This window comes from Lepisosteus platostomus, chromosome 5, assembly GCF_059453375.1.
Source record: "Lepisosteus platostomus isolate fLepPlt1 chromosome 5, fLepPlt1.hap1, whole genome shotgun sequence".
In the NCBI taxonomy this organism is placed as follows: domain Eukaryota; kingdom Metazoa; phylum Chordata; class Actinopteri; order Semionotiformes; family Lepisosteidae; genus Lepisosteus; species Lepisosteus platostomus.
In genome coordinates this window covers 14674874-14734725 of record NC_142615.1, presented here as the reverse complement: position 1 = coordinate 14734725, position 59852 = coordinate 14674874, and the positions used below count along the sequence as shown (strand labels likewise).

General features: G+C 43.5%; 3 non-coding genes and 4 pseudogenes across 3 annotated transcripts; 1 reads left to right on the top strand and 6 right to left on the bottom strand.

Annotated features, from left to right (window-relative positions):
- Positions 1-33566: 33566 nt before the first annotated feature.
- LOC148663887 (5S ribosomal RNA) lies at positions 33567-33685 on the bottom strand (annotated as a pseudogene).
- Positions 33686-34222: 537 nt separating this feature from the next.
- LOC148663886 (5S ribosomal RNA) lies at positions 34223-34341 on the bottom strand. Its single transcript, XR_015938090.1, has one exon. It is a non-coding gene; the product is annotated as a 5S ribosomal RNA (ribosomal RNA).
- A 537-nt stretch (positions 34342-34878) lies between these two features.
- On the bottom strand, positions 34879-34997 carry LOC148663885 (5S ribosomal RNA; annotated as a pseudogene).
- Positions 34998-35534: 537 nt separating this feature from the next.
- LOC148663884 (5S ribosomal RNA) lies at positions 35535-35653 on the bottom strand. Its single transcript, XR_015937276.1, has one exon. It is a non-coding gene; the product is annotated as a 5S ribosomal RNA (ribosomal RNA).
- Positions 35654-36190: 537 nt separating this feature from the next.
- Positions 36191-36309, bottom strand: LOC148663883 (5S ribosomal RNA; annotated as a pseudogene).
- Positions 36310-36846: 537 nt separating this feature from the next.
- LOC148663882 (5S ribosomal RNA) lies at positions 36847-36965 on the bottom strand (annotated as a pseudogene).
- An 18554-nt stretch (positions 36966-55519) lies between these two features.
- trnal-caa (transfer RNA leucine (anticodon CAA)) lies at positions 55520-55632 on the top strand. Its single transcript has 2 exons — positions 55520-55557; positions 55587-55632. It is a non-coding gene; the product is annotated as a tRNA-Leu (tRNA).
- The last annotated feature ends 4220 nt before the right edge of the window (positions 55633-59852 follow it).

Here is a 59852-nt window from a genome sequence, read left to right as displayed (position 1 = left end):
CCTTAATGGCAACACGGTGTGAGTAGATCTTAAAACAGCTGCAGACAGAGTACCCGTAATGGCAACACAGTGCTTTGAGTTCGGCTTTTCTTATTTCTTCGGTAGAACCAGTGGTATCGGAATATACTGATCCGGATAAGAAGCGCTTTCGGTTTCTGATCATTTTTATTGAGCGCTGCTCTAAGTACCACAGGCAAGATGGCTGGTGGTCTAAGGCGTTGCGCTCAGGTCGCAGTTAACCCTGGAGACGTTTGTTAAAATCTCACTTCTAATAAAGAGGTCTTTCTCGTTAGAGTAGAAACGATAGAAGCCTTAAGCGGGAAAAAAAACACAACATCTCGCATTTCACGTGTTTAATGTTAACTGTCTCAGTGGATGCCTCGGTGATTGATGGCTCTTCTCCCTCGCAGGGTGATGGCACACTTCTTCAGAGAGGGAGTCTCCCACGCACGGCTTTTCTTTATCAAGAGCTGAGACAACAGAAACAGACTTCCAACTGACATGAATTACTTTTTGAGCGTTTATGACCGTCTTTAAAAGCTGAGGGCAGGTGAAAAAGTCTTTGGAAATGAGGAAATGACTGCTGACAGTAAACAGAGCTGACGCTCAGCTACAGACAAGCGCTCCTCTTTAGTATAGTGCTGAGTACTCTCGCTTGTTGCGCGGGAGACCGGGGTACGTTTCTGTGACAGATCGCTGGTTTAATTTTTTAACAACCTGAGTTCACTTAAAAAGTGTGTACTGTGTCCTACGTTTCGGACTAGTTACTGCGGTAGAATATGGAGATCATCTCCAGCTTTGAGCTCAACTGCAACAAGAAGTCCTGCTAAATGTAGTATAGTGAGTAGACATCGCGAGACAACAGAACGAGAGTAGAAGGCAGGTATATATGGTGTAAGGGTGTGATCTGTGTAGTTAATAAAATAGTTAAAATAATATAAAAACGTCTCTTTATTAAGATACACAACATTTATGGCGACGAGAGATGAGTGCTTGACGGATTCAAAGCTAGCAGAACACTGCAGATTTTAGTTCTCTTGCTGGTAGAAACGAACTTCTGAATTTTCGGACTTTTCGTTTAGCTTGCGCCATGGAAGATATGGCAGCCGCGCCGAGAAGCTTTGCTTATGCCCAGCTTTTTCCACCGCTTCTACTGAACCTCGGAGCACCGGATTTGTATACGGAATACAAGATATGGATGGAGCCGTACAGTTTTTTTTAAAATAGCCAGTGGATCTACAGAAGCTGAGGATGCCGTGAGACATGCTACATTACTGCACTGTATCAGGGCTCCCGTGCAGCGGATTTTCGCCAACCTCCCTGGAGAAAAAGGTACATATGAACAGACTGTAGCTGCCTTAGACGCTTACACCGCGGAGAAATGTGGTTTTGGAACGGCATAAATTTAGGCAGAGAAGTCTCAGGACGAATCTGTTGATACTTTTGTGACTGCACTAAGAGGACTGGCTAAATCGTGTGACTTTGGAGTATTGGAAACTGACATGTTAAGAGATCAACTTGTGGAAAAATGTGCACATAAGAGACTATAAATTGCTGCAGGAGGAAGGGCTGACTTTAGAAAGAGCTCTTACAGTCGCTAGAATTCATGAAGCAGCTCAAGCAGAATCAAGAATGCTTTCTGACCACGGTGACAAAGTGACACTGAACGGGGCGCTCGCTCAAACTTTACAAACAAAAGCCGAGCAGCAGGACGCAGTCATGCAAGAGATATAGAAGAACAGGGGACGGCTGACATTACATGTTACAGGTGCGGACTAACAATGCACAAAGCAGATGAATGCGGAGCGTGAACACCAAGATGTCTACACTGCAAGAAAACAGGACATTATGCACACGTCTGCAGAACATCACGTCCGAGTTTAAGGACAGCAACATCAGAGATTGGAAGCTAGGGTGTTTCAGGTCTGTGTTTTTATTATAGGTTCAAGAAAGTCTGAATACCTTTGCAAGAAGTATTTCAGAATCCCACTCAAATCCAGTACGAATGCCGCATAAATCTGCATTGTCCAATTAGTATACTGTTTGTCCTGAATCAAACACGCCTTATGAAGCATTTCTAAAACAGGAGAGCTCGTTAGGGAATGCGTCTTCCTGTAAAAATAAAATGACTTCAAGGGCACTATAAGCAGAGGTGTGAAAGCCTGCTCTACAGAAGCACTATAGCCAGAGATGCCAAAGAGGTCGAGATTTCACCACGAGAGAGAAAGCATCTCAGAAAACGAAGTTGTGGTCGTTTCCACGCGTTATAAAACCACTAGGTCAAACAACAAGAGCTGAAGTGCCGCTGTTGAGAGTAACGCGGCCGAGGGCTCTAAGGAGCTGGCTTAAACCTCCAGTCTCTTCAAGAGCATCTGTTGGAGTCGCACTGCTACAGCGTATCTCCTTGTTAAGTATCCCTTTTTTGTTGTTGCTGCCTCCAGGCGATGTAAACCAGATTCAGAAAAAAATAATTTGAACAACGTTATTCCCATGTTTACTTTAAGGCGCAGTGGCCAAGTTGCTGTTTCATTTGTCTCCGCTTTCCTTTAGTTTCAAAGTCTTCAAAAAACTCGCAATGTAAGAGTCTCAAAAGTAAGAGAACATAACTGTCGCCAGTGATTAGTATTCTTGCATATCCTGCCTTGTTTTTTAGTCGACAAAGCTTGTCTCTCTTCACACCCATCTTCCGAATGATCGCCTCAGCATTGGGAAGGAACGTGCGCTTGGTACAGCCCCCCCACTCCATTGTCTGATCACAAACAGATCGGGTGAGCTGTCAGTCCAGGTTGGAAGTAACTAAAGCACTAAGAATCTGACTTAGGAACGAGAAGACCGTGTTTTTTTAAACGAGTAAATAAAATAATATAAAATAATATACTGCCTGCAAGACTAAGTCAAGTTCAAGTTCAAGTTTATTGTCATTATACTCATACGCAGGTATATGGTATAACGAAATGCTATTTAGCTAGCTCTCGGACATAAGTAGTACAAAGAAAAAAACACAACAACAATACAATTGTATAACAAAAGAAAGACAGAGACAACAGCTGATGTGCAAAAAACAACAACAGGCAGTGTGCAAAACAACAAAGAGGTAACAGGTTATGTGCAAAAACACGCATCAAAAGAATGAAATAAAGGGATAGAAATGATGGGGAGTGAGCTTTTGACATGTATGGGAGAGGTAGATTTTCAATGTGTGTTTGGGTTTATGGTAAGAAAGAAGGCACTGTGAGGTTCAGATCATAGGTGAGAGGTGAGGAGAGAGTGAGAGAGGCTGGGAGTTTAATAGTTTGATAGTGCGGGGATAAAAACTGTTTCTGAGTCTGGTAGTCCGGACCCGAATGCTCCGGTACCGTTTTCCATGTCATGCTAAACGCCACAAATTGTGTTAGTCCAGTCGTATCTATCGTCCTAAAGTTACGAAAAATCGGATGCGACTGGTGCAATCAGCATCCATTTTTTCAGGATAGTCGAGCGGTTTAAAACAGCAAATTCACAGCTTCGTGTCTTTTAAGCTTTGTGTTTCACTCTCCAAATAGAGGCACGGGTTCAAATCCCACTCCCGACAGTCAGGCGTTTTACCCTGTCTTTTTTACCTGCCTTTACACTGTTTCAGTCTTGTTGTCTTGTTGTGCTCACTGACAATCACAGTACGAGGGAAACGGAGAAACTGCTTAGCAAAAACATAACAGACAGAAAAAAGCTTTGTAAACACGTGAATGTGATTAGCAGCAGTAAGGTATGCATTCAAATGTTTAAGGCTTATTTATAACAGCAGCAGAAGAAAGGTGCAGCACAATGCAATTTGTGAGAATTCGCGGGTTTTTATGCTGCTTGGACTTCTTTCAAGACTATGAAGTGACCCCCGTTTTATTTTCATTTTCAAACTTCAGAACCGAATAACAAAGAGGTTTCATGTGTGACAGCATTCCGTTGCAAATACCGTTTCCACGATGTATTCAGCGACGGGAATGAAATATTTTAGTGCTGGCTCAAATGCGAGGAATTTCAGAAAAACCTGGAAAAGCAACGCTTGCAGTAAATGACAAATCTAAAGCGTGTAGTCAGCATGAACAGAACAACGCAATGCTCTGTAAAAAACGATCTGAAGCCGCAATTACTCTTTTATCTCGGGCAGTTCATTCCGATTCGATGTTTCCGCAGTATAAATTAAATGCCGAACTTGCCAAGCAAGTTTAATACTTGCTTGTGAGCCCTAGATAAATTGGCTGCTGCAATTTCAGCAAGCGGAGTTCTGCTCAGCTGCCTGTAGTACACATTGCTGATTCCTTTTGTGAGGGCACGGGCAATCTTTCAACGATAAGGCTGACGTGCCTGTCGAAATTGTGTTTCCCTTTCACTGTGTTGTATTTGCCCTACTAGTACAACATCAATTGTGATGTCATCATTGCCCATTGGTTTGTCTTGTTGTCATTGTGTATTTTACATTACAGGAACTGAAAGTACTGAACTGAAGGTACTGAAGGTAGGAACTGAAAGTACAGACTGCTTTAATTATAAGAAAGTTTTTTTTCTGCTGTTCTCTTTCCTGATGTATTGGTATTTGAAGGCTATTGGGCAGCAAGGATTTATCTTCCTGACCTCGCTATATAAGATATGGGTCCATGATCATCTTAGTTTAGATGTACCTTTTAAAGGTGGTATTATTCTCCATTGTTCAGCCTTCAGACATACTTGGAAAGTTTTAGGCACAGACATAATCTTTCTTAATCCCCTTTTATCCTGAGGTGACGTCCCAGACGAGCTTGCCTCCTGGGAATATTCACTGTGCTCTTCAGGCTTTTTTTCTGATTCTACACAGATTTTTTCTCCTTCAAACATGTCACCACTGTCTGTGCTGCCGTGTGCAGCCCATGCATCTTCTGTATCTCCTGATGAACTTCTGAGCTCTGTGTTGCCTTCCAAACTATGTCTCTCACTTTGACTTGAAATATGGACTATAGATTGTATACTGTCATCTGGTTTTGAATCCTTACCAATACTCACCTCCTTCTGCGCCCTAAGCACTTGGATTCTTACTTTTTTTCTATCTTCATGCCAAATCACTGATAACCATTTCTTGTTGCTGGAGCAATCCTCTCCAAGGACTCTGTTTGACAGTGTTGACCACATATTGTCATGCCACCTAATTTTTTTTTCTAGCTTAAAAAACTTCAGAAATTCTTTGATCTCATTCCCTACTCCACAAGCCACAGGTCTGGCCTCCTACTTCTCTGTCCTCCTTTAACATGTGGCATTGCCAACAATCTGAAAAATAGGGAACACATCTGAATGAAGTGGAAACATAATTGAAATTCAACTCCCAATGGATGTTAATAGTGTAGGAGTGCAACAGATGTACAAATCCATTCAATGTTTTTATTTCTGTGTTTAATTTTTGAGGGACCCTATATATTGATATAGCATCAATCACAAAACAGCATTCTGTCAATGTCAAGACCACCAGCCAACTGGTGGAGATCAACATGTGTTAATCCACCAGCACATTCTCTACTGTGTGGCAAGCAGCACTGTTTTAACCATTCAAACCCGCTTCCCGCTACTCGGTATTGAGTCTTCTCTTTGAGAGCTCTACCTTGCGTTTACTCTGAATCTCGCTTACTGGTTATGGACTCTCTTTTGCCTCTCGACCTTGGACCTCGCCTGACGTTCTGGATTGTTCGCCTGTCTCAATAACTACTTACATCAGCACAGGATCTGCATACCTTTTCACTGAGGATTTCTGACAGTCACAGCCACATAAAAAACTAGAAAAGAAGTATGTGTTTCTTAAAAAAAATACCCCCCAAATTGTTTTTGTTTTTTTTAAAGTCAACATATCTGGGTTGTGTTTGCAAGATTTTTAAAAATTGCAAAGTTTGTGTGGGTATGATTGTAAAAAATCAAATCATAACTGAAGAAAGCTCCATGGTCAAAACATTGTGTTTTCTTCTTCTCTTTTCAGCATGGAATAAACCTATTACTTGTTCCTTGGAGATTACCATGTGCCAATAAGATATGATCACTGTATTGACCATATACAATTTCTTGCATTAGGAATTCCTATTTTGCATACCCCAGCTTGCTCTCCTTGAGACACACATACAGGGAGAGAAGCTGGGGGTCAGAGCACAGGGTCAGCCATTTATACGGCACCCCTGGAGCAGTTGGGGTTAAGGGCCTTGTTCAGGAGCCCAATGGAGTAGGTGTCAGCCCTGTCCCGTCCCTAGTTTCCGGTCTGCTGTCCTTCCGGTCTTTCTCTTTCCCTTGGGCTATATATTTCCGGGTCTTGCACTCTGTCCTCACTCAGCATTGACGTTCGGATGTCCTGAGACCCGCCTAGCACCAGGGCGCCCCACGTCCGCTCCCTGAGGGCATAGGTTTCTATACGGCATTCCTGAACTCTTTGCACTAATGAGCCCGGGCCTTTTTCCCGTCTTGCCACTACGCATATGGGTCTTTTTCCGCTCTCCTGCTCCCCTTTGGACGTCCGTGACAGTAGGATTCCTCTGCCGACTGTGGGATGTAAACCAGCAACCTTCCAGCCACAGGTGCAGATCCTTAGCCACAGAGCCACCGCTCTACCAAATGTGCCAATTCTTTAAAGGAAGTCCAAAAAAATGCTAATTTATTTTTAGAAATAGTTGCTGTAAATAACATCAGTTGCTATTGAAGAGTACATACAAGCACAGAGACAAGTTAATAAACTTGGAATGACTACTTACAGCTCTGGAAAGTCCGAAGATTTTGTTTCCGGTTGTTTAGGAACAAGTAATAGGTTTATTCCATGCTGAAAAAAAAAGAAGAGAGAAAACAATGTTTCGGCTGTGGAGCCTTCTTCAGGTGTGAGAGAGAGAAGGCAGTAGGCAAAGGTAATGTAGTGGGAGAACAAAGGCTGGGAGGGAGGAGGAGTGAGAGATGGGAGCAGGGGACAGAAAGACAGGGCAATCAAGAGGTGTGAAGTCAGAATAGGTGTTGAGAGGTGTGAAATACAACTTCCAATGAATGGAGAAAATTTAGTAGAATAGTAGTCTGTTGTTTAGAGAAGGGGGAAGGTGTGATCCTAGCTGCAGGATAAGTTTGGTTTCGGTAGTCTTTCTAATGTATGAGTTCAGAAAACCATCTTTGAGAACACAGACGGAGAGATTAGAGTGGTCATGGCCATCAGAGGTGAAATGAGAAACAATGGTTTTTGGAGAGATCTTCAATCTTCACAGCCCTGACATGTTCTCTGAAGCGGTCTCCAAGTCTCCTTCCTGTTTCTCCAATATAGAGAGAAACTGGGCATCACTGCAAGAGATACAGTAAATAAGGTTGCTGGAGGTACAAGATGCCATCTGGGTGATCCAGAATTGTCCTGAGGGGCCTTGAATGAGTGTGGTGTTGGATGTGTACTTGCAGGCGATACAGCGAGCTCTGTTGCAGGGGAAAGTACCTGGTGTGGATGGTTGCTGAGAGCGGTCAAGGGAGCTGTGAACACGAAGGTTGCGCAGATTAGGTGATTGGCGATATGAGATGATGGGGCGGTCAGAAAAGAGGGCCCCAATGGAGGGATCATCCTGTAGGATGGAAAAGTTGTCGTTAACAGTCCTGGGGATAGGAAGTGTGTTAGGGAAGCACCAAAGGAATGCGGTTGTTATGGTGGGAGTTCCTGATTGGGTTGATGGTCCGAGGGGTTTTTTTTTCGCTCGAGCAAAGGCCCTGTCAATAACACTGCTGGGGTATCCTCTGTTGATGAAAAAGGAGTAGATTTTGAGTGTTTGATTCTGGAAGTCGATGTCGTTGCTGCATATTTGTTGTAGCCGAAGGAACTGTGAAAAAGGGAGAGAATTATTAGTATGTTTGGGGTGAAAACAAGAGATAGCTGTGTGAATCCGTGGGTTTGTAATAAACAGAAGTGGAGAGTCTGGGGTAGTTGATGGAGAAGTTGATGTCCAGAAACGGAAGAGTAGTGGAAGATATGTTAACCATATAATGGAGGGACAGGTGGAAGTTGGTGAAATGGTGCAGGAAGCACTTAAAATGATCGTTGGAGCATGTGGCGGCACTGACGCAGTCATCAATATATCGCTTGTAGAGGTCAGGGACATAGCCAGTGTAGGAAGCGAAGAAGCGTTCTTCTACCCAGCCAACAAAGATATTGGCATAGCTGGGTCCCATTCTGGTGCCCATGGCAACTCCACTCACCTGTTGGTAAAAAAGATTATTGAAGAATGCGTTCAGTCTGAGAACCAGTGTTTCTGGTTGTTGTCCTTTAATTGAACTGGCACCGAAACATTAATCCTAAACAGTCAAACAAGTCCATGTGATGAAAACCCTTATGCTCTTTAATGTTTTTTTACGCACTAATTTCCCCCCCTCCCACTCATCAGCTTTTGGATGAGAGATTCTGACCACTGTATAAGATCAGAAGCAGTAGAAGAAACGGGCTTCTTTTCTGCTTATTTAACACACTCCTAATGCAAACAACACATTACGAGTACAACGGAAAGGTTGCACCAAATGGGATCAAGCAATTTAAAACATATGTTCAGGGTACAGGAAAGTTGTTATAGAGATGAATGGTATTCATGAAACAAATAATGTTGCAAAAAACTTTGCCAAAAGTCACAACCCATTTAACATTCATCAGACAGGTTGAATCAGTTGGATATCTCTTAGGTTCAAAATGCACTCAACGGCTGTATAATGCAAGCTCAAGAGTCAAAAGAACAGTAGTGAACTACAGTTCTTACAATAATAAACAGCCATTTGATCTTGTGAACGATCTATCATACACCCTTGAAATGATGTTACAGATTTGGAAGTTTGCGCAGCTTGTAGTCTTTCTAACTCCATGAGACACACAGACAGGGAGAGAAGCTGGGGGTCAGAGCGGGTCAGCCACTGTGCTCTTGTGCCAAACAGGTCATACAAAGACTGCCATTCCTTATATCTTTCCCTGAACCTGTGCGTCACCTCCTCACCTTCCAGAAGCAAAATATCGAGCTTCCACACACCCTTCCCCACAGTAACAGCCGTTGGAATAAAAATTGTACATGACAGCAGACAGTGGTCAGAGAAAAAAAAACAGGGGTTAGGCCTGTGGTCTTGCAAGTAAAATCACGTATCAAAACAAAATGCGTGAGGCTTGGGTCCCATTAGACTAGTGCCATGTGAAACCTGCCCTCCCCTGACTATGAAGTTTGAAGCCATCTTTCAGTTTAAAATCTTTACATAATGTTTGCAATAATATTGATGATTTATCAAATTGGACCCGTCTCTCGCCCCTCATTCTGCCTTCTCTTTCTAAAAGAGAATTAAAATCCCCAGCTAAAACCACTGGTTCCCATCCCAATAAATATACTCAGTTACTGAATTAGGACATATCTGTCATGTGAGCAACTCAGACAATATATATTTAAGAGTTTAAATTAGACATTCATGAAACCCAGATACACCACCAGTGCTCTCCCTGGTTTCATTACAGGGTGCTGACGTACCTCTACCATCTTATTTTTAATTAGAACAGCTATACCATCAGATTTATTTTCTTTGGACCCACTCCAGATTGATGGGCCCAATGTCCACAGTTCTTCCATATCCTTATGGCAGTTTTTAAAGGGTAACCCACACTCCTGTAACAACACAATATCAGCATTTACCTTCCTCACAAATGATAGTATATTCCTTGCCCTTAACTTGGAGCGAATGCTTCTCACATTTATTGACACAATATTAAGAGCCATACTTAAGTAGGACCAGGGGAGACTAAAAGCTCTCGCAACAATCATTCAGTAGGTGACACCTACTATACAGCCCCCCCCCCCCCCCCTTTTGCTTTAATTGTCTCCTCCTCCACCACCCCCACAATCCATAGGATATTTCTCCACCTGCCCTCCTTGAGTCTCTGGTTCTAAAGCTTGGTCAGTAAGATCACATATATTGGAGACATCTAAACCCATGGGAGAACCTACCTGAGGACTCGGAAAATGATCTTCCCTCACTCTTCTGCTCGGAGTTAAATCATTTTCTAAATCCAATGTCTCTTTTAGACTGCACCCTCTGTTCTGTACATTTCATTTGAGCACTTTCAGTCTCCACAGGTGGCAGGCTATTGGAAGAGCATTCGTCTTCCCAGTTTTGTTCTATTTGCAAAGGAATCTGGACAGTCTTTAAACACATGACCTTCACACTCACAGAGATTACATTTCCTCACGCTTGTACATTCAGTATATGCATGTCCAATTTCCTTGCACTTACCACACACCACCTTTGTACAGGCCTCCACAAAGTGACCCAGCTTCCCACATCTCCTGCACGGTTTTGGCTGCCCTGGGTAGAACACAAGGCCTCTATTTTCACCTAATCCAATCAAAGAAGGAATGTGTTTAAATCCACCATAACCATTTTTATCTTCATGCAACAAAACAGGTACTCTCCATGCACAGTTCCAGATGCCATCATCATCCAAGACTTTCTGAAGCTCACCTTTCACTTAACAATACTTAGACAACCATGTCACAACATCTTCCTTCATCACCATCTCATTAAACATGCGAACAATCACAGTCCTATTAATTAATAATAATTGCTTACACTTATATAGCGCTTTTCTGGACACTCCACTCAAAGCGCTTTACAGGTAATGGGGACTCCCCTCCACCACCACCAATGTGCAGCATCCACCAGGATGATGCAACGGCAGCCATAGTGCGCCAGAACGCTTACCACACATCAGCTATCAGTGGGGAGGAGAGCAGAGTAATGTAGCCAATTCATAGAGGGGGATTATTAGGAGCCCATGATTGGTAAGGGCCAATGGGAAATTTGGTCAGGATGCCAGGGTTACACCCCTACTCTTTTCAAGAAACGCCCTGGGATTTTTAATGACCACAGAGAGTCAGGACCTCGGTTTTACATCTCATCCGAAGGACGGCGCCTGTTTACAGTATAGTGTCCCCATCACTATACTGGGGCATCAGGACCCACACAGACCACAGGGTGAGCGCCCCCTGCTGGCCCCACTAACACCTCTTCCAGCAGCAACCTTGGTTTTTCCCAGGAGGTCTCCCATCCAGGTACTGACCAGGCTCACACCACATTAGAAAGATCCATCAGCTTCTGCCATTCAAACATTCTAATCAGGCCCACATCTTTTTTTCCTCCTCTATTTTCATCCAAAATTCTTCCAGTAACTTCGCCGATTGAAACTAATGTCAAAACCAATTCCCTTCAGCAAAGTGATTAAGCATTTGACATCTAATGCCTTAATCCTTTCTGTAACACCTTCCTTGAAAAGTCCAACCGTGAAATATCACCCGAGTGAGCCGAACCCTCACCACCCTTATACACCAAACATGAGCAAAAGTAACGGCGCATGCCGACTCTACAGGCCGCCATGGCCGTTACAAATGTGTCAAAAGCAAACTAAACCTAAACCGAAACCTCTTCTGTGCACCAAACCCACCAAAACCCTATTCCCTTAATCTTACACTTATACAAAAACTCCACTCTCGACTTCTGGGTTTAACCCTTTACATCTCGAACACTGGTTAGGGACTCAGTGTGTCCCAGGCTCAGCGGTTATATAGGACAGAACTCGGCGAGCTGCAGGTGAAACTCGTTGTTCTGCGCTCCCCGTGCAGAATGCGCGTCTCCTCCCTCCAGACTCATCAAACTGCCTTCATCAAAACTCCCTTTACTGTCTTCATACAGTACATCCCTCTTAAATCCCAGAAACACAGAAACTCCGGGGCGTTTCTGTGAGTCAGTACTGGGTTTCTCTGTTCGAGGTTACAAGCAGAAACAATAAAAGCGCTGAAAGCAGGAAGTTATTTCTGCTCGTAGGCATAAACATATAAAAATAAATTTTCTGATTCCTAAAACCTAATAAAATCCATGTAAGTCTCCTTTTCGTCCCCAATGCATATAACTGAATATAAACCAGTCAAGTTCAGCTGCTTTTCTGATGTATATGAATACACTAGTTCTGGCGCAGCTGTTACAACAAAGATACTTAAGAACTTTTTTTTCATACGAGCTCTTGCCGTTTTTAAATTGAATATTTTTTCATTTCGGTAAATCACACGAAACACCAGCAACACTCATCGTAAGCATCTGACCAATCACATTCCTGAATTTTAAACCCATTTAGTATTTATTTTTATTTTTTTTTTTAATTTTAGACACCTGTTTTAAGTATTCTTGCCATTTTTAGCATATTGTAAGTGGATTTTTTTCAAACATTTTATTTTTTAAATCATATCAGCCCATTGTAACTTCCCATTGATAATTCCTGAGCTTTATAACTGTGTATTATTTCTTTTTACCTTGTTTTATTATTTTTTTTATTTTACAGAGCTTTTTAATATATTGTGAGCATTTTAGTGTCAATTTAAAAATAGCACTATCAATGCTCCTGACTTTTAAACCTGTATTTATTCTGACATTATTCTCTCCACCTGCAGATGAGGGAGGTATTTGATTTTAAATTTGTTGATTTTGGGGGAAAATGTACATTCATTTCCTTATATTTATCACCAGTGGGAAACTTTTTTTGGATGAATTGTATTTTTGGATGAATTGCAATCTTTACTTCAAGGCCTTCAGACTGATATAGAAATGACGGGAGATTTAAATGACACATTTGACAAATCAGACAGGAACAGCATAACATCTAAAATGGCAGAACCCTCTAAAGTACTGAAAAATTTCAGGCACATTCATAATAAATAAAATGTATTTAATTTGAAGCATAAAATTTGCTTTTATTTTTTACCTCACCTAACCTAATGCTATTGCATTAATGAGGCTGAAGTTGGCTTCTTATTCTCCAGCTTCTTCGCGTTTTTTGTTCCATCTTAAATGCAGCTGCTGTGATGTTATGTCGTCTTTCGCCTGTAGATGGCTCTCTACAGTCATTTTTAAAAATACTTATCCGGATGTATTACTGTACATATCCTCAGTAAAGGGGAATATGTAAGTAGAGACTGTCCAAATTGCATTTTTGTATGAAACACATTTCAGAAACACAACTCACAATAAAGCAATCTGGCATGTTATACAACGAGTAAATAAGACAAAGGCAAAACATGAGTTCACTGGCACTTTCTGGATATTTTCCACGACCTTGCCTTCTGATCATAAAAAGTCTCATACTTTTGCAAGAAATGCATTTTGCAAGAAATTTTAATATAGCAGTTTTAAATGGGACATTTAGAACATGGCATATGAGAATATATGGTTAACTGAGGATGAGCAGAGGGTGATCGAACCTACCTCCTGGTTATAAAAATGTCTAAAAATTCTGACACAGATGTGTGAGAGACAATGGAAAAGACTATCAAAATCCTGAACTTCAGGACATTTTACTGTACCGTTTTTTAAATACGACCTTGAACATGGCATGAGAGAATACATTGGCAAATGGTAAATGCAATGTTTGCTATATTGCTAGGGCCCTCCCTCCTGATTTTAAAATCGTCTCATATTTCTTATATCAAGGTGTGAGACACAATATAACAGACTGTCACAATCCTGAAATTCAGGACATTTTACGGTACCATTTTAAAAATATGACCCTCTGAACATGGCATGTGAGAAAATTGCATGTGAGAATGCATTGGGAAAAGGTGAATGCAATTTCTGCTGATTACAAAATCGTCTCACAATTCTGACACTGAGGTGTGAGACACAATGTAACAGCCACTCATAATCGTGAAGTACAAGAGATTTTACTGTTACGTTTTTTTTTTTTTAATAATGACCCTCTGAACACAGCATGTGGGGATTTATAGTCAACAAAATAGCACACATTCTGCCAATTTGCTTTGTCCCTCCTTCCTCGTTACCAAAACATCATTTACTAGGTAAATATCGGAGTCAACCGATACTGATCAGGTTCTGCTGCTGCTGAGCCCTCACCCTTCACCATAAGGTCCAATTCCCCAAGCCTGCTGACCATATATGTCCATCCCTTCTCGTCAAAACTCATATTTTCACAGGGTAACCTTCAGAAATCGCAGTATAGAATGAAAAAAAAAAACTCCAATAGATCTCGGCCGCTGTTGGTGATTTTCCTTTAAAAACAAATGAATGTCCGGAAATTTTTCGGAGTGTATCACTTTCACCGAGACCGAGAAGTCTCCACGACCAGTCTTGTATCGCAATGAAATACAGAGCCCGTAGGGGGCAGTAGGCTCCCAAATATAGCTCACTGTGTATATAAGGAAGAAGCAGAGACTAGTTCCTCATCTGCATGTTGCAGAGCCTTACGCTACTCGTACCAGCAGCTGGGGTTTGATCCCTGCACGGGCGATTATTTGAAAGACCATTTAGCCAGCTGGCTTTTTTTATCTCACTAAATTTAGATCTTGGAACCAAAATAGTTAGAAATATGGAACACAACCATTGTTCCCCAAGAAGGAAAGCTGTTTTGTATTGACGTCACTCCTTTTTATTTAACCCAAATTGTGAAGACAACTCCGCCCTATCAAAGAAAAATGTTACTCAAAAGTTGGAAAGCACACTCTGAAAACATCTGTATATTTGATTCCCGCGATCCGTTCAAAGCTGCTCAATTCATTGAATTAGATATTTGTGCTCTCTTTGCATTCTCAGCAATAATATTTCAAAATTACAGTTCGGATTTATTGGAAAACTTCACAAGCATTATTAGGTTAGGGCTTTAAAATTGTATTATAATATCTTGGTATATTTACCTTCATTTTAATATAGATATAACCATAAATGTTGTTAAGCATATTGTACTTTTGTCTTACATCTGTAAACGAAGATGTAACTACAATAAAATTGGCAATTAACAGAAAATCACAATTTGTATAATATTATTCCTCGATATCGATGATCAGTTGAAGGATTTGAAGAAACTATCAAAGAAACAGCAGCAATAGCAGATGATTGGTTATGAACCCATCTTTCCACCTCAATAATCCATTTGTCCTCAAAAAAAGAAAAGACAGGAATGTTTTGAGTCTCATAATTATCCTCTTCTCGATCCAAAAGAAACATATACCTTTGATTGCTTCTGTTGTATTTTGGATTTTCTTACGAAGATCTCACGAAGTATTGCCAGGATCTATATTTAGCGTTCGGTAGCGATAACACGGCTGATATTGATTAAATATCTATGATGTATTGACAGCTTTATCTGAAGTGAGAAGTCCTCGAACGCCGCTTATGAAGCATTGGGATTCATACCAAGAAATACTCTTTGTTTTCCCACCCAAAATACTGCTATTGCATTACACATTATATGAACATTACCAGTTTTGGTAGCTTCTGGGTGCGATTTTCCAAAACTGAAACTAATTACAAAATTATTTAAGATGAACCTTGTCCAAAAATTGTAAATCATGACTAATATTAATATCAACCGAAATTACTACAGAAAGCAAAATATTTAACCGAACTATTCATAAGGCTATGCAAGCCTAAAAAGTAGAACAATTAATTTCATATAACTTTTTTTTTTAGAAATGGGCTCACACACCTGAAGACACTAACGTTTCTCTCTGTTAGAGTATGTGAATAACAGTTCAACCCAAAATGTTTGTAATTGCGATTTTGTTAAAATGCAATAAATCATCTATCAGCAGTAAGAAATTATTAAGAAAGTAAGAAATTGTTTTATTTCATAAACTGTAAGACGTGAAGAGAGTTTACAGTTCGTATCCATCGCTTTGTCTTTTAACTTAAGCGTTCAGGATCCAAGCCCGTGTGCGGACTGTTGTGCTTCTTGAATTTCTTGTAATCATCAAAAGTCGTTGTTTAGTCCTTCAGTTTTTTCTCGAGTTGTATCATGGATATTTTATACGATCCATACTTTTCATGCTCTTTTGAATTTTCCTTCACTTATAGAAAAAGTTCAAGGTGTTCTTGTCGCTGTGCGCCACACCTCCTTCCCAACCTCAGTCTGCACTGAGTGCGTCTCCGGCATTTTCTCGTCCAATTTGTCAGCTTAGCAAGTGAAAAGTATATCCGAGTGAAAACAGTGCTGATAATACTCTCACGAATTGTTAGAAGACGTGCTTTTGATCATCGATTGCTTAACAATCACATTCGTTCGACTTGAGCCATCAAGCTCGTAGTTTTCCTTAAAATCTTGAAAGCTCTCAGTGAGAACATCATAGTCTGCAGGACGCCTCGTAACTTGAGTACTTCAACAGAAAGAAGAGCAGACAGCTCCACAAATATGCGAGGCGCTGAGAGCGCAAGGCAAACCGCACACGTTTCGGTGGCTGAGAGAGGGCAGTTTTTGCTTCTGCATTTCCCAAGTAAGGACGCATGACACAACGACATAGTGGTGATGAGTTTTCAGTACGTGTTCTTTTGAACGAGCAATGAGGTTGCCGCCTTGGACAGCTGACTGCATGCTCTCATTGTGCCACGTGATGAGAATTCACCAGGCTCGTTCAGTCATTAGTCACATTCCATCGTTTGCCATAAGCAGACGCTGCGAAGTGATGTGGATATCAGTTCCCAGTCTTGTGGACGAGGAGGAAAAGAGCACACAAGGGCTCGTGGGGGAGTTGAACCTGGGACCTCTCGCCCCCGAAGTGAGAATCATACCACTAGACCAACGAGCCACAGCAGCACTTTCCATTTCAATCTGTCAGTGAGCTTGAGGATGGGGAAGAGGCATCATTCGCTCGTCCAGTCAGACCTTCATCAATAAGTCAAGAAAGCCACAATTACACGACTGCCTTGCAGACGAAGGGCAATGAACTGCGCCCGGTAAGAGGGGAACAAGTGGCACTAGGTGACGCTGAGGCATAAGCCCCAGCGAGGGGGGTTAGCTTCTGTGGTACAGCGCTTGCTTTGCATGTGCGAGGTAGCGGGATCAATTCCCGCATCCTCCAGGTGTGTGCTTAGAGCTGGATGTGCTGAAAGGTGTCCTTTAGCCTGTGGTCACGCCTTGTGTGGAGAGCATCGTGCAGCTGTCAAGCGTTTCGCAGCCACGCCCCCTTTTCATCTTCTCTCTGGCTTAAGCGTCTCCGCCACTCTCTCTTGACATTTCATGTCAGCATGTCAGAAGTCCGAGTGACATTTTTAATGGCTGAGTGAGGGCACGATGCTGAAGCAGAGAGGCCACTTCAGCCAGAGAGACTTGTGCTAGGTGAGATCTGAAAGACGGACTCGCAACAGAAACAGACCAAAAATGTATCAGTGAGATCAAAAGGCACAATGCAACATTCAGCAGAGGGCGTCTAAAGATTAGGGAACGGGCGACTGAAATCCATGTGAGGCAAACTTTCCGATGTGTGTACTGCAGCTGGGCTCGTTGGCGTAATTGGTAGTGCGTCAGTCTTATCATCTGAAGGGCCTTAGTTTGATCCTCACACGGGGCAGGGCTGCTTCCTCTCTTGCTCTTTTCAAACACTTGCGGCAACTGTTCACTCATATCCACGTCTGGAATGCGTGACCTTTACACGGGCGAGAAGCAACGCCACATCCCTTTTCTAAAGAACATTCACATTCAGAAATAAGTCAAGAAATTTGCCATTACTTTCGCTCGCGCTGCTTTCAGCCTACCCATGTTGCCAAAGAAAGATTCACTCGGCATCAACATGACAGAACAGCGATCATTTCAAAACAATGTTCCACACTCCGTAAGCAAGAACTTCAGTGTTTGCAGTCACCCGATATGCCGATGGTCAAAGGAGCGCAAAACACGAAGCGTCAAAGGACAAGATGAGTTCATGGAAAGAGCATTGATGAGCACAAAAGTTCAGCTCGTACAATAGGCAACAAAGGTCCCGGCTTTGTCATCGCATTTGAAAGGACTCCCTTGCAGACTTAGGGCAGTGGAAGGTTGCTGTTTTGAGATGGAGGCATTCGGATGGTGGGCCGATATTTATTCTTCTTAAGGAATTCTTCATCGTGAAAGATCGGTCCACAGGTAATCCAAAGAACTTACAAATTTTTTGGACTCAGGGAATCGCGTGCTACCAGAAGGGAGTGAATTGCTCAAACACATGACATGCCCCCTTGATCTCACATGCACAATTCTGCTGCAACATGCACAGCTACCGTCCACACCAGGCAGTGGGGCTTCAGCAGAATTTGCTACGGCACCTGCAATTACATATCCAACTGCACACGTATACATGGCCCTTCTGTCCTTTTCAGGATCTAAAAAAAAAGCATAGCGTGGTTTTCCTGCCACCTGATTGACTTAATCTCCCTCAGAATGTGCCCTGCCACATTCATTGCTGAAGCAGGACGGAGGCTAACAGACATGTCAGAACAGTGAGGTTCATGGATCTCTCCAAAATATTGTGGTTGTAGTGGAAGAGATATGGTTTAAATTGTACCTTGGTATTTCAAACTCACTCTAGAATGTTATCCATTTCTATTTTATTTTGACAGGAACTGTTAAAAGGCTAATGACACTAGATGAAAAGAGAAGAAAGAAAACACAACGTTGAAATGTTGTGTTTTTTTTTCTTTTCTTTTAAGCATGGAATAGACCTATTACTTGTTCCTTTGCAGCCTACACATGGTGACGCAGCTCCCCACCTGAACTGCTAATGATACTAGATGCCTGGTAGTTTGTGGTACTTGGTTATTGTCTTATATTTGCTCAAACTGCATATGTGTGATTGCATATTTTTGTGTATTTTCATATGTCAATATTTAATTCACTGACATTCCTGTATGATTGGAAGGAAGGCAGATTGGATTTGACACAGGACGCCTGCTCATATATGTTGATCTTTGTTGGGCTGGAAAAACAATGATAAAAAGTGAATGAAAAAAGATCTCTCCAACATTTCCCTTCTCTTGGCCATGGTTACACTGCCCTTTCTTTCCGTCTTTTGTCCTTCTACAAAGATTCCAGGGCTCTTTATCCATCATAATATCAGAAGCCAAAAATAACCATCTAATGTGTAAACAGCATTTGTAATGTTGGTAACTGGAAGAGGTTAAGTATGTTTGCAAGACCTAGTTGATTACACCACAGACTTACCTTGTTGTTGTCAGTTTTTTTTCTCTTTTAAAGGCTGTGCTGGACTATACCACTATCATAGAAGATTTTTTTCAAGACACATCGCAGTTCCATAGTAGAATTTATCAATAGTAGAATTCCATAGGACATTATTTATCAACATCTAACATTACCCAGTGTGAGACTCTGCCAGTAAACCTCAGAGCATTGAGTTCTCCACTGGTGAAGATGGCTTTCTGAAGTCATGAAATCCACTGCTGGGATGCCTGAGAGACAGTGATTGAATCCTGGCTGGAATAAGGCTCTCTGTTAGTGTTGATCTGTGGTAAAAAGGGAAAACTCCTTTACTTTAGTCACTTTGAAAGTTCAAATATACAGATCTTCAGAAACCCCAGTCTGAAGGATGAAGCAGGTTCTGCTCAAGGAGTTGCCTATGTTTTGCTCCATTCAATCCAAGCAGATAGTCCAACATTTGGCTTCTCTTGGCCATGATTACACTGCCCTTTCTTTCATCTTTGTACTTCTACAAAGATTCCAGGACTCTTAATCCACCATAATATCAGAAGCCAAAATTAACCTTCTAACATGTACAAATCATTTGCAATGAAAGGAGGTGGAAGGGTTTAATAATGTTTGTAAGACCTGGTTGATTACCACACATAGACAAAGGCTATAGGAGGGGTGTGATGGACTGTACCACTATCATAGAAGATGTTTTTCTTCTAAGGGCAGTTCTGTAGTGGCAAGACGTATTTAAAATACAGGAATTAAGTTTGCTGCTCCCTTGCCAGTCCCTCTCTCCCTCATCTCAGTGCAGCTGGATACAGAGAGGCCTTTCCATCTGGTTCACATTTAAGGTGTTTTTCTAGCTGATAGAGTTTCCTGATAAGGAACAGCTCCCAAGGCTGAGATTCACCAGCCACCCTAATAAGTGGTCATCTCTGGCGCCTTACTGTCTGGGAGATTCCATGGGAGAGGCTCATCCCAAGGTTTACAACCCTAAGGTCAGAGGTCACTGTTACTCATCCTCCACCTCAATCAGCCAATCAGGAACTGGTAGGGCAGGGTAACCCCACGTGGGTCTCGAATGCCCGCGGAACTTTAAGCCAATGAACTACTGTAGTTCCTCCAGATAAAACAGGCAGCACAACACCCCGAAAAGGCCCCTCCAGGATGCTCTCAGACTCAGCTCGGACAATCACGTGACGGCCAGTGTGTCCGAGTGCCAGGACTTGACTTTGTTCTAAGAGTCGAGAATGGAGGTTGCCCGGGCGTAACAAAAGGATCCGCCCGAGGTTAGCCCAGCAGCAAGCCTCGTGAACCACCGGTACTCCACCTCCAAAGCTTGCCTGATCAACGAGTGAACTACGGTCGGAACTGTCGACAGCTGAATCTCAGGATTCAGGACTAGCGCTACATCAGGAACGAACTGGTCTTCTTCCCATCTAAAGAGTGTGACTTGCTTGGACTCGCAGTCACTTTCCATGTGCACAAGCTCTGCTAGTTCAGCTGGGACTAACTAGGTCTTCAGAGAGCCCACTGCCTGTGCACAGCAGGAAGAATCTCTCCTTCCTTCTCCCACACTGAACAGGACTGGCTGGCACCAGGCAGGAGGACACCAATCGGATGCAGCAACAGCCTGTCACTGTTCCCTTGTGTCCGTGGGAGATCTGAATCCACACAGATTTGATGAGTATTCAACATTCTGCATTACAGCTCGAGAATTCAATTGTTACCTCAACCTGAGTTTATATCAATTTAATTCCTATCAGTGATGTACTTGCTTGCGAGTATCTAGTGTAGAAGTTGTAATCAAAGCTCATTTACAAAACGGTACACTTGAATGGTATACTGAATGTATGTCCCTATTGGTTTGTAACTCTTCGTTATTGAATATATACCTTTTGTATTCTGCTAACCCTCACTATAAGATCTGTTATGTTTATATGCACATTTTATGTATTAATAAATGTATTGTCGTGTATTAGTATTCATGCTGTCACGATTGTAGTCCCTCCCCCTTAAGGGTGCTCCGGTTCTTTCACGTCAGATTTGATTTTGTGCACCTGCCCCCTGTTTCAGCTTTCTTCCAGCCCCCCTTAAAAGCCAGACACCCACTCAGTTTGGGTCTCTGCATTGATTCCTGCATCATGCGAGCGCGGGACCTGGATGCGCCAATGAATTGAGTTATCTACTAGTGAAAATGATTTGCTGAAGTAATGAAATCCATTGCTGGTGGAAACAATGAGGGAGCATGTCTGGGAGACAGTGACTGAATCCTGGCTGGAATCAGGCTGGCTGCTAGTATTGATCTGTGGGGATCAAATGGGACACTTTAGAGTCACTTTGAAAGTGAAAATGAACAGCAACTGGACGCCTTGATAGTCAGTTAGGGGGGATTCAGCTCTCTCATTATAACTTAGCCAATAATTTCTGCTGTTATATAACAATATAGAGATTTTCAGTTTTCTTCTCATCTGTCTCCAGAAAGAATTTTGATAGTGCTAATAACCTTGGATTAGTCTGTTTTCACTTTGTTAAAGAATCTTCCTTCCGTAAGAGGACTAATTGCAACCTGTAACCTGTAAATAAAGACCTTTTCACTCCAGTTCATTTTGTTCTCAGAATATTGCTGACAACACATTGCTTACAGGAAATGGAAAGTGAAATTAAAATTCCCCTTTGCTGCTAATTGTCTATCATTTGCGATAGGAGACCTGTGTACTGAAGAGTTGTTTTACAAAGGACTGAAAAAATGTACTGTAGCAGACATTTATTTAGGTTGTGTAGGAAATTTTGTGAATATGGTGCCTTGCAAAACTATTTGGACATTTAATATTAATATTCCAAAATTTTATTAAACTTAATATCTGAGGTTAAGATATCCTATAGAAAATGTCTGCAAAAACTAAAGAGAAAAAAAATTAAATATGATGATTGACATGTATTCGGGCAGACCTGGCTACCCAGAGAACACAGAACCAGTGACCACAGCCTAGCCATGGAAACTGGACACACACAAACCTGACTGCTCAGACAGGATAGGCTCAGTGACCACAGTCTGGACACAGAAACTGGTCACAGACAGACCTGACTGTCCAGAGAGCACAAATTGTGCTCCCACTGCTAGCAGGGAGAAGCAGAGACAGAGATGCAATTTCTGCGGTACTGATGAAACACTGTACAATTGTTCCACATTGCTATCTGTGGTGTCTCCGGGGGAATAGTTTATGTAAACGAAGGTCGTACTTACACCACACTTTACTGTCCTCCGATCCGTGGCGTTTCTTCCAACAACTGTCTTCCTAATACAGTCCGTAATCCATTCCCTTAGTCCTGATTCGTTCCGAGTTCCAAAAGTTCGTAATAAAGACAATCCGCGATGTATCCTAAACCAGTGTCCGTAATCCAGAATCATAAACCTTTCTCCTTGCAGTCGTTCGTTAGCCCGATCCTTAACATCCACCTCTTTCCACTCTTTTCCTCCAAAACGCATTCACCTTACCGGCTTCCACCCTGTTCACTGCCTCCGGGCCACTTATATCCCGGTTCCTGATGCGTCTCAGCTGTGTCTCGTTGTCTCTTAAGGTAGACCCTTTCCATCTACTGGTCAGCCGATTCTTTTTGTCCGCCATCTCGCTAAGGTCCATCTCTAGCATTTTCAGCATTTCATTTCGGAAGTACCTGTTAGAGATGACCCTTCCCCGTGTCCTCTTACATATCACACAGGTGTTATTCCAGTCTTTCTTAGCTGTAAAAAATGTTATGTAAATTTTTGTTTTTCCAGATATACACTGTCTATTATCTAAAGGGGTTGTTTCCCATTGTTATTGTCTATGAAATGGTCACTTCTTGTACCCTAAATGTTCCCTGAGATTCAGAGATTTTCTCATTCCTGGATTGAGCAGTGAGAAAATCTTTCCAACTTTTAAGTTCAAATACAGAACAAACACATACAGTATAAACATTTACAGCATTATATATCTAAAATGGTAAATATGCACGCATGAGCAAAACAAAACCAAAATAGAAAATACATTTTGCTCTGGTCAATAAAAACAACATTTTCAGTTGGAAGCTTTTCACAAGCATGTTTTTCTTCCTTTTTGTTTCTAATTGTTTTCTTGCACAACATTTAAGGGAAAGAGAGATGTAGTTGTTTAATAGAGCAGTGGTATATTTCTTTCTCCTATTATGAGTGGCCCTGCCATCATTCTGCTCCGATTACTTCTTGCTATTTATGCGGCAATGGCGATTTAACAGCTCAGGCAGACTGAGTGGAGAAGAGGATCTGTGTCTTCGTAACATCTAATAGAAATTTCTCCTGGAATGTCTCTTAAGTGGTTTAATCCCATTATTTCTTACCTGAGAAATAAAGGATTCTGTCAGGAAAACACTTGAGTTAGAGAAGAGGTATTCACCCATTTTTCATATATTTTAAAGATTTTTTTTTAAAATGACAAAGTCACACACACCACAGGGAACCACCACAGGATATAGGTTGCCACAGGAAATAAGATTTTATAACTGAATCCTACAAAAAATATAAAACAGAGACCTATTGGACATTACTGTAGTTAAAGGTCACCTTAGAAATTGTTGGTGATTGGACAGCAGTCCCAAAAGTCTATTAGCTAAACTGAGACAGAATATGCAGGGTTTTCTTTTGTGTTTTTGTTGATGTTTGTTGTTCTTGTCAACAGCAGTACAGTATGTTACTTAAAATGACCGTTACATTGATTATCTTAAAAAGCAAAATACAGTCTGTATCATGTTATTTGAGGATGGATACACGACAAATAGAAAGTGAAACCGACAACCGAAACTGAGAAACTCATGAATTATTCATCTGTGGGAATGTCCCATGTTTTATACTGTGCAGAGTAGGGCAGATAAAAACAAAGTGAAAGAAAGAAGAAAGAAGAGGCGGAGGTAATGCCAATGCTAACCAAAAAAGGTTATTTAATCTCACTAAAACTGATTGGATGATGTGCTAGTGGGCAGTGAGCAGGTGTTTATTAGGAGGAAATAAAAGGATGTTAATTTTTTATCTGCTCTAAGTGAACGGAACAGGCTCACTTAGAAACAACGATAAAGCATCCTAAAGTTAACACTCTCAACTGGGTGGATGAAGAGTCAACTAAATTTAAGAACACAATTGCAGAAATAAACATTGTCCAAAATGGATTTAGACACCTTTAAAACAGAAGATCCGCTTACATGTTTAAGTGATCTCTCCAGTGAAGGTTTTAATGAACTTAATGAAAACCCAACTGCTTCGGATTTGAAAAATAAAGTGGAGCCTGGTAAGTTATTAACATTGAAGAGTATTTACAGAAAGTTAAATTTGAGATTGCCATAAAAGGTTATTAGCTGAGGTAAGACAATTGACAAGTATCAGTAATCATAGCTGTTTTTGATCCGTGATGGAAAAATCAACAGTGCTGTGCTAGTTCATTAGCACTGTATATTTAGCATTTTTACCACAGAATTTAAGCATTTAATCCATGTGCAGTTAACATGGACAGGGGTGGTGTACCAGGACACTTTGATCGCCTCATTTTAACAAGTGAATCATATTGAAGGGTTAAGGGTTAAAAGTGCTACTATATTAACTAGATGAGGATAGGAAAATAGATTTGTTTGGAACTTTGTGTGGGAATGATTAAAAATAAGCAACTCTTTTTCTTTGTCTGTGGTCTGGTAGATTTGTGCCAATGTATGCCTTGGTAGCAAAATGTCATTGTAACTGTGCTAGAAAATTATTTCTTATTTGCAGCAGTCCTTTGATTATGAAAGTTAGACAGTAACCAGAAATGATCAATTTACAGAACAGTCATTGCTGTTGTACTAATGAGAAAGGTACTGTACTCGCATTACTCAGATATTAGAAGTTGCTTTAGATGAAAAGTTTTATGAATTTTAGAAGCAGCAATCTGTTTGTCTGCTAGTCTAAGTCTCTCAGTAAGTAAGTTTGGAGCACAGAAACAAAGTTCAGGAAGTGAATGGTTCAAAATAAATCTAGAACATTTTCACAGGCAAATTGATTCCAAATTAGGTTGTTAGAGAAAAAAACTAAAATTATTAACCAAACATGTAAACTTTTATTCCATACTCAAAAGAAAACAAACACAATGCCAGCTGTGGAAACACAACGTTTTGGCTGACTGCCCTATCTTTCTTACACCCGAAGAAGGCTCCACAGTTGAAACTTTGTGTTTAGTTTCTTCTCTTTTCAGCATTGAAATAAACCTTTACTTGTTCCTTTGCAGCCTACACATGCTGACTAATTGTATTATTAAATGAAGTTTGAGAGGAATAACAGTAACATTTTAGTCTCACCCAGCTGTTTCTAAACATATTTGTTATTTAAACTAACTATTGTCACAGAAGTCAGAAGGGACAAACCGTGGAGAGGCAGGAGAGTGAAAAATACCCCATGCGAAGCAGTGGAATGGGGGTTAGCCCGGGCTCAGCCGTGCAAAGAGTTCTGGAGTGACGTAAAGAAACCTATGCCCTCAGGTCATGGATGGAGCCACGACCTGGTGCTAGGCGGGTCTCAGAACATCCGAACGTCAATGCTGAGCGAAGCAGAATAAGTGACCCGGAAATATATCCCAGAGAGAGAGACACCGGAAGGAGAGCAAAGCACAGGAAGCTTGGGACAGGACAGAGAAGCTACAGAGGGCATGACAGTACCCCCCCCTTCATGGGCGGCTCCAGACACCCAACGAATAAATGAGCTGCACAGCACTGGGGGGAGGAAAAACCTCATTTAACTGAAAGGAAACCAGCGGAAGTCCACGGCTGAGAGCTGCCCACTCCTCCAGGGTATAAACCTTTATTGGGTAGAGGAAGGGGGGGGGTCAGGTAGAGCTCCGGAGGCTTAAAACAAAAAAAAAGACAAGTACACAAGCACAAACCACAACAAACATAAACCTGGGAGACCAGGGTGACAACAAAAAACAGGTAGGAACCAAAAAGGGGACCAAATAGGAGGGGAAACCAGGAAATGAAAAATCAAAACACAAAAACAAAAAATAAAAAGACAAAAACCTGGGAAAAATACCACAAACTAGGCAAAACACGTTCAACATTCTATCACTGATATCGGAATGAACAACCCGAGGAGAGCCAGGCACGAAACCCGTTCACAGACATGGATGCTCAGAGTGATATCCAGCAATGAGAACAGGAAAGCAGGAAAAAAGCTCAACATTCTATCACTGATATAAAAGTGATCTACCTGAGGAGAGCCAGGCACAGGGCCCACTCACAGGCACAGAAGAATGGAATGATATCCAGCGATGATGACAGGAGGGCCAGATCAACATCCAATCACGGATCCCAGGAGAGACAACCCGAGGAAAGCCAGGTATTCAGGAGTGTATGTCGGAATGGCATAACACAGAATGACCCGCTCACAGACACGGAAGTCACGAGTAGCATCCCGAGATTAGAATAGGAGAACTGAAAAAAAAGCCCAGAGAAAAAGAAAAAACTGCGGCAAGATAAAAAAGCACTGCTGGCGGGGTCGTAGATGGGTCAGCATTCTGACACGGATGTCGGAAGGGACATACCGTGGAGAGGCAGGAGAGCGAAAAGACCCTATGGGAAGCAACAGGAACGGGGGTTAGCCCGGGCTCAGCAGTACAAAGAGTTCTGGAGTTCTGAACACCTATGATTTTAGCAGGAATTGCGAGTGCTTTGCACATGTCGAACTTCAAGTACGAACTACTACAACAGTTGTAGACATAATTCAATATCACCGGCAAAGTCCAATACCGGCAAGGTCAGAGAAAATCATGTTCACCCAAGGAATTTAGTCTTTGAATGGCTAGCAGGAAAATTCATTTATACTCCCGTTACACTGTCAGCTAAAATTTGTGACTGTGCTGGTCTGAAGCTGAGGGACCCCAGACTGGACAGCACTGGAGCTGAGGGACACCAGACTGGACTGGACTGGAGCTGAGGGGCCCCAGACTGGACTAGACTGGAGCTGAGAGGCCCCAGACTGGACTGGACCAAAGCTGAGGGACCCCAGACTGTGCTGTACCGAAGCTTAGGGACCCCCGTCTGAACCGAAGCTGAGGGACCCCAGTCTGTGCTGGACCGAAGCTGAGGGACCCCAGACTGGACCGAAGCTGAGGGACCCCAGTCTGTGCTGGACCGAAGCTGAGGGACCCCAGACTGGACCGAAGCTGAGGGACCCCAGTCTGTGCTGGACCGAAGCTGAGGGACACCAGACTGTGCTGGACCGATGCTGAGGGACCCCAGTCTGGACCGAAGCTGAGGGACCCCAGACTGTGCTGGACCGATGCTGAGGGACCCCAGTCTGGACTGAAGCTGAGGGACCCCAGACTGCACTGGACTGAAGCTGAGGGGCCCCAGACTGGACTGAAGCTGAGGGGCCCCAGACTGGTCTGGACTGAAGCTGAGGGGCCCCAGACTGGACTGATGACCTTTTTTTAAGCATCAATAAAATTTTTTAAAAAAAAATCTGTTTAGCTTTTGGTTTTTTCCCTCTCCCCCCCCCCCCCCTAAGGTTCCTGCTGGGAGAGGTGTGAGTGGGGCCAGCAGGGGGCGCTCTCACCCTGCAGTCTGTGTGGGTCCTGATGCCCCAGTATAGTGACGGGGGACACTGGACTGTAAACGGGCGCCGTCCTTCGGATGAGACGTAAAACCGAGGTCCTGACTCTCTGTGCTCATTAACAATCCCGGGGTGTCTCTGGAGAAGAGTAGGGGTGTTACCCCAGTGTCCTGGCCTGATTCCCCCCCTGGTCTTGACCCATCATGGCCTCCTTATCACCCCCCTCTCTGAACTGGCTCCATCCCTCTGCTCTCCTCCCCACTGAGAGCTGCTGTGTGCTGAGCGGACTGGAGCATCATCCAGGTAGGGGCTGCACACTGGGGGGGCTGGAGGGGATCCCCCTGACCTGGGAGGAGCTCTGAGTGGAGAGTCCAGACTTATTAATTATTATTATTATTCGTGCTGCACTGGTCTTCAGTCCTGGCAGTGAGAGGGGGACACTGTGATCAGTACAGATACAGTGCCTTGCGAAAGTATTCGGCCCCCTTGAACTTTTCAACCTTTTGCCACATTTCAGGCTTCAAACATAAAGATATAATTTTTTTATTTTATGTGAAGAATCACCAACAAGTGGGACACAATTGTGAAGTGGAACGAAATCTATTGGATTTTTGAAACTTTTTTAACTAATAAAAAAATGAAAAGTGGGGCGTGCAAAATTATTCGGCCCCTTTACTTTCAGTGCAGCAAACTCACTCCAGAAGTTCAGCGAGGATCTCTGAATGATCCAATGTTGTCCTAAATGACTGATGGTGATGAATAGAATCCACCTGTGTGTAATCAAGTCTCTGTATAAATGCACCTGGTCTGTGATAGTCTCAAGGTTCTGTTGAAAGCGCAGAGAGCATCATGAAGACCAAGGAACACACCAGGCAGGTCCGTAATACTGTTGTGGAGAAGTTTAAAGCCGGATTTGGATACAAAAAGATTTCCCAAGCTTCAAACATCCCAAGGAGCACTGTGCAAGTGATCATCTTGAAATGGAAGGAGTATCAGACCACTGCAAATCTACCAAGACCTGGCCGTCCCTCTAAACTTTCAGCTCAGACAAGGAGAAGACTGATCAGAGATGCAGCCAAGAGGCCCATGATCACTCTGGATGAACTGCAGAGAACTACAGCTGAGGTGGGAGAGTCTGTCCATAGGACAACAATCAGTCTTACACTGCACAAATCTGGCCTTTATGGAAGAGTGGCAAGAAGAAAGCCATTTCTCAAAGATATCCATAAAAAGTCTCGTCTAAAGTTTGCCACAAGCCACCTGGGAGACACCCCAAACATGTGGAAGAAGGTGCTCTGGTCAGATGAAACCAAAATCGAACTTTTTGGCCACAATGCAAAACGATATGTTTGGCGTAAAAGCAACACAGCTCATCACCCTCAACACACCATCCCCACTGTCAAACATGGTGGTGGCAGCATCATGGTTTGGGCCTGCTTTTCTTCAGCAGGGACAGGGAAGATGGTTAAAATTGAGGGGAAGATGGATGCAGCCAAATACAGGACCATTCTGGATGAAAACCTGTTGGAGTCTGCAAAAGACCTGAAACTGGGACGGAGATTTATCTTCCAACAAGACAATGATCCCAAACATACAGCAAAATCTACAAAGGAATGGTTCACAAATAAACGTATCCAGGTGTTTGAATGGCCAAGTCAAAGTCCAGACCTGAATCCAATCGAGAATCTGTGGAAAGAGCTGAAAACTGCTGTTCACAAACGCTCTCCATCCAACCTCACTGAGCTCGAGCTGTTTTGCAAGGAAGAATGGGCAAGATTTTCAGTCTCTCGATGTGCAAAACTGATAGAGACATACCCCAAGCGACTTGCAGCTGTAATCGCAGCAAAAGGTGGCTCTACAAAGTATTAACGCAAGGGGGCCGAATAATTTTGCACGCCCCACTTTTCATTTTTTTATTAGTTAAAAAAGTTTCAAAAATCCAATAGATTTCGTTCCACTTCACAGTTGTGTCCCACTTGTTGGTGATTCTTCACATAAAATAAAAAAATTATATCTTTATGTTTGAAGCCTGAAATGTGGCAAAAGGTTGAAAAGTTCAAGGGGGCCGAATACTTTCACAAGGCACTGTACTTATGACTGTCTAATAATACACGATAGAAATGGAAAACAGGGTAGCGCTGGAGTCCCTTCGAAACGTTTTGAACTGCCAGAAGAAGTTTTCACAACCCGGACTCGTGAAGGTACAGGTCTTCTCCCTTCGTCCGGAGTAAGGTGAGAGGTCACCCCCTCGGGGCGCAGTATCCCCAATGCACCCCCCCACCACCATCCAAAACGACACACACTTCTGTGACGATTGGGAGACCCCGGTTCGACCAGCCCCCACGGTGGAGGAAACGACCCGCTGGAGAGAACACGCAGACTCCACACAGAAGGGTCACCTCGGCATTTATTCCAACAGCAAAACAACACCAGAGAGAAACGGTCTCCGAAAGATAAGCGCACACCGGGAAAAACACGACTGGGTCATTACAAATGGGAATAGGAGTTCTTTTTTTCTTTTCCGGACGTCAGTTGGATCGTGTCCTGGTGATTTCTCCCGTTTCGAACGGAGTTTAATGTCGCGTTTCTACTTTATTAGAGAGAGGCACTGAACTTTGGGGAACGTGACATCCACCCAGTATTACTAGTAGGTTGATAAATATAAATGTTCTTTTTCCCCCCATATGATACCTCGCGAAATATAACGATGGCCAACTCCATAAGTCGAAATTTAAACCCTTCTCACGCTACAAGACAGTTCGTCAACATCACCGCGGCCCAAAGCGCGACCTTCGGTATGACGTTGGCGGAAAAGGGGGTAGGGTAAGTGCGTCACAGCCGGGGGAAGCCCCTATCACGTGAGAGGGGTGCGGCGGGCGACGAGCCCCCGGGGGTGAAGAGAAGTTGGTTTGCGTGGGGTGTGGAAACACTACACGACCGGGCAAGCGAGCCGTTTTTTTTTTGTTTTGTTTTTTCCAGAACATCAGAACAACCGCAGAGATGACCATCGATCCACCTCCGGACGTTTCCTTTTTTGTCCTCTTTGGCCTCCAAAATAAAAAAAAAACTGGGATCCATCGTGGCATTGCCAAATTAAAACGTCAACCACTTTTCGGGCTTTCGTGCTGTCCATGATGAAACCGTCATGGTTGTGTAAGCATACGTTACGTCACAGACCGGCGGCGCTCGGACGTGAGGAGTGTCGTTACGTTTTTGAAATGGCACGTCAGACAAGATCTCTGACAAGATCTCCGAAAAACCCAAACCTGTAAAATTCAATTTCAATTCAGTTTTTTTATATAGCACCTTTCACAACAAGAATGCCCCAAGGCCCCGAACAAAGGAGTTGTTCCACACCCCCGCCACCCTCTGTGTACAGTAGAGCCCCCTGTACTGACTGGAGGAGCTCACCCAGCTGTCTGGAGAGAAGTCGGGGTATCGGCTTCAACCACAGGGCTGGGCGGCTTGTTCCCCACCCCCACCCCCTTCTGTGTACAGAAGAGCCTCCTGTCCTGACTCCAGTAGGAAATGTCACCTGGAGGCAACACACCGGCTTCTTTTAACAGATCACCTCGGGAATCGGGAACAACGGAGCTGTGTGCGGCCGTCTGTACGGAGGGTTTCAGCGCGGCGGGGCTCCGGGCTCGGGTCTGGACCCGGAGGTGGGGGAGACTGTCTGTGTGGAGTCTGCATGTTCTCCCTGTGTTCTCCGGGTCTAAAGACAGGCTTTTGGGCTAATTGGCTTCTGGGAAAACTGGCCCTGGTGTGTGTGTGTCCTGTGATGGAGTGCTGTCCTGTCCAGGGTGTGTGAGTGAGTGTGTGTTTGTCATGTGATGGACTGGTTCCTGTCCAGGGTGTGTGAGTGTGTGTGTCTGAGTGTCCTGTGAGGGACTGGTGTCCTATCCAGGTTGTGTGTGTGTGTCCTGTGAAGGACTGGTGTCCTGTTCAGGTTGTGTGAGTGTGTGTGTGTGTCCTGTGATGGACTGGTGTCCTATCTAGGGTGTGTGTATGTCCTGTGATGGACTGGTGTCCTGTCCAGGGTGTGTGAGTGAGTGTGTGTGTGTCCTGTGAAGGACTGGTGTCCTGTCCAGGGTGTGTGAGTGTGTGTGTCTGTGTGTCCTGTGATGGACAGATGGTACCAAGCCTGGACACCCATGAGACACTGGCTTCCTCAGAAGACTCTCACGGAGGGCACACTGTCCCTAACCCGGGTCCAGAAGAAACTACAGTGATCTAGAATTCCTGCGCCTCGGAAGGGTTTATGACGTCTATGTCCGGCGCCCGCGACCGTGGACTGGCGGTTTGGCGTCACGCTCCGCAGCTCGAGCTTCGGTGCGAGGCAGGGCGGGAGGGAGTCGATGTGGCCTCGGCGCCATCTTTGCTGGTGAGTCAATTGTGACCGTTGTGGTACAATAAACCATCAATAAACCTTTTCCCACCCCGTCCAGTATTTCTGTCGCGGCCCACGTCCCTTACAATCGACAAACTATTAAAAAAAAACAGTAGCCCTTCGCAACATTACACGCCATTTTTTTTATTTTAAACGTCCGCTAGATACGCAGGTGGCTCGATACCTGTCTTATCCTCGCCGGCGTCTTTATACCGGCAAGTGAATTTTATTTGGGGTCCCTCAGAATTGTGACAGAAATGTCAGTGAACCACAATGAAAAACGAAACTTTTTTTTTAAAGGCGGTGAATGGATTTTCTGAGTAACCGTGTAGCGACTAACGTAAGGAAAAAAAAGTTGTCTTTCCCTACGAAGACGTTTTGGTACAGGACTTTCTTTAAATATCAGTTGTGCATAGCGTTTTACAAAAAGTTGATGATGATCTTGGAGATAATTGCAAAGGAAAATTGAGATAACTACCAAAACGTTACGTGTGAAACGACAGGACAGAACTTTGAACCCACAAAGAAACAAAGGTATGAAATATTGCCTCGTCATGGGGGGTTGATAATTGTAGTAAGTGTTCCTAATTTTCGTAAAGAAATGTATATTATGGGAGTCACACGTGAGATTTAGTGTATATACGTTTCATATTGTGCATATATACGGGGTTAAAAAGTGGAATGAGTATGATTATAAACTCGTGTGTCCTATAATCAGATAATTTTTGAACAAGCTTTGATTAGACAGGTGAAAAACAACATCAGATCTTTTTTTTAATATATTCTCACGTCTGAATATAAGCTTCTCCCCTCTGGCCAACATTTCAGGGCTCCCAGGTGTAGATCCCAAATTGAAACAAATATTAATTTGTTACCCAGTTAAACAGTTAATAGAAGTGAGTGACCAGGGTAAATAAAGGTGGGTCAGTGTAAACTGTTTATTCTGGACCAGACTTCGTCATGTGTGATATGTCATGACTTCTTATATTAACTTTTATCTTTATATTTAGTTCTACATGTGTAATAGATGCGATGTGTGTCCATAAAAAGGTTTCTCCAGGGGAAAATCAAGTTCGTTTTAAAACCGTGTTTCCTTTTTAGGGTACGTTTGCATTCCAAGTGTGGGGTTTTTGCCTTTTTATCATATTTTGGATGTGAATCCGTGGTATTTTTGCTGAGACAAGTTGCCTTTCTTATACGCGGAGGGATCTGCTCGTGAGATGTCCGCTTGGTCCATTTCTGAGCTCAGTATAAGGTGTAGAAAGCATGACTGTCATCATAACCCGCCTCTCACCCAGGTGTGGAATAATGTTGTGACTATTGCTTCAGCAATAACATGCTGATTGCATGTTTCTAGATGGGTATAACAGAGATCTCAACTACTGAGGGGCCTTATTAATAAAGTCTCCACAGCCGAAGCGCTGTGTCTCTTTTCAGCTGGCGATAAACCTTTCCTCGATCCTTTGCGGACTTGTAAAACTGTTCATGATCAGAATAAAAAACGCTCACGCTAATACACAAGCACCCGTGTCTCGCCAAAGCTGACAAATAAACAGACGGACAAGCCGCACTGCACGTGTGAACAGGGGAATGAGCGAGCGAGCGGGGATAGGGCGCCTCCTGCGCTTAAAAGCTTACAGCACCTGGTATTCCCAGGCGGTTTCCCATCCAAGTACTAACCAGGCCCATCCCTGTTTAGCTTCCGAGATCAGACGAGATCAGGCATGCTCAAGGGGGTGTGGCCGTAAGCGAGAGCAAGGTTCGCTGGCACCCTTCTTATTGAGAGGACAGCTCCGTCACCTCTTTTACGACGCTGCTTTTTTTCCCTTGCGTTTTTCTCTTCTTCCCACGTTCTCTCTCTTCACTGCCTTCGTCCCCGCTCTATTTCACTTCAGCCTTTCACTCTTGCTTCCTTCCAATGAGGACGGAGCTGCGGGAGAAAGGGCGCTATAGAGGATCGCTGTGGAGAGCTGCTGCTGTGCTTTGACATCTGAGCTCTGTGGAAAACGATCTCAATACAATTCTGAAAAACGCGACTCTCCGAACGCCAGCCGAACAAGTCTCCACAGCCGAAGCGCTGTGTCTCTTTTCAGCTGGCGATAAACCTTTCCTAGATCCTTTGCGGACTTGTAAAACTGTTCATGATCAGAATAAAAAACGCTCACGCTAATACACAAGCACCCGTGTCTCGCCAAAGCTGACAAATAAACAGACGGACAAGCCGCACTGCACGTGTGAACAGGGGAATGAGCGAGCGAGCGGGGATAGGGCGCCTCCTGCGCTTAAAAGCTTACAGCACCTGGTATTCCCAGGCGGTCTCCCATCCAAGTACTAACCAGGCCCATCCTTGTTTAGCTTCCGAGATCAGACGAGATCAGGCATGCTCAAGGGGGTGTGGCCGTAAGCGAGAGCAAGGCTCGCTGGCACCCTTCTTATTGAGAGGACAGCTCCGTCACCTCTTTTACGACGCTGCTTTTTTTCCCTTGCGTTTTTCTCTTCTTCCCACGTTCTCTCTCTTCACTGCCTTCGTCCCCGCTCTATTTCACTTCAGCCTTTCACTCTTGCTTCCTTCCAATGAGGACGGAGCTGCGGGAGAAAGGGCGCTATAGAGGATCGCTGTGGAGAGCTGCTGCTGTGCTTTGACATCTGAGCTCTGTGGAAAACGATCTCAATACAATTCTGAAAAACGCGACTCTCCGAACGCCAGCCGAACAAGTCTCCACAGCCGAAGCGCTGTGTCTCTTTTCAGCTGGCGATAAACCTTTCCTCGATCCTTTGCGGACTTGTAAAACTGTTCATGATCAGAATAAAAAACGCTCACGCTAATACACAAGCACCCGTGTCTCGCCAAAGCTGACAAATAAACAGACGGAAAAGCCGCACTGCACGTGTGAACAGGGGAATGAGCGAGCTAGCGGGAAGAGGGCGCCTCCTGCGTTTAAAAGCTTACAGCACCTGGTATTCCCAGGCGGTCTCCCATCCACGTACTAACCAGGCCCATCCCTGTTTAGCTTCCGAGATCAGACGAGATCAGGCGTGCTCAAGGGGGTGTGGCCGTAAGCGAGAGCAAGGCTCGCTGGCACCCTTCTTATTGAGAGGACAGCTCCGTCACCTCTTTTACGACGCTGCTTTTTTTCCCTTGCGTTTTTCTCTTCTTCCCACGTTCTCTCTCTTCACTGCCTTCGTCCCCGCTCTATTTCACTTCAGCCTTTCACTCTTGCTTCCTTCCAATGAGGACGGAGCTGCGGGAGAAAGGGCGCTATAGAGGATCGCTGTGGAGAGCTGCTGCTGTGCTTTGACATCTGAGCTCTGTGGAAAACGATCTCAATACAATTCTGAAAAACGCGACTCTCCGAACGCCAGCCGAACAAGTCTCCACAGCCGAAGCGCTGTGTCTCTTTTCAGCTGGCGATAAACCTTTCCTCGATCCTTTGCGGACTTGTAAAACTGTTCATGATCAGAATAAAAAACGCTCACGCTAATACACAAGCACCCGTGTCTCGCCAAAGCTGACAAATAAACAGACGGACAAGCCGCACTGCAGGTGTGAACAGGGGAATGAGCGAGCGAGCGGGGATAGGGCGCCTCCTGCGCTTAAAAGCTTACAGCACCTGGTATTCCCAGGCGGTCTCCCATCCAAGTACTAACCAGGCCCATCCCTGTTTAGCTTCCGAGATCAGACGAGATCAGGCGTGCTCAAGGGGGTGTGGCCGTAAGCGAGAGCAAGGCTCGCTGGCACCCTTCTTATTGAGAGGACAGCTCCGTCACCTCTTTTACGACGCTGCTTTTTTTCCCTTGCGTTTTTCTCTTCTTCCCACGTTCTCTCTCTTCACTGCCTTCGTCCCCGCTCTATTTCACTTCAGCCTTTCACTCTTGCTTCCTTCCAATGAGGACGGAGCTGCGGGAGAAAGGGCGCTATAGAGGATCGCTGTGGAGAGCTGCTGCTGTGCTTTGACATCTGAGCTCTGTGGAAAACGATCTCAATACAATTCTGAAAAACGGGACTCTCCGAACGCCAGCCGAACAAGTCTCCACAGCCGAAGCGCTGTGTCTCTTTTCAGCTGGCGATAAACCTTTCCTTGATCCTTTGCGGACTTGTAAAACTGTTCATGATCAGAATAAAAAACGCTCACACTAATACACAAGCACCCGTGTCTCGCCAAAGCTGACAAATAAACAGACGGACAAGCCGCACTGCAGGTGTGAACAGGGGAATGAGCGAGCGAGCGGGGATAGGGCGCCTCCTGCGCTTAAAAGCTTACAGCACCTGGTATTCCCAGGCGGTCTCCCATCCAAGTACTAACCAGGCCCATCCCTGTTTAGCTTCCGCGATCAGACGAGATCAGGCGTGCTCAAGGGGGTGTGGCCGTAAGCGAGAGCAAGGCTCGCTGGCACCCTTCTTATTGAGAGGACAGCTCCGTCACCTCTTTTACGATGCTGCTTTTTTTCCCTTGTGTTTTTCTCTTCTTCCCACGTTCTCTCTCTTCACTGCCTTCGTCCCCGCTCTATTTCACTTCAGCCTTTCACTCTTGCTTCCTTCCAATGAGGACGGAGCTGCGGGAGAAAGGGCGCTATAGAGGATCGCTGTGGAGAGCTGCTGCTGTGCTTTGACATCTGAGCTCTGTGGAAAACGATCTCAATACAATTCTGAAAAACGCGACTCTCCGAACGCCAGCCGAACAAGTCTCCACAGCCGAAGCGCTGTGTCTCTTTTCAGCTGGCGATAAACCTTTCCTCGATCCTTTGCGGACTTGTAAAACTGTTCATGATCAGAATAAAAAACGCTCACGCTAATACACAAGCACCCGTGTCTCGCCAAAGCTGACAAATAAACAGACGGACAAGCCGCACTGCACGTGTGAACAGGGGAATGAGCGAGCGAGCGGGAAGAGGGCGCCTCCTGCGTTTAAAAGCTTACAGCACCTGGTATTCCCAGGCGGTCTCCCATCCACGTACTAACCAGGCCCATCCCTGTTAAGCTTCCGAGATCAGACGAGATCAGGCGTGCTCAAGGGGGTGTGGCCGTAAGCGAGAGCAAGGCTCGCTGGCACCCTTCTTATTGAGAGGACAGCTCCGTCACCTCTTTTACGACGCTGCTTTTTTTCCCTTGCGTTTTTCTCTTCTTCCCACGTTCTCTCTCTTCACTGCCTTCGTCCCAGCTCTATTTCACTTCAGCCTTTCACTCTTGCTTCCTTCCAATGAGGACGGAGCTGCGGGAGAAAGGGCGCTATAGAGGATCGCTGTGGAGAGCTGCTGCTGTGCTTTGACATCTGAGCTCTGTGGAAAACGATCTCAATACAATTCTGAAAAACGCGACTCCCCGAACATCAGCCGAACAAGTCTTGAAGTGGAAATCTAATAAGTAAATTGATTCTTAAAATGTAGAGAGCTTTGCAAAGAAATATATTGGGGCTTTTAGATAATATATTTCATGGATGTAATTGCTGTGCTACAGTACGTGCAGAATTTTAGAAAACAGTGCGTCAACAAAGTACACTGTTTAGGTTACTTTAGAAGACAATGTACCAAAACAATATATGCTGTCTGGGTCGTTAGAATTAGCTGAAAGTAACTGATAAGCTTTGAATAACATATCTAGTGCTTCTTTTTTCGCTTTTTGATGTAATCTGTTTTCTCTTAGGGAAAGTGGAAGTGTTAGAAGGGACAAAGCGCTGAGCTTTTTTACAGCACAACGTCTTATGAAAACCCTGTACTGCTTGTAACAAATTGAGTCTCTGGTTGCTCCCAATCTTGAAATAAAGACCTTACTGTCACGACCACCAGCCAGCGGAGATCAACACGTAAGCGAGCCAATCAGCACCAGCAGCGGATTACTACTAACAAGCGCCGCCGCACGAGTTAACACACCTGCAATTGCTCTACCGTGCGGCACGCCGGGTTATTTATACCATTCGTACCTGATTCCCGTTGCTCGGTATTGAGTTCTCTACTTGTTGCTCAGCCTAGCGTTCTCACCCCTCTTTTGCCTTCCTGGAATTCTGCCTGCACCTTTTGCCTTCGGACTTCGGATCTCGTCTCGCCCCTTGGATTGTTTGCTATCATTGCCTGTTTTGGATTTGACCCTGTAGCTCTCTTTTCGACCACGATTCTGTCTCACGTTTTGGATTGTTCGCCACCAGTGCCTTTACCGGATCTCGACTCACCTTCGCCTTCGGACTACGACTCAGCTCCTGGATTTGATCGGTACGTTTACTTACCTCCCTGCGACTCCTGCATCTGCATCGGATCCTTTTCACCTCTACAGAGCAGCGTTACAGAATACCGAGCCTGATTATGGATCCCGCAGACGCACAGACCCTTCGTTCCCTTCTCCCGCAGCAATCCCAAACCATCGCCCAGCTTCAATCTTCTCTCCAACTGCTCACTAACCAAGTCGCCTGGCTTTTTTCTTCCCCTGTTTCGCCGGCTCCCGCACCGATTCCTACAACGCCTTTTTTACAAACACCTGCTCCAACCACCGCGGCCCCGCCCACCACTCCCTCAACTTTACCATTTGTACTCCCGGAGAAGTATGATGGCAATCCTGCAGGCTGCAGGGGCTTTATTGCCCAGTGCTCCCTGGCTTTTCAGCTGCAGCCTGAGCGTTTTTCTACTTCTCGACAGAGGATCGGATTCGCACTTTCCTTGCTCACAGGCAAAGCATTGGATTGGGCTGCAGTATTGCTTGCTAGAGGAGATCAGCTGTTCTCTGACTTTCAGCTTTTTGCTGACCGTCTCCAGGCGCGTTTTTCTCAAAGCAACCCGGATTTGACTTGCCTTCGGCTTTCCTCTCTTCGCCAGGGCGACAGACCACTGCAAGATTATGTGGCGGAATTCCAAGCCCTCGCCACGGAGTCTGCCTGGAACCCGGAAGCTTTGGTTTGCCTCTTCGCTAAGGGTCTCTCGGAGGATCTAAAGGACCACCTGGTGCTCATGTCCTTACCAACCTGGTCTCTAGAGGCGGCTATCGCTGCGGTAGTTGAATTGGACACTCGCATTCGGCTGCGGAGAGCGGAGAGACACCCAGGAAGCAGACCTGTGTGCCCCATGGGTCCTCCCCTCGTGGCGCCCACCCTGCCACATGCACCCCTGTCCTTGGAGGAAAAGGAAAGGCGCCGTCAGGAGGGGCTGTGTCTGTACTGCTCTGCGTCGGGTCACCTGCTCGCTACTTGTCCTTTGAGACCCCCACATCCACCTCGAGCTCCCCCACTGCCTACTGTTAGTGTCAGTAGTGCTGTTTTTTCACAATCCTCTTCAGGGCCTTTATTCCCAGCTGAGATTTCCTGGATGGACACGCACCTTCCCCTTTCGGTTTTGGTGGATTCAGGGGCAGCTGGGAATTTTATGGATGCCTCTTTTGCTAAGAAGTGGGATATTCCTCTTGCTCCGCTTTCACCCCCTATCTGCATTCAAACGTTGGATGGGTCACCGATCGCTCCTGGACGTATTTCCTGGCAGACCATTCCCCTATCCCTTACTGTTGGTGCCACTCATGTGGAGGACATTTCACTCCTTCTCCTGGACTCCCCTGCTTACCCTGTGATCCTGGGCCTTCCCTGGCTCAAAAAGCATGATCCCCACATCTCCTGGGCCAAGAATGAGATCATTGCCTGGAGCCAGGCCTGTCGTGACAACTGTTGTCGTCCTCCACTCAAGGTTGCTGCTTCAGTAAACCTCTTGGAAGAACACTCTATTATTCCCCCCCAATATGCACATTTGAAGCAAGCCTTTGACAAACAGAAAGCTCTATCGCTCCCCCCTCACCGCACCTATGACTGTGCAATAGATTTGCTTCCAGGAGCACTCCCACCCAAAGGACGGATCTACCCGCTCACTCAGACGGAGAATGAAGCCCTGCAGGATTATATCAAGGAGGCCCTGAATTCTGGTTTTATTCGTCCCTCCTCGTCCCCAGCCTGTGCTGGGTTCTTCTTCATAGGGAAGAAGGACGGCTCCTTGAGGCCGTGTATTGATTACAGAGGCCTGAACTCCATTACAGTCAAACATCCCTACCCCTTGCCTTTAATCCCAGCCGCTCTGGAGTCCCTACGTGGAGCCTCCATTTTCTCAAAACTAGATCTACGAGGGGCTTATAATTTAATCAGGATCCGTGAAGGGGATGAGTGGAAGACAGCCTTTATGACCACGCACGGCCACTATGAATATCAGGTGATGCCTTTTGGACTCGCTAATGCCCCGACAGTCTTCCAATCCTTCATAAATGACATCTTCAGGGACATTATTGGAAAATTTGTCTTGGTATACTTGGATGACATCCTCATTTTTTCCACCGACCCTCAGGAACATGTCCATCACGTCCAGGAGGTCTTGTCCAGACTCATCGACAACCAGCTCTACGCCAAGCTTGAGAAATGCATTTTTCATGCTTCTAAGATTCACTTTCTGGGCTACATTATTTCTCCTCTTGGAGTCGAGATGGACTCAGCCAAGGTGGCAGCTATCAATGATTGGCCTGTGCCACGTAATTTGAAGCAAATCCAACGCTTTCTAGGTTTTGCCAACTTCTACAGGCGATTCATCCGGAACTTTAGCTCCGTGGTGGCGCCCATTACGGCTCTGACCCGCAACCGTCCTAGTCGGGGTAAATGGAATCCGGAGGCTAACCAGGCATTCCTGCGCTTGAAACGTCTCTTCAGCTCCGCTCCTCTCCTACGGCATCCGGATCCCTCCCGGCCTTTCATTGTTGAAGTTGACGCCTCTGCCCATGGGGTTGGTGCAGTCCTCTCCCAGCGCCTCGAAGAGGATCGCCTCCCTCATCCATGTGCTTTCTTTTCCAAGAAGCTCTCTCCTGCTGAGGTTAACTATGATGTGGGCAATCGGGAACTCCTAGCTATCAAGCTGGCCCTCGAGGAATGGAGACACTGGCTGGAGGGGGCTCAGCACCCCTTTGTCATTATTTCGGACCATAAGAACCTGTCCTATATTCAATCTGCCAAGCGCCTCAACTCGCGTCAGGCCCGTTGGTCACTTTTCTTTTCTAGTTTCAATTTTATTATCACTTACACTCCTGGCTCGAAGAATGGGAGGGCTGATGCACTCTCTCGGCTCCATGACCCCCCAGACCTGGACGACACACCTGAACCAATCATCTCTCCTAATAGAATCGTGGCAGCGATTCATTGCTCCATTGAAGATCAGGTCAGGCGTGCCCTCAACGGAACTACAGTTCCTCTGTGCTGCCCCCCGGATAAGCTTTTCGTCCCGAACAACTTACGTTCTGCGGTTTTGCAGTGGGGACATGATTCCCGGTTTGCCGGCCACCCGGGATGCAGACGCACTCTGGACCTCCTCACCAGGGACTTTTGGTGGCCTTCCATGCGATCTGATGCAGCAGAGTACGTCCGGGCTTGCCCGGTCTGTGCCAGGAGCAAGACTCCGCGCTCTAGGAAGGCTGGCCTCCTTCACCCCCTTCCAATCCCACACCGCCCTTGGTCCCACATAGCTGTTGACTTCATTACGGACCTTCCTTACAGTCAGGGTCATACGGTAATCATGGTGGTCTCCGATCGTTTTTCCAAAGCAGCCCATTTTGTCCCCCTCCCAGCATTGCCCACAGCCCAGGAAATGGCATCTTTGTTTGTACAACAGGTCTTTAGGATACATGGTTTGCCTGATGACGTTGTCTCGGACAGGGGACCGCAATTTATCTCGGCCTTTTGGAAGGCTTTCTGTCAAACTCTAGGGACTCATGTATCTTTGACTTCTGGTTATCATCCTGAGGCCAATGGTCAGGTGAAAAGGACCAATCAAAGTCTCCTGACCTTTTTGAGAGCCTTCACCTCCAGCTCACAGGATGATTGGTCATCACTACTTCCCTGGGCAGAATATGCCCACAATTCACTTACCTCCTCCTCCACAGGTCTCTCTCCCTTCCTTTGTTCTTTAGGTTATCAGCCCACTCTCATCCCCGTCACACCTCCACTCACGGCAGTGCCGTCCGTGCAACAATATATTGCCAAACTGCGAAGGACCTGGAAAATGGCGAGGACAGCTCTTATTAAGTCAACCCAGCGCCACGCCAAATTCGCCAACCGACACCGCAGACCAGCCCCTCGTTTTCGGAAAGGACAGTTTGTTTGGTTATCTACACGGAACCTACCTATACATCAGCCTTCCAAAAAGCTTGGGCCTAGATATATTGGTCCCTTCCGGATTCGTTCCCGGATCACCCCGGTTACCTTCCGTCTTGCTCTCCCCCCTACCCTCAGAATCCACACCTCATTTCATGTCTCCCTCCTGAAACCTGTTTACCGCTCGCCCCTTGCGGCTCCCCAACATCGCCCGCCACCTCCTCGTCGCATTCAGGGGCGCCCGGCTTATACGGTCCACAAGATCATTGACTCCAGATGGAACCGCGGTACCCTGCAGTATTTAGTCGACTGGGAAGGTTTTGGTGCCGAGGAGAGATCTTGGGTTCCAGAGAAGGATATTTTGGACCCTACACTAATCAGTGACTTTCACAGGGACTATCCTAATCGGCCGTCTCGGGCATCGGGAGCCGCCCGTGAAGGGGGGGGTACTGTCACGACCACCAGCCAGCGGAGATCAACACGTAAGCGAGCCAATCAGCACCAGCAGCGGATTACTTCTAACAAGCGCCGCCGCACGAGTTAACACACCTGCAATTGCTCTACCGTGCGGCACGCCGGGTTATTTATACCATTCGTACCTGATTCCCGTTGCTCGGTATTGAGTTCTCTTCTTGTTGCTCAGCCTAGCGTTCTCACCCCTCTTTTGCCTTCCTGGAATTCTGCCTGCACCTTTTGCCTTCGGACTTCGGATCTCGTCTCGCCCTTTGGATTGTTTGCTATCATTGCCTGTTTTGGATTTGACCCTGTAGCTCTCTTTTCGACTACGATTCTGTCTCACGTTTTGGATTGTTCGCCACCAGTGCCTTTACCGGATCTCGACTTACCTTCGCCTTCGGACTACGGCTCAGCTCCTGGATTTGCTCGGTACGTTTACTTACCTCCCTGCGACTCCTGCATCTGCATCGGATCCTTTTCACCTCTACAGAGCATCGTTACAGGAATGGTGAGTTAGAGGGAGGGCACCAGTTTGGTTTATCAAGAATTCACCAAACTGAGTAGAACTACAGATCCAACCATTAAAAATGTGCAAGGTATGCTGCAGTAAATCGTAGTGCTCGTTCCGCAGAGAACTGCAGGATACAGCATGATGTATCGAAGTAGGGTGGAATATCTTGTAAAACCACCAGGTGGAGCTATGAAAGCTCTCATGTGCAGCATTTGGGCTGTTGCCAGAAAACACAACTGGTTTTGAATCCCTGTCAATGCTGAGGGACAATCTTTTGTCTATTACAGAATTTAACAGTCTAAATGGCATATACAATTTAATAAGTTTAAGCTTTGTATTACATTGTTAAACATTAAACTGATTAAACAGTACACTGAAGTGTTATAGAGGACACAAATTGTGTATTTCCTCTTACATTAAAAAAAACATTCATTTTAATGTGATATGAAAGATTAATAATGAATAACATTGGATAGGCTGTAAGCTCAGAATATTACTGTAGTCCACTTTCTTTCTAAACATCTGCATCAATTTGTCTCATTCACCCATGATTACTTAAACATTCTGCCTGCCCTTTTCAGCTATAGCTTTGTTTGAACCCAGCTCCTGGCATGAGTTTTCCTTTAACAAAAACATTTCTTTGAAAAACTAAAATAGTAAATTATATTGATTTGTTGCTATTTCTAAATATCACAACATGTTCAAAGTTAAGTGATTTATTAATAACAACTAATAATTTCAAACTGCTTGTATTCTAAAATTGTATTTTGTTTGGGGTGATTTGTCACTGTTTTCACAATCTTGAATTTATTCAACATCTGAGATATGGTGTTCTATACCTCTGTTTACTTTCTGAAACTCCATCGATATTTCCTGTTTTCACACAGATAAGAACAAACTGCACGTGCAAATCTTTTCACAAGTGTAAAGATGTTCTGTGCTCAATAGCTCTTTAAAACAGTGCACATTATGTCATATCTTTAAACATCAGTTGAAGCATTCTGAAGTCTGACAATTGTAAAAAGTTACCAAATAGTATTGGTGAAACTGTTACCTGTCCTGGATAAAGTGATTAGAAAATAGTTGGATTTACACTTGTAAGAAACTTTCTGATTTTAATGGGATATGGAAGATATTAATAATAAATGATTGGATGGTCTAAATGGAAGATGTATAGAGGAGACATGTTGAGTCTTTTCTTTTCAGCTTGAAATTAACTTTTGCCTACTATGTATATTCCATTGCAGCCATTTTAATGCAACGCAGCTCCATACTTCTCACAAAGTCTAGGCTAGGTGTTACACCCCACTGTGTTTATGTAGATTAGACAGTTCTACTTGGGGAGGGGAAGGAACTTTTAGTTTTCTGGTGTCATTGTTGGCCTTTAACATAAGGCAATCAGCAATCAAATGTCCTGTTTTTTCTTAACTTGAACAAAAACATGCCACATGCATATGGTGTGATATTGTATACTTTTAAAGCTACTACAGTATAGCTTGTGGGAAATACATTTGTCCTGTATTAAAGTTTAACTTGTTCAGAGCACCCTACATTACAAACTGAGTGAATTCAACAGTATCGACGGCTAAAAGCAACATGTCAAAATGTTCCCAAAATAACAAAAAGAGAACGAGTTGAGGATTCGATAATAGAGTAATCATAACAATAACTCGCGAGTTGTTTAATGCAATCCAAACTAAAGAAGGACACTTAAATAAACATGAAAAGATTATTTTTTCATTGACGAAAAGTAATGACACACTCTCTCTTGTTTAATTGGGATAACAATTGGATTCTCGAGCTGTAATGCATTGAATTTGAATACTCATCCAATTTCTGGAGATTCAGATCTCCTGCGGGCACAAAGAAACAGTTGCAGGCTGTTGCTGTCCAATCCGCGCTCTCTGGCTCGGTGCCAGGCTGTGCTGTGCGGTTTGCGACGGTGCGCTGCAGATGCTCACTGACCAGCTAGTTAGTGTTGGCTTTAACTAGCAAAGTTTGTGCACAGGAGAAAAGATGACTGTAGGTCCCAGCAAGTCAGGAAGAGGACCGGTTCGTTCCTGATGAAGAGCTAGTTCTGAATAGTGATTCAGCTGTCCACAGTTCCGACCTGTTCACGAGGCCTGCTGCTGGTTACTCTCTGGCAACCTCCACTCTAGACTCTTAGAACAAAGGAAAGTTCTGGCACTCGGACACACTGTCCGTTCCGTGGTTGTCCGGGCTGAGTCTCAGGATGGTCAGGAGGCACGCTGCGAGAATGTCCTGCCCTTGGGAGCCTTCTGCTCCTAGGCTGTCCTGCCCTGGAATTCTCCTTTGAATTCCCTTTAGAACAGTCCACAGAATTCTCCGAATCTTACTGAATCTCACTGAATCTCTCAGGCCCTCTGTGTTGCCTGTTTTTACCTGGAGGAACTTCAGCTCGTTGATTGGCTGAAAGTTCAATGGGCATCAGAGTCCCACGTGGGTTACTCGGCCCTACCAGTCCCTGATTGGTAGATCAAGGTGAGATATGAGTCACTTACTCCTGACACTTAGGAATGCAGTCCAGATGTCCATCTGGCACTCCCTAGACAGATAGGCGCCAATAGATGACCATTGATCATGATAGCCAGGCTTAACTAAGTGCATCCCCCTTTGGGAGCTGTCCTTGGAGCTTAAATCACCTTGCATAAATGGTTTCTCTGTGGCTGAACCACAGAGATGAACAGAGAAATGGGGCCTCATTTGGGCTCAGAACACTTAATTCTTTCTTTTTAATAAGCCTCGCCGCTACACCACTGAAGGGAAATCTTAGTGCCTGAGCATAAAAAGAATAGGAGCAGACTGCAACGAGTGTGAAGGCCATAAACGATATTAATTTTGGAACTTAAACATACAGTATATGGCTGGTTTCGGTACTTTAAAGAAAACATACACACCAGTATTCCATTTCTCCCTAAACATTTTAAGCATCGAAGTCTTTAACTAACGTGATACCGTAGTCAACAAGCATACTTTTAATTTGATTAAAAGGGAATATAATATGGAATCGCGTATCTCAAGAAATTAATAACGATATGATTATAGTCGTGTACTGCGACAGGGCTGTGTAGGGCTGTTTCGCCTCTCTTTTCATGCGACTTCCCTTGTAGCCCACTGGTCTACGTGCCTGATTACCAACTCACGTGTTGTGTGTTCAAATCCAGCTGGTGCTGGACTTTTCTTTTAACAAACATTTCTTCGAAAAAATAGAATAGCAATATTATGGACAATCAATTGACTTTTATATTTCAAAATATCACAACAGGATCGATTCTAAGTCATTTTTGATAACAATAAATAGTCACCTTCTTCCCTTCTGACAACGGTCCCTGCTTCTGCTTCCTGCTTCTATTGTGTGTGTGTGTGTGTAATAGAGTAAATTTTTATAGAGAAATGGAGGCTGGACAGTATGCGTTACAATATAAACATTTATATTGATTTAAATCGTGTTTTGATTTAAATTGCAAACGCGTGTTTAATTATATGTGTTTTTTTAATCATAATCAGACTAATGCAACATAAATTGATACAGTATTTTTGTCTTCTAAGTATCTTAATAAACTTTCAGCATAGCTTTCTACCCGTTTAGATTTATTTTTCTTGGGATTTTGGGATCAAACGTGGAAGGATTAGATTGTAATCGTTTTTATTTTTCAAATACGTTTTAGAAAAGTGTAATCTATACCTGCCCAGACTGTACGCCTTCCTAAACCCCGCCCTGACCACTTTCACTCCTGTCCTGCTCTTCCCCGCGCACCCCAGCCGGGCACTCTTCGGCCTCTGCCCGGGACGAATGTATATTTTGATCTTTACACCCGGCGTGGCACCGAGGGAGCGTCTGCATTTATAACTTCGTTTTTAAAATTAGTCAAGCAATATGAAGCATCTCCTTTTACTTTTAAGTCCCTTAAATACATTGAGCACAGCTTTCTCACCACTTAAGATTGCTTTTCGATACCATCCTTACACAAAGCAGAAACTTTCCGATGACTCACAGTACAAGTGGAAAGATTACAGATTTTAATAGTATTTTATAGTACTAAACTAGCGCTTCGTAGAAGGAGGCGCTCTTTTCCTCTAGTCTAACAGTCTGTCCACAAACAAAACATTCCTGTTAGACAAGAAGAATTGAAAAAAAAAACAGTTTTGTCAATGAAAACCAGTGTGTGTGTCTCTCTCTGCTGGATGTCCCTGTCACTCTCTGCTGAATGAATAAAAGAATTTTATTGAAAACGCGTTTGCGATTGTCTGGTATTTACCTTGGTCCCTTTTAACTGTTTTTACGGTCTACAGTACTGCTTTGAGACGCCACTTTTAAAGGTGATATGTAAAATAAAGTTTTTTATTATTGTTATAGAGAAACATGATCAGATTTTCTCTGGTTCAGAAAAAAAGATCTAAAGTGCTACACATAACTTTCTTAATTCGATGTATTTAAAACAGTGAACTACTGCAGGTGTAACATAACATTCAGAAATACAATCGAGAATAGTTTTGTGGTGTTTGTTTAGATGAAACGTTCCTAAAACGTATAACGTAACAAAATTAAAGACGATTAAAATCTGTAATCTTTCCACTTGTACTGTGAGTCATCGGAAAGTTTCTTCTTTTTGTAAGGATGGTATCAAAAAGCAATCTTAAGTGGTGAGAAAGCTGTGCTCAATGTATTTAAGGGACTTAAAAGTAAAAGGAGATGCTTCATATTACTTGACTAATTTTAAAAACTAAGTTATAAATGCAGATGCTCCCTCGGTGCCGCGCCGGGTGTAAATATCAAAATATACATACTCAACACTGATTGTACCCATCTGTCATGCAAATAAAACACCTTGAATTGAATTGAATTGAGGGAGAGAGGGGGGAAGGGGGAGAGAGATAACCAGGACTCAAGGCAAATAAGATACGCTCCACAGGCATTCACAACAGCAACATATGAAACGTTTGCACGTATAGTTAAGTTATTACTTGGTTTTCAAAGTGCAATGAAATACAATATTGTTGTTGTTGCTGTTCTGGTTGTTTTTATCCTGTAAAGCATTTTGAGAAGCCACCTTTATAGGCGATATATACTGTAAAACCGCTGATTCTTATGGAATGTGTTCCGCAGGGGATTCAAATTTTTATTTATTTATTTTTTAATTGCGTATCTAAGGAAATCTCAGTATAACTTTGTTCATGAACAAACAGTGGCATGTTACATTATTATTCGTTTTTTTGTTAACAAGGCTCGCCAGCTAATGTGAATCGAAACCTGTCTTGCTAGCTTTTAAAGTCGTGCATGTGTAAACGACAATTCAAATAGAGAAAAAAAGACCTGACTGACAAGATTTAATTAATGCACATCAGTAAATCAAGGGACAAAACAACTATTGCGCCAGGGTCCTCAATGGGGTTTGACGTGCTAATGCGTTGGTTTAACAGTCCGGGTGTGGCAAGCCTCTAATGTCTCCCGACTTCGGCAAGAGGCACCCGCCTTTCATTGGAAGACAATGAACATTCTAGCCGTACATGTGAATATAGCATCAATACACAAAGGGATTGGGTGAGCTCCCATCACAAAAAAAACTGCGAACCTGCACTACAGCGACTACAGTACAGTGTGGAGACCAAGACCTTTTACTGGAAGAGACGGGGTGCTTCTGCCGCCCCAGCTTCCAAAGAGCGAAGGGTAAGCAAATACAGCAGACTTCATCTGAAATACGCGATTACAGCGCATATTACAAGGTATTATTGCCGTTTTGAATTTTAAATTCAATTATAATTATTTCTTTGTAGCCTGTTCTTCAAGAAAACACTGCACGGGTGAAACGATCTTCGAAATCTACCACCAGGACAGTAAAAAAGAAAGCGGTAAGACGGGAAAAAAAGAAAAGTTTATTTTGACTTCTGTTCCGCGACTGATGAATACTACTGTGTGACTTTATTTCTTACATGAATTATGTTATTTTGCCACAGGCCGTGGGTCTCTGCTCTCGGCCACTGGCCAGGGTGCCAACCTGTAGAAGCAGCACCTGTGTGGAGACTTTTCGGCAGCAGCGGGAGCAGTACGACGCATTACTGGGGAGGATTGGGAGGCTAGAGACACTCCTGAAAATGCAGAGGAAGGAGACAGTATGTTCCAGCAGTCAAACAGTTGAGCAGCTGTCTCCCGAAAAGTGCCTCTCCCCGCCGCGCAGGTTGCAATGCCTGGCGGAAGCTCTGCCCCCCGCAGAGCACACACCGCCTCAGGACACTCCATCCCGGCCTCTCCGCTCACCACCGCGCAGGAATTTGTTGATGCTGTCCCCGCCGTCTATCTCCCCCCAGGAAGCACCATTTACAGAGCGGAATTCACAGACGCCAGTGGGACGAATAATTCTCCCAGATATCCAACTGTTACCCATCACTCAGGAGATGGAGGGGGGGGTTGTACTTGCAGTGCATCGGCATAGACGGGAAAGCAAGAGCCGACCGCTACGCCGCCCTCGTGTTTCGAAATCTTGTGACTTTTGAAATTTACTGGGGGTGGACCACGTCTGTAAATTTCGATGGGTCCAGAGGCAAAAGTGCCTTGCCTTGCAATCTCCGGGAAACCATTAGTAGCATGGTGAATCGGAGATTCTCAACCCTTACTGCGTGCGACTGGAAAAGAATTAGTGATCGGATCAACGAAATGCTTCGTAGAAGGAGGCACTCTTTTCCTCTAGTCTAACAGTCTGTCCACAACAAAACATTCCTGTTAGACAAGAGGAATTGAAAAAAAACAATTTTGTCAATGGAAACCGGTGTGTGTGTCTCTCCCTGCTGGATGTCCCTCTCACTCTCTGCTGAATGAATAAAAGCATTTTATTAAAAACACGTTTGTGTTTGTCTGGTATTTACTTTGGTCCCTTTTAACTGTTTTTCCCATCTACTTTTTTGCTTTGAGATGCCACTTTTAAAGATGATATGTAAAATAAAGTTTTTTATTATTGTTATAGAGAAACATGATCAGATTTTCCCTGGTTCAGAAAAAAATATCTAAAGTGCTACATCTAACTTTCTTAATTCGATGTATTTAAAGCAGTGAACTACTGTAGGTGTAACATAACATTCAGAAATACAATCTCATATTTGAAAAATAAAAACGATTACAATCTAATCCTTCCACGTTTGATCCCAAAATCCCAAGAAATATAAATCTAAACGGGTAGAAAGGTATGCTGAAAGTTTATTAAGATTCTTTGAAGACAAAGATACTGTATCAATTTATGTTGCATTAGCCTGAATATGATTAAAAAACACATATAATTAAACTCGCATTTGCGATTTAAATCAGAAAACGATTTAAATCAATATAAATGTTTATATTGTAACGCATACTGTCCAGCCTGCATTTCTCTATAAAAATTCACTCTATTGCACACACACACACTAGAAGCAGGAAGCAGAAACAGGGACCATTGTCAGAAGGGAAGAAGGTGACTATTAATTGTTATCAAAAATGACTTAGAATCGATCATGTTGTGATATTTTGAAATATAAAAGTCAATTGATTGTCCATAATATCGCTATTCTATTTTTTCAAAGAAATGTTTGCACAAGCTGGAGTTGAACACACAACCCGTGAGTTGATAGTTGGGCACGTAGACCAGTAGGCTACAAGGGAAGTTGCATGAAGAGAGAGGCGAAACAGCCCTACACAGCCCTGTCGCAGTACACGAATATAATCATATCGTTATTAAATTCTTTAGATACGCGATTCCATATTATATTAGCAGAAAAGCTTAAAACTACCACTTTTTCAAACGCTATTTCACATGCTAGTTATATACTTCGATGCTTAAAATCGTTAGGGAGAAATGGAATTCCAATTCCTGGAATCTGACTGGCTGACACCCCTCTGAAGTGGTTCCATAAAATCTGGTATACGGAAAAGAAAGCGTTGCTACATACAAGTATCTTTTAATACAGTCTTTGCTGTGCTCTTGAGGATCCTTGTGATATTTTGAGCTCTAGTTGAATGATAAGTGTCGCATTTTAAATCATTTTTGTAGTTAGAAATTATGAAACGCCCTGTTAAAAGCAAGGAAGTTTTTATGCCCGTTGAAGTAAAACAAAATGCCTGACAAAGTATGGCTTGGACAGATTCCAAGTGCTTGTACAAATGTGCTAAAGAAATTATACTTTGAGTATACAGCTTGTCCAAGGTCATCCATTATTAATACTATTAGTAATATCTTCGGTAAAGGCTTTGATGCATAAATATTTCTGATAAAGGTAGGTTGTGTACTTTTGTCCAACTGAGCAATCTTGCTTTCATAAAATATACCAACATTTTAATGACTGATGATTAACATGCTGTAATACACAGTTCAAAATTAAAAGCTCAAATGCTGTACATGAGAGGTTAAGCTCCCCCTGGCGGTTTTACAAGGTGACGCCGGATAGTTTCCGGGATGACGTCAAATGACGCGATTAACCGCGTGATACTGCGTGACACTGCGACACGCCCACCGGGGTATGCCGCGAAATACCCCACCCATTTTGAATTGCTGCATCTGTAATACCTTGTGATACATGCAAGACATCTGTAAACGAAGATGTAATTACAATAAAATTGGCAATTCACAGAAAACCACAATTTGTATAATATTATTCCTCGATATCAATGATCAATTAAAGGATTTGAAGAAACAGCAGCAATAGCAGATGATTTTGGTTTTGAACCCATCTTTACACCTCAATAATCCATTTGTCCTCGAGAAAAGAAAAGACAGGCATATTTTGAGTCTCATAATTATATGTGAATATGTGAATAACAGTTTGACCCCAAATGTCTGTAATTGTGATTCTGTTAAAATTCAAAAAAGCATCTATCAATAGTAAGAAATTATTAAGAAAGGAAGAAATTGTAAGACATGAAGACATTTACAGGTTATATCCTTTGCTTTGTCTTTTAACACAAGTGTTCAGGATCAAACCCATATTAGGACGGTTGTGTTTCTCTTGTAATCATCAAATGTCATTGTTTTGTCCGTCAGTTCTTTCTCGAGTTGTACCATGGATATTTTATACCATCAATACTTTTCATGCTCTTTTGCATTTTCTTTCACATACAGAAAAAAACTCAAGGCGTTCTTGTCACTGTGCTACACAGTACAGGACACGCAGGGAGGAATTCGCGCAGCTTTCAGCTCAGTGCAGAGTCCAGAGGGAGGACTCACTCAGTGAATGATCTCTCAGGAAATCCCGGGTGAGATTCAACATCCCGGGTGAGGTTTTTCTGCAACAGCCACGACAAGTGTGAAGATGTTCTCTGGATTTCCTGAATGTGGCTTTAAATTAGTTCACATTCTTTGGTAGTTAACAGAACTAAATAATTTGGAGGTACATTTAAAACTTCAGAGAACACTGTAGCACTTCGAGTTTAATTGTGTAAACCTGGCTCTCTATGAACACGAGCAAAGAGTTCTCACTCAACAGAAGACTGTGATGTGAGCACAGTAACATAAAGCACTTGGAGAAACCAGGGATTGAACCCAGAACCTCAAACATTTAAGACAAGCACTATACCACTGAGCTACATCCCCAACATAAACACGTGTGGAAGTGACTTAGAGATGTGCAGGTGCTCACAGAACACAATCCATCTTTTGCATCTTTTAAGTGCTCTTGATTAAACTATGCATAGTAAAACAGCAGTACTGATGATTTTCATGGACTGATGCACACTTGTTCTGTACAACTCCAGTGATAAAACCTTGTCTGTAAATATTGTAGAACGTAAAAGGGTGAAACAACGCTCCAACTGCAGGAATGGTAACAGAAAGGATCATTTTCTTATTTAATATGTCCTTTTGAGATGCCTTGTCAATGCACACAGACGTTAGAGCTGAACAAATATTTTGTACACAAGACGGCAGTGCGATATTAGAATTCCTGTCTTCTTGATGGATTCAGACTCCTTCTCAGAGGTCCATGCTCGCCAAATAAGTTTACAGCTGTAGCGGCAATTCTTGTTAATAAGACAGAATTAAGCGTTGCTGTGCTTTCCTAAATGAGGCCCCATCTCCCTCTCCCTCTCTGTGGTCCAACCACAGAGAAAGTATTCATGCAGGCTGATTTAAGATGTTTTCTTTTCATAAGGGACAGCTCCCAAACGGAGATGCACTTAGCTAAGCATGGCTATCATGATCAATGGTCATCCATTGGCGCCTATCTTTCTAGGGAGTGCCGATTGGACATCTGGACTGCATTCCTAAGCGTCAGGAGTAAGTGACTCATATCTCACTTTGATCAACCAATCAGGGATTGGCAGTGCATGGTAACACCACGTGGGTCTACAATGCCCGCCAAAATCTCAACCAATCAGCACACATCTGTGTCTTGGTCAAAAACGGAGCGCAAGCTCAGATCGGGGCTCTCCTTGGCCATTTTCGCTCATCCTCAGAGACAATCACGTGACAACTGCTGTTGTCTGCACTGGGACTTGGACTTTGTTCTAAGCACGAGACCGAGGATCCCGTACGTACTCAGAATTCTACCAACGTGAATGCTCCGCTTGATCAACGGCAGCCTACAGTTGGACCCTTGTGGACAACCTGAATAGCTTATTCAGAAGCAGCGCTGGTCCGAGAACGAACCAGCTTCTTCCCGGGCAAAAGAGTGACTTGTGAGGACTCGCAGTCACACTCTGTGCATAGAGACTTTCTACTAGCCAGCCGGACTGCTGGTAGATCCCCTCGGAGCAACGACTGCCCTGCGCGCCGCAGTCAGATTCCTCCGCCCGTCCAACTCTGAGCTGCACCTCGACTGGTTGGTCGGTAGCCAGAGGACGCCGGGACAATGCCCATTGGACAACCGCTGGAACCGAGGCTGCAACAGAGCCTGTCAGCTGGTTTGGTGTTCGTGCCGGGAAATTCCAAATCCATACACAGTGGATAAGTAAACCCCATGTTCTACATTGCGTCTCGAGAATTCAATTGTACCTCAACACAAGTTGTTATCAATTTAATTCATGAGTATTGCATTTACTTCCGAGTTTAGAGTAACAGTGGGTAATAACACTGATTAGCGATTTGGTAACCGAACGATATATATTGACATATATTCTCTGTTGTGTATCTCTTTGTGTTTGCATCTCTTCGAGATTATATACCGTGTGTATTGATAACCCTCACAGTAAGGTCTGCCGCTTGTATCCAGGCAGACTGGTATATGTTTGGTGCACAATTTATATTAATAACTGTATCTCGTGTATTGAACCCGTGTGTGTGCGTTGTTAGTTGTTCTGACAATTGATTTTCTAAAAGCCACAACGAATCACCTCGTGATTGCTGCTGCAATGAATAATTGTCTCAGTAAACCCATCAAACCTCTACACAGCTAAGGAAGAGTAGCTCGGAAAATACCCAACTCAACAAGCGAGCGCGTTGGTTGCTCTTGATCTTATTGCAAGGAGCTTTTTTTTTCGCATTAATGATTATTAACCAGAAACAGCTGCACAACTGGTTGCATTTGTGATTATGTCACTTCTCTGCTTCAGCAAGGTCAATAAAAGACTCTGAAAGTAGTAGAGAAAAACTGAATTAAAATCATATTAGCAATTCTGAGCGATATCTGCATACAGGCAATCCAATAAGAACGTTGAAATCTTTGAATGTCATCTCTCTATATATTGCGCTGCTTTTTACTTGGAGTAAAACTATTGGATTAAAGGGTTAAAATGTATTGTTGTTATTTGGAGAAATCAATGAACTCGTGATTTTATATGTTTTAAAAGACGGTCATGCGCACAGAAAAAAGACAGTGCTGATTATTTTTCTGGAGACGGAGCACTGATGACCTATCCGAGCCAATTGATAAAGCCCACCCAGTGGATACTCTAGCAGAACGTGGAAGAACGTTCACCATTGTAACCAAGGCAACCACAGGAACAACATCAAGAAGCACAATCAATTCCCCATTTAAATCTTTCTTGTAAGGTATGCCATGTGAAAGCATGAAGTAAATCCCCTGATCTCTTTTGAACATGGACAAGGTATTTCTGATGGAGTGCTATGAGCAAAGATTTAATAAGCTACACCTGCTGATGATTCAGCTTAAAGAAGTAAAAGCTTCACAAACAAAAGCAGCTCGCTACCACAGCCAATATTAAATATACTTGGTGGCACATTACCATTTGCACTGGCTCAAAAGTGGTCTCTGCAGACGTTGTTCCCTACGTAAAGCTGAAAGTGCCAAAGAGCATTTCCATTGAGAAAAAAAAAATGTTTCTTGATGTTAAACATAGAGAGCCTGCCTTTTAGAAGTTCTCCCTCTAAACACCTTGTGCAGCCTCCCGACAGACTAACAAAAAGCGCCTTTTCACCAACTCAATTTATAATACGCCCCTCAAAACTCACAACCGAATAACAATCCATCCGTATATTTGATTTCCAAGATCCATTCAAGGCAACTTGGCTCTTCGCAAGCAAATAATTTCAGGGAAGAAACTCAGTTTAGTCAACTACTGGTGCATTCAGCACACCACTTGCTTTCGCTTGTCAGGGTGGCCGAGTGGTCTAAGGCGCCAGACTCAAGGACGTGTGTCTTTCCAGCTGGCTTGGGTGTTCTGGTCTCCAAATGGAGGCGTGGGTTCAAATCCCACTCCTGACAGCTTCTGCTTTTACCTCTCTTGAATTGTTCCAGTGCTACAGTGAATGACTGAAATATAAAAGCAGCAGAAGAAAGCAAGCAACTCAGTGCAATTTGTAAGTATTCTGCACTGTTAAAATGCACAGGTTTTCATACTTTTTGGAATTCGTAGCTCAAGAAGTGACTCCTGTTTCATTTTCTATTCACCAACTCGATTTGCATTCCGCCCCTCACACCTCACAACAGAATAACAAACGGCTTCATGTGCCACAGCATTCCCCTGTAGATTCGGTTTGCACTATGAATTAGGCGACCCCGAATGAAATATTTTAGTGTTGGCTCAAATGTGAGGAATTTCATGAACCCTCAAAAAGGAACGCTTGCAGAAAATGCCAGCAATTCAAAGCCTGTAGGCAGCATGAATAGACCAATTCTGCAATTTCTTTTATCGCGGGCGGTGCTTTCCGAGTCGATGGTATTGCATTAGAAATGAGAAGTCCTGAACTCTAAACACGTTCTTGCCATAACTGCTACTCCTGCTGCTACTCCTTTGTCCTCGAAAAAAGAAAAGACAGGCATGTTTTGAGTCTCAAAATGATCTTCTGGATCCACAAGAAACATGTAAATTTGATTGATTCCGCAGTATTTTGGATGTACTGTACTTATAACTTCCATTGAAGAGAGATTTCATCAGTTGCATGAAATTGAAACTTTCGACTTTTTGTCTGGTATTGAAAATATGTTTAAAAAAAACCATAAATAATTTTCTAACAAAATACTCATGAATTATTGCCAGGATCTATATTTAGTGTTCGGTAGTGATAACACTGCTGATATTGGTTGAGTAGAAATCTATGATGTATTGACAGCTTTATCTGAAGCGAGAAGTCCTAGAACGCCATCTATGAAGTTTAAGGATTCATACCAAGAAATGCCTTTTGTTTCCCACCCCAACTGCTGCTTTGGCATTACACATTATGTGAACATTACCAGTTTTGGTAGCTTCTGGGCACGATTTTCCTAAACTGAAACTTATTACAAAATTCTTTAAGATGAACCATGTCCAAAAATTGTAAATCAGGACTAATTTTAATATCAAATGAAATTACTACCGAGGAAAAGGCTTAACTGAAATATGAATAAGACTATGCAAGCCTGAAAAATAGAACAATTCAATTTATAGAACTTATTTTTTTATTTTTTGAGAGATGGGCTCACACACCGGAAGACACTAACGTTTCTCTTCGTTAGAGTATGTGAATAACAGTTTAACCCCATTTGTTTGTAATTGTGATTCTGTTAAAATTTAAAAAAGCATCTATCAATAGTAAGAAATTATCAAGAAAGTAAGAAATTGTGTTATTTCATAAACTGTAAGACATGAAGACATTTACAGGTTATATCCTTTGCTTTGTCTTTTAACGCAAGCGGTCAGGATCCAAGCCCATGTTCGGACGGTTGTGTTTCTCTTGTAATCATCAAATGTCATTGTTTTGTCCTTCAGTTCTTTCTCAAGTTGTACCATGGATATTTTATACCATCGATACTTTTCATGCTCTTTTGCATTTTCCTTCACATACGGAAAAAAACTCAAGGCGTTCTAGTCACTGTGCTACACAGTACAGGACACGCAGTGAGTAATTCGCGCAGCTTTCAGAGGAATCCAGAGGGAGGACTCTTAATGCAAGGAGCTGTTTTTTTTTGCATTAATCATTATTAACCAGAAACAGCTGCACAACTGGTTGCATTTGTGATTATGTCACTTCTCTGCTTCAGCAAGGTCAATAAAAGACTCTGAAAGTAGTAGAGAAAAACTGAATTAAAATCATATTAGCAATTCTGAGCGATATCTGCATACAGGCAATCCAATAAGAACGTTGAAATCTTTGAATGTCATCTCTCTATATATTGCGCTGCTTTTTACTTGGAGTAAAACTATTGGATTGAAGGGTTAAAATGTAACCCTTGTTACATCTTGTAAATCAGGACTAATTTTAATATCAAATGAAATTACTACAGAAGAAAAGGCTTAACTGAAATATGAATAAGACTATGCAAGCCTAAAAAGTAGAACAATTCAATTTCTATAACTTATTTTTTAATGTTTTGAGAAATTGGCTCACACACTGGAAGACACTAACGTTTCTCTTTGTTAGAGTATGTGAATAACAGTTTAACCCCAAATATTTGTAATTGTGATTCAGTTAAAATTCAATAAATCGTCTATCAACAGTAAGAAATTATGAAGAAAGTAAAAAATTGTTTTATTACAGAAACTATAAGACAATGAAGTGAGTTTACTTCGCTTTTGTTCTTTTGACTTAAGCGTTCAGGATCCGAACCCATCTGCGGATGGTTGTGTTTCTTGAATCTCTTGTAATCATCAAAAGTCGCTGTTTTGTGCTTCAGTTTTTTCTCGAGTTGTACTATGGATATTTTATATGATCAATACTTTACATGCTCTTTTGCATTTTCCTTCACATACAGAAAAAGTTCAAGTTGTTCATATCACTGTGCTGCACATTTACGCTGGACCACCTGTAACAGTACAGGACACACAGTGAGGAATTCGTGCAGCTTTCAGCTCAGTGCGGAGTCCAGAGGGAGGTCTCGCTCGCTGAATGATCTCTCAGGAAATCCCGGGTGAGATTCAAAAGGTAAACCTGGCTCTCTATGAACACGAGCAAAGAGTTCTCACTCAACAGAAGATTTCGATGTGAGTACAGTTATATAAAACACCTGAAGATGCCAGGGATTGAACCCTGGTCCTGTGGAGCAGTAAGTGACTTGTAGTGCTGACATAAGAGATACTTACATAAAGTGCTTTTACTGACCATATTACAAATCACAGGAAGTAAGGTCTTGAAACATTGGGCAGTAGTGGGATTTAAACCCACGCCCCTGAGAGAGTGGAGCCTAAAATCCAGCATATTAGACCATTCAGCCACACTACCTCTGGCCCCTTCTCCTTTCCTCTCGTTGCTGAGTATAAGTGCCTTCATGCAATTGAGCCAGGTTTGAATCCCAGCCAATGCATCTCCAAATCTTTTCAAATGAATCTGTGATCTTGTAGCACATCCTCTGAAACCAGCAATCGAAATTGGAAACGTCTTCTTCAACACTGAAAAGCTCAATTAGGATGAAGCAGTAATACACTGGACAGCAGTACCATATGTGTTCTTGATTGATTCAGACTCGTTCTCAGTGGTTCTTGCTCACCAAATAACTAAAAAGCTGAGGAAGAACGCTACGAAAAATACTAATCAAAATACAAAATAATAATCAGTATTAACCAGAAACAGCAGAAAAACTGGTCACAATTGTGATTATGTCGCTTCTCTGCTTCAGCAAGGTCAATAAAGGACTCTCTGAAAGTAGTAAAGCACTAAAGCACTGCAAAACTGAATTCAAAATCATATTAGGAATTCTGAGTGGTGCCTGCTTACATGCAATCCAATACGGATGTTGTCTTTAAATAAGAATTCTCTATGTTTCCCTGCCTTTTCCCTGGAGTGAAACTATTGGATTGAAGGAATTCTTATGACAGGTTTACAAGGTGCTGTTGATATTTGGATGTCTATGAACTCGTGATTTTTATATACTTTAAATAACGGCCATACACACAGAATAAAATGACAGTACTGATGATTTTTCCTGAGATGAAGCACAGCTTATCTTTCCAAGACTGCTTATAAAGGCAAGCCAGTGGATACTTTAGCAGAACATGGAAAAACGTTCAGCTTCGTAACCAACAAATTCCCCATTTAGATCTGACATGTGAGGTATGCTTTGTGATTGCTTGAAGTGAAACCCACAATCTCTTTTGAACTTAGACAAGTTATTTCTGATGGAGCGCTATGCGGAAAGACATAATCAGCTCTACCCCTGAGGATGACTCGACTTGAAAATGCAGAACATTAACGTTTCACAGAAAAAAGGAGCACAACCGACATTAAAATTGAGGGCGCACTGTGATTTGCACTGACTCAAAAGTGATCTTGGTAGACAAACTTCCATGCCGAAGGTGGAAACGATAATTTGTGTTGAGAAGAAGAAGCACTTTTTTCTCCCTGCTTTGATGTTAAGCTGATAAAGTAGCTTTTAACACATTGCTCCATTTGGTGGTTGTAACACAAAAACTCCTAGCAGCAGTGGGATTCAAGCCCACACCCCAAAAGAGACTGGAGCCTTAACCCAGCGCCTTAGACCGCTCGGCCACGCTACCCGCTGGGCACTGTCTC